Source organism: Mustela nivalis (assembly GCF_964662115.1).
Source record: "Mustela nivalis genome assembly, chromosome: 17".
NCBI lineage: Eukaryota > Metazoa > Chordata > Mammalia > Carnivora > Mustelidae > Mustela > Mustela nivalis.
The window spans coordinates 24,343,221-24,414,885 of record NC_139036.1 but is presented as its reverse complement, the minus strand read 5'-3'; the positions used below and the strand labels follow the sequence as shown (position 1 = coordinate 24,414,885).

Genomic DNA, 71,665 nt, shown 5'->3' with positions numbered 1-71,665 from the left:
CAAGAAGCCACCAGCCCTCCCGCAGAGGGAAAAGATTGCGTTACCAAAATGCAGCGCCCCCTGCTGGCAGAATCTCGCCAGGACCCCAGGGGCAAAGCAAAAGCGGATTTGCAGCATAGGAAGGACAGGTTTGAAACTTAGAGACAATAAAGAACTTGGCAGCCAACCTGTGACTCCTCACCGACCACACTCTACACTGCGCTTAGAGCCGGGCTGCCTAGGGTGGTATTGGAAAGACACAGAATTTGGGGTCCTTGGACCTAGATCCGCTGCCAGATTTCAATGTGACTTGCTGGGCAAGTCAGCACTATCACCAAGCCTTCACTTCCTCATCTGTGAAATGGGAACATAACCCCTTGCCCTGCGTACTTCTGATGGGAGGAAGACAGTCAGCACACAGCAGTGTGTGCAAGGACCATGCAGCTCGAGTTGACCTGCAGAGAGAAGGTGGTGGGGTGGCGTTCAGTAAATACTTCTCTGCAGAATAAAGTTGCAGTCTGTTTGGGGCGTTGAACTTCTTCTTTAAGCGTGTATCCCTTTGGAGCCTTCAAGGTTCTTCTTATAAGCAAGAAAGGCACACATGAGGCTTCGTGTCAGGAAACCTTCCCTGACAACAAGAACGTTGTATGAAAGAAAGCAAACCGTCTCTTCTTAGAGATGAGGTTCTGTTGCGTAAGACATCTCGGATAGACTCAGACAAAACACTCGCAGCTTTGTGGCAGGGCTGGGGGTGGGAAGTCGGAGGGAATCAGGCTGCCCTTGTCCTTGGGGATGATCAGCCAGCGCTGGTGGAGCTCTTCCCCACATCTAATTTGGAGGCACATTTCGCAGCCCCACTGGCACTGTGTGGGCGTCAGAGATGTTGTCTTTTCTCATCTTAATGATGTTTTGCTCTAACAGAGACATTTCTGCTCCTCAGAGCTCTGCTCGATGCTTGGAGGTAAGCCTCCTGGGATGCCCCTGGGTGAGAGCAAGCGCTCGCTCCCAGCTTTAGGCACAGAGGTTACCATGGAGAAGCAGTCCCAAATGGGGAGGGCCCCAGAGTGTGCACCTCCACTGGTCCTGCATGCCTTGGTGGCCAGACTGGGGCACTGAGGGTGCAAACCCTCCCCTCCCCCCACCTTGACCCCGATCTCAGGGCCAGGGAACAGTCCTGTGCCACATTTTGTGGGCCACTACTTCGTCCCCCCTCCACAGAGGCAGGGGGGCAGATGGACTTGGGATTAAATCTGCCTCAGTTCTCTCCTGGCCCTGTGACTTCGGATAATTCTTTTAAACCTCTGTAGGTCAGTGTCCCTAAGGTAATGTAGGTGGACAGGCTTAGCTGAGTACTTCTCCAATGTTCTCAACCCCCTGTCTCTCGGGCTCCCTTTGAATTCACCCTCAAGATCCTGCCTGAATACTCTGATCAAAAGATACTTCTCCTAAAGTCATTCTTGCTCCATGTAGACTAAAGAATGTTCCGCAGTCCCCGTTGCCCAGCAGGTGAAATTGAAATCCTGAATGTTGGCCTTTGGGGCCCACTGACATCTGTGGTTTCCAGTTTTGCTCCTTCCTTCTAACCTACACTTTTACCCCAGCAAACTTGGGCTGCATCACAGTCCCTAGGAATAGCCAACAGCCTTCACACCCAGGCAATGGACCACAGTGGCTCTTCTGTCCTCAAACTGGCCTCCCTTCTCCAACCCATTCGATGGCTCAGCCTATTACCACCTACATTTTGAAACTTCCTCAGGGCTCCCCAGCCCAATCTTGTTTCTTCCTTCTCTGAGCTTCATTGGGATTTTTTATTTTTTAATGGGGTTTATATATTGCAGGATTTTTATTTTGCTACAGATGCAAAAGGATGAGCTGGTAGGCAAATATTGTAGGTTTGAGTCCCGAGCCTATCAGTGGCAAGTCATGGCTTTAAATAAATTTGATTCAACTCCCTTAGTACTTTATGGGGCTGTTGAAAGGATTACAGATCATGTATATGAAGTTACGATCACAGTGTCTAATAAAGGTACTTGTAATTATCATGATTATACTGCTTTAGGTACATATGAAGCACTCAATGACAGTCTATTGAATTGATTGAAGGTGTGGACATAGAGCCTGAAGGCAGTAATATTGGACCTAAAAATTATAAATTGGTATTTTTAAGAATCGGATTTATCATCACAGAGTATAAACCAACATGTGCTCATTGGAGAAAATTTATAACATATGTGTGTGTTATAAAAAGATAGAAAGAAGCCTCCCATAATTTTACAGGTCAGTGGTAATGACTCTTATATTTTCTTCCAATTTTGCATGCATTTTACATAAGGGGATCTCATACAAATATATAGTTTTATTTATCACAGTTGTATGTGTCATAAATACACTTTAGAGGCTACTGTTTAAATTATCATATAAATAATATGTAATAGAAAATAAATACAGAAAATATTGAAGCATTTAATTAAATACCTAAATCTAGCATACTATTAATATTTGGCTATATTTTTCCAATCTTTATATTTGCACTTTTGCCTATTTCAGATAGATAGCAGTATTAGAGTAAGAGCATTTTTCTATTCCATGAAACAATTTTCTGATGTCCTTTTTTATGGCTACATAGTATTCTATCTTATAGCTATCGCATAATTTAATTCTATCCCTATGTGTAATTAGGATGTTTTTCTATTTTTCCCATTATGAATGCATCTTTTTCTGAATTTCAGATTATTTCCGTAGAAAAGGGAGAGTGATTTTATTAGTTATAAAAAAAAATAAATTTTAATGGCTTATGAGGGAGTAAGTCTGATGTGACCAAGTCTGGAGGAGGGGCTGTTCCTGAGCTGGCTAGGTCAGTGACTCAGTGATCTCATCAAGGATCCAGATACCTTCCATCATTTTGTTCTTCTGTTTTCTTCTGTGCATAGTATGAATGGGTGTCATGACAAGTGATTTATGTATATGATCTCCTTTCAAAGGAGTCTAGGAGTAGACAGTCTAAGGAGTGGACCTGTTATCATTCCTATTGCCCGTTGTACAGACGAGGACACTGAAGCCTGGCATGATATTTTGGCTAAGATCACACAGCACCTAAGAGGTGAATGAAGCCCTTCTTTGTGTCTCTCCCCTGCCTTTTTGACTTGGTGAATTTCAAGGCCACAGAAAATGCCAAAGAATAGTCTGGTGGATGCCTGTATTTCCTTCAGCAGCAGCCACCTTTCCTTCCTATCACTCTCGCTCGCTCTGTCTTCCAGTTGCAAGCCATTTGAAGACATCACGATTGTGAGGTCTTTCTTTTCAAATGTTTCAAAATGAAATATGATACACTTGTCAAAGTGCACTTCTTATGTGAACAGTAGGATGAGATTCCACAAATTTGATCCCACAGCCAGCGCCCCCCTCCTCTGAAGCCTGGGGGACACTGACTAGAAATAGAAGTGGGTTTGGTAAGAACGTGGGGGGTCAGCAGCACCCCCACCCCCCCACTCTTCCCTTTGGGCTGGAAACGGAGACTTGTCATGAAGTACAAAAGAGTTGGGGGCCCTACTGACGTCTAGCAGAAAAGGACTAGTTTCTGGTTCAGCACAGACTTTCTCGCCAGAGAGACCTGCTTGGGAGTCTCAGCTCCTTCTGTAACTTGCTGTGCGATCTTCATCACGATGCCTAGGCATCAGCCTCCGTGGACCACTGTGGATGGAGATGGGCAGAGATCGTGCATCTAAACCGTTGATCATGATGCCTGATACACAGCACGTGTTCAAGAAATAGGATCTGTTGTTGTTATGATGATGATGATGATTTGGTTTAATAGCCTTGCTAGATAGGCATTATTGCCCTCCCCCTTTTACAGGGGAGAAAACGCGCTCAGACAAAAGAATAAAACGAACCTAGGACACTTGACTCCTAAGAGACGGAGCTAGGATTCACAATTAGGTTTTCTGACTCTAAGCGTGTTGATCCCAATGAATCGATCAGGCCTGGACAAATGGGAGACTAAATCATACCTTGGAAGATCCGTTGGTTAACTGACGGCTTTATAATAGGAGAAGTCATTGTCAAGCAGCCAGCGAGCCGGTGCTGGCAGGGTCGGCACTTTCTTCTTCCCGAGAGGAAAACGCAGAGGGCTGTGCGGGGTGGTGCGGAAGACTGGAGCTTCCTTCGGGATCACCCTGCCCCCCTGCCCCAGGCCTTGCAGACACCCTAGAAAGCACTGGTCCTGGAGAAGAGAGCGCAGGGTCTCATCAAGACTTCTTTCCTAACCTGTCATGTCTGTCCCTTCCCCAGGCTGGGCTCCAGCCCTCCGCGGAGAAAGCAGGGGTGTGGGGCTGGGGACTCCAGGTCCCTGCTCATTGCTGCTCCAGGTCCCCCCAACACCTTTCTGTCAGTATTCAGGAGGGGTATTTTCTGGTTTTGTTTTGTTTTTGTTTTTGTTTTTTTTGTTTTTTTTTTTGTTTTTTTAAAATAACTTACTTCACTATTACTTTGTTACTTTTCAAGTGACTGGCAGCAGATAGACTTCACCTCGATATTGGCAGGGAGAACATGGTTGGCATGGATGATAGTCTGATTTCATTTTAGTTTCACTTCTTTTGTGTTCGGAGGAGGAGGAAGGGTGTTCCCTGCGCACCCCTTCCCCCCACCAGTTCCCTAGAAAAGAGGGGGCACACACAGCAAGGGTATCTGATGGATGCAGATGGCCCTGAGGTGTCTCCCCCAGACGCTGTCTGGGACCACTGCTCACTGGCTTTCAGCCTCCTAGAACCCATGCCCCTGGGGGTCTCAGGTCACTGAGATCCAGGCCACTGGCCAGAGGCAGAGTCAGACCTGCCTCGAGTCTAGATTCAGCCACTGACCCAGGAGTAGGGCCTGGGGTTAACCACACCAGGCTTCCGGTGAAGATGTTCTTTGATTTTAAAGCACATGCCTACCTTCAAAGAGCCTCCACTTCTCCCCAGGAGATGTGGACGGGGATTTCTGTCGTGGTGGATAATAAAATAATAACTGATCTTCAGTGAGCTTTCCCTAGTTGCGGGGCACGGTGTGACATGGTGTCATGGTGTCACTGTCTCTCAAGTCATGCTACAGCTGGATACCACATGCGAACCCTTGTTTATAGACGAAGAAACAGAGCCTCGTATCTGCCACGAGCTCTGTATGTATGTCAAGTAAGCCTGGAGGGCAGGCCCCAGGAAGCCAAAGGAAGAGAGAATGCATGTTTTGTGAAAATTGACCTAATGCGTATTTTCAAATAATCCTCATTAATCCTTTTGGTTCCGCGGAATAGAGGAAGAAATCATAGACCTCTGAGGCAGTGTAGGAAGGGTGTATCATGCTTATTTTATCAAAGCACAGGTATTCATTGCAAAAGCACTGAGTGAAATGTCTCTGTGTCCGGCTCTGTGCCAGGCTCCATAGATACGAGCTGGACAAGCTAGGGTCTGGCCCTGGACGAGCTTCTGGACTGTGGTCATGGCATATTGCGACATCTGTGCTGTCCACAGGAGAGTCCACCAAAGGCCGGGACCGAGGAGCGGACAGGGAGCTTTCCCCGGAAGGGGAAGACCGTGAATGTCCGTGTTCCCATCACAGCTGTGTAATGCCGAGGGAGATGCACCACCCACTGGGTGTTTGCAGACACAGCCTGCAGGCCAAGTGTGGCCCCACGGCCTGTTTTTGCATGGCCCTCTGGCTGAGAATGGGCTTTTGCATTTCTAAATGATTGGGGAAGATCAACAGAAGATTGGTATTTTTTGATACATGAAAATTATAGGAACAATTCAAATCGAAGTGTCCTTTAGTAAAGACGTATTGCAACAAGGTCACATTCATTGTTTACGTATTGTCTGTGGCAACAGAGTGAGGAATAGTGACAGAGACGTTGTGGCTTGCAAACCTCAAATTTTTATGCTTGAGCCCTTTGCAGAAGTTTGTGGCCCTCTGCTATCTAGCATTGCAAATTGTGTAAAACACACACAGACACACGTACATACGTGTATATACATACTTATGTGTGTCTGTGTGTGTTTTACACAATTTGCACCATCTGCCCTCCAATGCTTCGTCTAATCCTCCCAATCACTGCGTAAGTGATTAGGCATTCACAGTCCCTCTTTTCAGACATCCCCACTGAGGATCCAGGAAGATAAGCTCCTTGCCCAAGTGCACAGCTAGTAAGCAGGGAGCCCAGGGCAGGCCGTGGTCTGCTCCAGTGCCCTGCGGGGGCATAGACTGACTGCATGCTTGAGGCCACAGCCCCATGTGATCAGGGGCTGGCTGGCCCTGGAGATGCAGGTCTGTGATCCTGGTGGGGGGGTGGGCATCACAGGACTTCCATCCTGAGGATTAGGTGACCTTTAGTATCTTTCAACTCTCTGAGCCACAGCTGTGTGATTTCTGGGCAATGCTGCAAAGGGCTGGGCTACAGGCCGTCTCCAAAGGCTTCAGCCACAAGGTGAGACTCTATGTGGGGTCTCATTCCCCATGCTCCAGCATGGCGTTCTGGAGCTCTGTCGTTCCGAGCGGGGACGCTTGGAGGCTTGAATCTGTTTCTTTGCAGATGGAACTACAGTGACCTGGAAACAGCAGCTTATCCGCACCTTTGTTCTTCCCTCTCTACGGGAATGTCCCTGGGGCCCTGTCTAAGGCCAGCCCTTGGTACCCACCCAGCATAGTGCAGTGGTCTGAGGGGAGGGGGCGGTACATGGGTTTGGGAGTTGGTCGGACTCTGATTCAAATCCCAGTCCTGACACTTACGGGCTGTGAGTATAGGACAAGGGACCTCATTGCTTTCAGCCTCTATGTCCTGCTCTGCAAAATGGGAACAAGAGGAGTACCTAACCACTTTGGCCAAGAAGGTGAAGGTGGGGGAGGGGACCATGTCTCAAGTGCCTGGGACATGGCAGGGTCCAGTAAAGTTACAATCTTATTTCATATTAAAAAAACAAAAACAAAAAAAGTGAGAATCTGGAAATATTTAAGAGGGCCTAAAAACTCATAGCTTGTGACACCTAAGGAAAAATATCAGTCCTCTGGATGGCCTCCTTTGACTAGAAATTAAAAGTCCTAAGCAGCAGCCTATCTTTGTATTTGAGACCGTCCAGATATCTTCAGAATTCTTCTCTTTGAAGGATAGATGGAAAATTCATGCATCTCCATCCTCACTGGATCCTGACTACTAGCCATCCCTAGACTAGTAGGGACCTTTATTCTGTGTGCCATTTGCATGAGTATGTCTCCCTGCATGAATGACCCTCCTCTCTTTCTTTGTTTCATGGACTCCTATTCATCCTTCAAAACCCGGCTCAAATAAAACTGCTTCAAAACCGCTTCTATGAAACCTTCCCTTGCACCCTCATTGATTCCTCTTCCAGGTCCCCCAGCACTTTGTACATAAGCTGTGTTAGAGCATTTAGTCTATTGTATTTTTTAGTTCATTGTTGATACTGCACCTTATAAAGAGAATCTAAGTTGAGGCCGTCTCTGAGCGGTAATCAGAATACAAGACCAGAGGAGCAGAGCCACATTCCTAGAGAATCTGCCTGGACCTCCACAGGCATGATGCTGTCACCCCAGAGGGGACGTGACGACATGCGCTCTCCTTCATGAGATGGTGCTCCTGGTTTTCCTTTCCATCTGGACTAAAACTATGTTATGTTTATACCGCTGTGGGGCAGGAAAAAACTGTGAATTGCTTTACAATCCACACATCAGATTTCATGTCCTCTCATATTTCATGTCCCATCAGATTTAGGAAACTTCCGGTTCTCTGTCTCACTTAGTGGAAGTCAGAAGTTCATACCTTCAGCTCAGGTGCAGGTGCAGGGGAAAGCACGTGTCTGGGCCTCATGATGGGTATGGAGAGGGAACAAGCCCCATCCCTTCTCCTTTCCCCCCATATGGCTACACATACATATGCCCTTTGTCCTCCTGTGCCCCCACCCCCAGTCTTAGATTGTGTGCTGGTGTCTGCTCCCCTGACCTGGCCCTGCCACCCTGACCTGTGCATAGCCCCATCTCTGCTCACTGCACTGAGCCCCTGGGCCCCCTGGTTCAACCTTCCCAAAGATCCCACGTGGAAGTCTCAGTTGGCACCCCCCAGAGAGGAGAGTCTTCTCAGTCTCTTCTCGCCCACCCCCTTCCAGGATGGGTGACCCCACAAGACTCTGAGTTCCTAGAGGGTGGTACATGTGTCTTGTTCACTTTTGTGTGAGCTCACGGCCTCGAGCACTGCGTCTGGCACATAGGGGGTCTTCCTCAGTTGTGAAATGAATGAATGAGCGAGTGAAGGAACAAATGAATGCAGCATAGTGACCAGGCTTCTGATGAACATGTATTGCTCAGAAGAGGTCTGATGGAAAGCCAAGTGTAATTGGTTTCCAACTTCTTTTGGTGTTGGGAGAAATATTGTTACTTCCGCCAAGGCAGGGAGCCCCTGGAACTTCTGACCTCCTGTGACTTCCCTCCAGCCTTGGGCTCCCCGATCCCATTATTTCACACCCATAGTGAGGCAGCAGGGGAAGGATTCTCGAAAGACCCACAGGAGCAGCATCGCAGGCTCTCTGACGCTCGCTCAGTAACAGGTGGCACGTAATTGTGCAGATCCGTGTGCAGAAGCCGGGGCTGAGCAGCCATCCTGGCTGTGACCCATGGAGACCAAGGGAACCCATAATGGGACCCGGCCCATTCCTCCTACTCTGCACTTAGCACGTGGCACCTTCATCACAGGACTGATCCACGTGCCCCACAGCATGGCGTGGACTAAGTTCTGATGATCTCCTGCTTTCATCTGCGCTGCTGGGCGTGCCTCCCGAGCCCCGAGAGGGGGATTGCCATGTCAGAATCTCATTATCTTTCTGCTCTAATGGCATTGTCGTGTCCGCTCGGAGACTTGCAGCCGGTGGGCACGAGTCCTTCTCCTCCCACTTGCTGCTGTGTTCCCTGGCATGACGGGTGGCTCGACTGGCTCTGCGGATAAGCACATTGGGGGAAGCCTGATGCGTTTGCTTTCTTTGGGGGGCTGAGTCAGAGCAGGTGGCTTCTGCTGGCTCCCCCTCCAGAGACCTCAACAGCTGTGGGAAAACTTCGTAAGAGTCGCTGAGGCTGCGGGGTATCCTCTGTCACACGATCTGTAAGGGGCCTGGCATGGAAGCTCAAGGTCAGGACAGCACTTGCCCCCCAGGTTTTGTGCTGCTCTTGTGGGGTCTGTCTCTGCATCCGACCCTGCTGGCCTAGACCTTCTTGGTTAGCTTGTCTTCTGCTCAAACCATTCTGCCTCCCTGGGGGCCTCTGCTTCCTGAGTCAGCAGTCTCGGTTCACAGCCCCAGGGCTGCCCTCACGGGTGGGCTCGCTGGTCCTGAGACCGTCAGGGACCGTGGTACGCCCCACCACTACTTCAAGGTTGTGAATCCTTTACCCATTTTATGCTTCCACCAATCCTGTGAGATAGACATCACGATGTTCCTTTCCCAGATGGGAAAACCGAGAATAAGTGACTTGAGCTCAAGGGCTTGTGGTGGATGCTCGCATCCTTGAGCTTCGGGGCCAAGCATCTGTCTCAGGAGTCCGTAGAGCTGCCTCATCTCGGACAGCAGCAACCACACACAATCATACTTCTGGGAGCCGGGATCTGCTGTTCCCTTGAGAACTGGCACAGGGATCCAAATGGATCCTCAACCACCCTTGACAGTGCGACGGTCCTGTTCTGTTGGGCAGCCCAAATGTTAGCTTCAGGAGAGATTCTGGGAGGAGGGGACAAGGGGAGCAGATGGGATGGCCGCCCTGCGGGTCCATTTTATGGGTGGCAGACCTCGTCTCCAGATCTGCCTTGATCACTCTGCCCGTGAGGGGTGGATTCTGGCAAGAGAGACAGGGGGAGGAGCACAATAGCTTTGGGTCTGCACAGCACTTTCCAACAAGCAACAGACTCTCACCACTCTATTAGCTCACCTCACCCCCCATCTCAGCCTCCCAGGGCAGCCCTGCAAAGCAGGCAGCAGAGAAACGTTCCCACTTGGCACACAAAACAACCGTGATGGCGAGAGAGAACGGATCCCGATGGTCCGCACCTGACAGAACCCTGCTCTCTTGGTGTTCCTCCCTCTCCCCTGTAAGTTCGCTTCCCGTCCAAGGACTATGCTCCTTGCCACGGTCTTACCTTCTTTAGCCACGTCCCTCGCCGTTTGTCTGTCTGCCTCTCTCTGGGCATCTGTGCCCTACCTGTAAAACAGATACTTCAGCGTGTCCCTAATCAGCAGCCTTCTCCTTGAGTCTGGTGATATTTGGACCTGGAAGTTCTTACTGTCCCCAGCAACCACTGCCGCTGTCGCCACGCTGAGCCCCAGGCCACGTGGTACCTTCAGCATTTCCCCCGCTAAAGCTCAGCCCCCCAAGGGCCACGCTGCCAGGTGATGAGGAAGGAAGCAGATAGCAAACCCTGCCCCCCACAGGAAGCGCAAGGAAAATCCACAGCCTTAAACAGGCGCTGCATGAAGTGGTCCATAAATTGCAGCTTAAAATTTAGAACTGCAGTCCAGTTCCTATGTGGGCTGTCAGACTGAATTTATGCCACGCGGTGACCGGGAAACCTCCAGACAAGGATTTCATTTAGAGTGACTGGCTTGTCCGAAGTGAACACATGTCTTTTCTAGAACCCACCTGCGTTCTAGGTTACAACACAATTCCCATAGACAAAATTCTAAGGAAACGTGCACCTGACAGGTATAGATAACTCGGCGACCAGGAAATAAGATGCCGGGAGAGTGAACCCGAGGAAACAACCACGGGATTTAACTTCCCGAACCTCGCCAATAAAATGGGCTCAGAACAGGGATGGGATGAAATGAGAAAGTGTGTGCAGTGTGTTTAGCATGGGGCTGGTCTGCACAATGGACGTTTGATGAAAGCTCATGGCTCTGACTATAGTCTCCATTGACTTTTCTAATACTACTGTTCAACGAATGTTGGCTCTCCCCGCTTCCTTTCCCTATCATTCATGTGCAGACAAAAGAAAAGCAGCACGCTTAGAAGAATCACAGGATTTGGTATCAGGTGGCTTAGAGTTGCATCCTGGTCCCCTGGGGTCTGTCCCCTGGTCTATAAACCGGGCAGTGGCCTTTGCACGTTCTCTTGCTGCACAAGGTTGTTTGAGGGGGAAACAGCGTGAGGGCTCTGGAAGTATTTTGCGAACTGTAAAGTACGATGCAAATGTAGCCCACCCATATTTCTGTATTAATTTCTTCCATCTTCTTCCCCACAATGTGTCTGTCCTGAAACGTGGTGGATGGAGTGGTCGGGGATGAAGTGGAGGAGGCAAGAACAGAGGGACGTCGTGGTTTCTGTCCTCATTCTGGCCTTTCTCCATTGCAAGACCAGCCTTCTTCCTGAGGTTTTGTTTTGCCCCTTGGGATGAGGGGGAGGGGGTGGACCAACACCTTTTCTTTCTACTACTCTGGGAGTCAAGGAATCCAAGAGTGCTCTGGAGTTTACAGGTTCTGGCTTTGGGACCCACTCTGTCATTCCCTCATCTTGTGTGTCCTCAAGTTGGCCCTCTTTCTGGGCTGTAGCTTTCCCATGCATGAAATGGGAGTGATACACCCACTCACAGTCATTGGAGAATTAAATGAGATTTCCTTTGGAAGATTGAAAAGGGTGGAACCCGCAGCGTCTAGGATGTCTTGCAAAGTTGATGTGTGGAGGCTTTGTGGGGGAGAGAGACCCTTCTGGAATGGTGATGTCCACTCATTAGGGGGGAGAGTGTGGGTTCTGGAAACCGTGAGGGCGAGGACCGCCGTGGCGCTGTGAGGTTAGCCTGCAACACAGGGCATGGTTTTTCTAAAACGGAAGCGGCAGCCGGCATCCATCGCTCTGCTAATGAAGCAGAGAGTCGTCCCTGCCTCCAGAGCTGTCCGACTTGAATTACATCTTAGCAACACATACCGTCTTCCTCTGGCAAAATGTGCAGTCGGGAATAAAAAAAGCTTGACCCCTGACTTCAGGGCCCCAATCTGTCTCTGCCATTTGTTTCCATAGTGATTGTCACTGAGAGATGACCTGTCACTTGCTCATCTGTGGCTGTCTCCCGTGCAATTCCTGCCTCCTGCACATGCCCTCGGCCCCCCAGTCGGAGAAAGGATGGTCCCTGGGAAGCAGTCAAGGAAGGGGGAGGCAGATGAGCTGGGCCCGTACCCCGGCTCTGGCACTGGCCACTCTGTGACCTTGAGCGAGATCCCCGCGCTTCTCTGGGCCTCCGTGTCCTCCCCCGTGAAATGAGCTCTCCATGCTTAGGTAACATCCGGAGAGGTTCAGAGACACCATAAGAATGAAGGCAGGTCTCTGCTCGGGTCAAGAGGAGCTCAGTCCCTCTATCTCTGTGACAGGGACTGAAGCAGCAATGTTGCGACTGTGAGATAACATCTGCCAAGCTGGGTCTCTAACCCTTGGATTCGCAGCCCTCCCGGGGCCCGCCGCACAGCCACAAGGCGACCCCTGCTCTGTGCATGGGCCTCTTTTCACTCAGGCTACTCCTCCCGCCCTTGGTGTTTCCAGGGTTCCTCATCCAACCTCTCATCCAGCTTTGAAAAGTTGGTCCAGCTTTGGGACCTCCTGTGTTTGTTCCTGGGCCCACCTGGATTATATATTATATATTAGGGCCCTGGTGAGGCTCCCTGGGAATGTTGTGTCTGTATAGTTCCCTGGCTTCTTCCCACCCTGTGTTGCCCTGTGGTCATAGGGACACAACAGAACATCCTTTCTTTTTTTTTTTTTTTTTTAAAGATTTTATTTATTTATTTGACAGAGAGAGATCACAAGTAGACGGAGAGGCAGACAGAGAGAGAGAGAGAGAGAGGGAAGCAGGCCCACTGCTGAGCAGAGAGCCCGATGCGGGACTCGATCCCAGGACTGAGATCATGACCTGAGCTGAAGGCAGCGGCTTAACCCACTGAGCCACCCAGGCGCCCCCAGAACATCCTTTCTCTGGCCCAGGATAGAATCTGGCCGGGGACAGTGGCTCTGTTCTGGCATATGCATTCTGATGTCTGAGAGAACCCCTGATCCGGCTGTGGCCATCATAGAAGCTCTCTCTCCTGCCCCAGGGAGAAGCTCAGAGGCTGCTTCCCTTCAGGGCCCCCTCCTGCCTCCTCCCGTTCCTTCTGCTCCTTTCCTTCACTCTGAGCCACATGGACAGAAACCACCACTGCAGTCTGGCTTGGCTTGTCTCTGGGGCACCGCTGCTGCCTCGAGCTCTCCGCCACAGTGGAGAGGATGCTGGGCCAGAGACTTCCAGATCCACCCCAGCCCACTACCCCGGATGGAGCTGCATCTCTAAGTCTGAGAGGTACAGGAGGCTGGGAGCCCAGGAGGGCTCTACCAATCTTTCTCTTGGGGTCCCCTGTGGGAGGAGCTGTCCGGCTGCAGAGGGCTGCTGTGGAGAAGTGGGATTCTCTTTCCACCCCTGGTGCTCTACGAGGGCAGCCTCCCTTCTGTGCCTCTGCCCTTTGTGCCCCGCTCCGGGGGTGGGGCAGGTCTGTTGCTTTTCCTCCAAGAGAGTCTGGTAATGGAATGAGCCAGAAGAACTTCCTCCCTGCATTGGTGGCCGCTGTCGTTCCAGCTCACCCCTGAGCCTCTGAGTGGGGCTCCCTGCGGGGGCTCAGGTTCTTCTGGCCCATCGACGGGGTCCCACTGTGGTTGAGTTCACCTGGATCCCTGCGGTTGGCTCTCCTCTATCAGCTGCCCCCTGCCCTGTGCCCCATCACCACCACCCTCTGCCTTCCTCTCTGCACGTTGTCCAGGACATCTGGTCGTTCTGCTCTCTCTGCACCGCTTCCTCTGGCGGGGGACTTCAGTGGCTCATCACTGCACTTAGAATGAAATCCAAACACCGCAGCCTACCCCTCAAGGCCCTCTGAGATCTTATCCCCCAACCCCCGTTTCTCTCCAGCCTCACGGCCCGTGCCCTCCCTCCTGGTCTAGACTCGAGCTGCACTGACTTTCTGCTTCTCCGTGCCCTGCCACACATTCCTCCTGACCCATCATCATTTGGTTCTTAGGTCAGATGCCAAAGGACGTGACACCCCAGCCTGGATCAGGACCCCTGGTGGGTTTCTTTACTTCTTCTTCTTCTTTTTTAATTAACATCTAATATATTATTTGCCCCAGGAGTACAGGTCTGTGAATCATCAGGCTTACACATTTCACAGCACTCACCATAGCACATACCCTCCCCAATGTCCATAACCCAGTCACCCTCTCCCTACTCCCCCACCCCCCAGCAACCCTCTGTTTCCAAAGATTCAGAGTCTCTTATGGTTTGTCTCCCTCCTGATCTCTTCTTGTATCACTTTTCCCTCCTTATGCCCCACAACCCCTCACCCTGCCTCTCACCTTCCTCATATCAGGGAGATCATATGATAATTGCCTTTCTCTGATTGACTTATTTCGCTTAGCATAACACCCTCTAGCATAACACCCTCTAGCCTTAGCATAACACATCATTGTAAATGGCAAGATTTCGTTTCTTTTAATGGCTGCATAGTATTCCTGTGTGTGTGTGTGTGTGTGTGTGTGTGTGTGTGTGTGTGTGTATGTGTGTATCACATCTTCTTTACCCATTCATCCCCTGGTGTGTTTCTTTAAAACACCCCGGATCTTGCCTCAGAGTCCCGGACCAATTTGCAATGATTTGCATACTGTGATTATTTGAGGGGTAACCCTTTCCTCCACTCACCTAGAAGCTCTGTGAAGGCAGGAACCGGGCTTTGGTACAGTGTTGTCCCCAGCACTGCACCTACCACAGTGCCTTGTTACTTGCAGCTTTGAGTTTGTTGGAAGGAAGGAAGGAAGGAGGGAGGGATAAGCAAGTGGAGACTGTGTGTTACTCTTGGCTGCACCCTGGGCGCCTGGTGTCATGTTGTGTGGGCAAACTGTGGGTATAAGGAGAGAGGCTGGCTGGGCTCCAGAGAACCACTGAGTCAGGGAGCTAGTGCAAAAAGAATGGATCTCTCTAGGGCTCGTTTTGGAGACCTCAGCCACAACCGACTGTGCTCTGCCTTTGGACCTTGACTTGGGGTCTCCCAAGATTGGGCCTTGCTCAATGAGAAAGGGCACCAGATTGGGGGGGGGCGCTTTAGGACGACCCCTCTGGAAGCTGCCATTATGGCCACATGGTGGCACAGGCTGGGTATCTGGCTCCCGCAGGGAAGCCAGAATGTGTTCAAGATGCCCACAGAGATACACTGAGGAAACCAGCCTGATGCCCTTGCTCCCAGAGCCAACTCACTCCCTGGGGGGGGGATGGGTGATGGAAGGGAAGGCTCGTGGTTCTTGGAGTTCAGTGCGCCTTGGACAGTGACTCACTGAGGGCAATGTCTCCCTCCCAGGGCTGAGGTGATGAGGGTGGGCACTTTCATCTCCCTCCCCTTGCACCCCTCGTGTTGCTGGCATCGAGCCCTCAGGATCTACCTTCATTAAGTGATGGATACCTTGATCTTCTTTGAACCAAGGAGATCCCTGTTCTCCACAGTGGTCACCAGCATGACCCACTGGTCCTAGACGCCCACGGGCAGCTGATCTCTGAAGGGGCTGCCGTGGAGGGGATGGAGCTCACCTGTTTCTGGAGCCGGGGTCCGAGGGTGGTGTTGCTGTGGGCGGCAGCAGCGTGAACTCTCTTTACGCCCCAGTGCTCCAGCTCCCACTGCCCACTCGCCAGCCCTTTGACTTCACCCCAGCCCTGGAGTTCCTAGGGGGTCTCTCCAGCTTTGTGAGACTCACCCCATCTGTGGGAATCCGCCAGTCAGAGCCACATCCTCTCCAGGATCCAGAAGGGCCGCGTGGTGGAATATGCCTTCTCTTGATTCACTCATGCTCTGTTTGCTCGTAGTGAAGGGTGCCCGGGGAACAGGAGGAGTTAGATCCGGCCGCAGCCTTCCTCAGCTGACGCGCCTGCGACTTTAAATAGCCTCCTCACTTCTCTGGACTTTTGTTGTCTCATATGAAAAAACAAGAGATTGAAAAAAGGCAAAATCACTGGGCCTAGAGCCAGCTGCTTCTAGGCCTCATTCACCTACCAATGGGCTGTGTGGCCTTGAGAAGGTTACTTGCCCTCTCTGATTTTTCTTTCCGCACAGGACTAATGGGGAGAATTAATGAGATAGTCATGGTATGATTGCATTAATTGTGAGGTCAACGAATAGGAGGAGGTGTCCTTGCCGTATTTAAGGAAACTTCTGGTTCGATCATCTTGTGACAGTGGCTATAGAGGACAGCCAAAAATGATGTCCCATGCTGTGTGGAGACAGCAGGAGGGGGCTGAGGACCCAGCAGTGGGCTGGCAGGCATGGTTCCTGGGTGCAGCCGGGATGAGCTGAGTGAGCAGCGGGACCCAGAGGTCATGATAAGCATAGTTCTGGACGGACGGTGGGGAGTGAGTATAAGCCAGTCTGAGCGTAGGAGCCAAAGCCTTGGCCTCTCTGGGCTCAATCCTGCCTCTCCCCTCTGTTAACTGTGACTCGATGTCTCCAAAGCTTTCCGTTGCTCTGTGGGCAGAGCATAGGGGAAGTGGTGAGGAGAACTAGAGAAGACGCAGGGGGAGTTTACTTGTGAAGGATGTGAGAGTGTTTTCTAAATCTCAGTTGTTCCCATGGGGAGCATAGAAAGCCAGACACCCTTCCCAGAGGTGGGGAGTCGGTAGGAGCTGGACAGGGTCCAGGGTCCTCACGGTATCCAGGCGCCGGAAGCGGCAACAGCAGCCTTAGCGGGCATCTGGAAGGGGTGCAGAGAGCCAGCCGCCCCATGAGGGGAGAGGGCCCTGCTGAAGAAGGCATCGATCGATTCTGCCCCTGCACCCAGCCAGGCCCAGGGGTTTCAGGGCACCAACCCCCACCTCCTGGCCTCCAGCCCCTGCGGCACCAAGAAGGGCACGTTTTCTTTCCCCCTTTAGGCCAACCTCCCAAAGTCCCACACCTTACAGGAGAGCAGAAAAAGGACAATATTTATAGGATTAGCACGGGAAGCCCCAGGCAGATATTTAAAGTTCAAGCAGCTCAGGAAACCCATCTGCCCCGGAGGGTCTCTTCAAACTAGGCCAGGGAAGGAAAAAAATAAACCGCAGTCGCTGGCACTGATGCTTCCCCAGGGATCCTGAGGCCCGGTTCCCTAAGAAACTCCCTCTCCCTGCTCTTTGGCGTTCAGGTGTCCCAAATCACAGTGAGATGAGGGAGCCCTGGCAGGAACAGGTGTACTAGCCCTGAAAGTCAGCATCCGCTCCGGATCAAGAAGCCACTTCTGGTAATCTAAAATGAAACCGTAAAGGCAGTAAAAAAAAAAAAAAAAAAATCCCTTTATGAATGAAGTATCTGTGGGTTTTGGATTTAGGAGAGACAATGTCAGAAAATACCCCACATACCTGACAGGGGGACGGGGCTGGTTAGGCAAATCACGGCATCACCATGAAAACTCTGCCGAGACGGCGAGTTCTGCTGTCACAGAAAGCAGAGGGAGGCCGGAGGCCGTGTTGAGATCGACCTCTGCCAGTCAGAAAGAACTCTGCATGGAAAGAGAAAGGCAGGGAGGTGCCCACAGGTTTTTGCACTATAGAATCTCAGATGGTTTCTTTCTTTTCTCTTCTCTCTCTCTCTTTTTTTTTTTTTTTGGCTTGCTCCAAATTCTCCTGAGCGAGTCTGTGTTGTTTCTCAATGAAAACAAAACCCCAGACAAGGCCTGAACTCTGGCTGAAGAGACATGTTTGCCAGTAGGGGGGCTGGGCCTGCAGCCAGGGTGCTCCCCTGCTGAGGTACCTCAGGGACCCAGCCTCCCCAAGTCACCAAGGCAGGAGAGGGCCAACCTGGAGGGCCCTAGCTCTGTCCCCTCAGGCATGGCGGAGGGAGAGTGGTGAGAATTTACTGAGCACCTACTGTGTGCCAGCTCCTAGGCGAGGTCCTCCGTGGGCCCTGCATACGTAGTCACCATAACAGCCATTTTTAGTCCCACTGTGTGGCTGAGGAGCTAGGCTCACAGGGATGTGTTAAGGCTTGTTTCCTTCTCACGGCCTTGGAGAACGATGTTGATTGATACAGGATTGACGTCAGAGTTCAGGCTCTAATTCTAGAGTGGAAGAAATGAGGCCCAGAGCCTCACAGAGCCACATGGAGAGGTGGCCTCTCAGGTCCTGTCCTGCCCAGAGGCGGGGGTTCACCTCACTCTGTGACCCTTGCTCTCCTCCTCTGTCCTCCTGGATCCTCAGTGTCTGGAAGCTTCTGTTCTGGGCTGTGCCACTTAAGCCTGGCTTCCCCCTTCTTGGAACCTCTGCTAGTTCCCTCAGGAGCCTTCTACTGTCTGCCATAGTTGGGTTCCTGCAGACCTGCCTGGTAACCGCTCACTTGCAGGGGCTGCTCCCATCCTTAGGTCATGTGTAGCCCTCAAAGGAAGTATAACAGGGCACAGGCTCAGCCTCCATCTGGTCTCTTTCATCTGATACCTCTTTTACCAGACTTTGGCAGGCATAGACCGCTGAGATGGGGTTCTTCAAGCCTTTAGCTAGCCGCCAGGGTCCTAACGTTCTTCCTTGCCCTTGGGCTTGGTGAATCTCTGACTACCCCCACCCTCCACCCCTCACCCCCCACTCCCCACCCCCGCCAGCCCAACTCAGCTTTGCACTTCCCAGCGTCCATCAGGGCCTGCTTCTGAGGGGTCTCGTGTCTGCCTGGACCTGGAAAAGCTTTATCTGACACCCTGTTGAAAGAACCCTCCCTCCCTCTGCCCCCTGTTCTCACTTAGAGGGAGAAGCTCCTCAGGGCTAAGAGCCCTCTTTGCTTTCATTAAAGCCCAAGTGCCGGGCTCTTGGCAATCACATCAGGAAGTAACATTTACTGACCGCTTATGACATGCTCTTCCTGCTCCAAACGCTGCGCACGATTGTGTCCTATAACCCTGCAGTGACCCTCAGGCTTAGGAACTTTCATTTCCCCATTTTATAGCTGAGGAGCCTATGGCTCAGGGCAGTGAGCACACGCCCCCAGGGCCACCACGCAGACTGCGATGGGCATAGGTGGTCTTGCTCAGCCTGTCTCCTGCGCCACCTCCGCAGACACACGAGTTGTCCTTGAAAAGTCCCCGGAAGCATGGCAGGTGAGGGGCACTAAGGGGGCGGGTTCCTGGCACTTGAGTTCCTTGATTCAGTACCCATACGGGCCCCCTGGGTTGCAGAGCGATACTGAGCCCAGGCTCAGGGCGTCAGATGGATATGGTGTCACCTCTCGCCTCTCCCAACCTATAAGATGCAAGACCTCAGGAAAGGCATCGGTATTCTCTGAGCTGCAGTTCCTGATCTGCAAAGTGGGAATAAGATTGTGTAGAATGCTGGGACATTAAATGATATCTTCTTTTCAGACTGCTTAGCACGGGCTTGGCACGGGGCGTGGCTGTGTGAGCGTCATGGAGCTGGTTGCTTTCAGTATTAGTCATTACTATTACAGAGCATATTCGTTATTAATAAAGAAGAGTATCAGTTATTGATGCTGTTGCTAGTTTCTGTACCACATGCTGGAGATCAAGGAGCATTAGGCCTGCCACCCATGTGCTCTGCAAACCCTAGCCTAGAGGCTGGGAGAAACACCCAATGAGTTGTCAGATGCTATCATAGAATTGAACCACTGGAATAGAATAATGTTCTTTTCTTGGTAAAAGCAACTGACTGCCTGACATAGGTTAGTTCAAGGAGGTGGCATTCACATGGGTTTCGAAGGATGAGTAGGAGTGTGTGGGGCTAAGAAAGGGAAGGGCTGCCAGGGGGACTGAGTGGGAAGTCAGCATAGCTTGATAGTCTGGAGAAGGGTGAGGAGGCCTGCCTGGCTAGAGCCTGAGGCGCATAAGCCAGCTGGCTGGGATGGCTGGTTGGGACCAGCCTTAGAGAGCCTGCAGCTAGGGAGTCTTGTCCTTGGGCCACAGGGCTCCATTTTCACTCTAGGTTGATACTTGCTCAGACCCTTCTCTCACGGGTGAGGGTGATGAGGGACCAGCTGCAGGAACTGCTTGAGAAAATCAAAGGCATGGTTGAGACAGTAAAGAAATAGTAGTGGCCCTGTGTGTGTGTGTGTGTGTGTGTGTGTGTGTGTGAGAGAGAGAGAGAGAGAGAGACATAGGCTGAGACAGAAAGAGAATGAGATGATTTTGATTACTCTTGCTTAAGAAGACTGAATCGTGGGTTCCACTAGAAGCATCTGGGGAACTTAGAGACTGGACTTCCCAATAGGCAGCTAGAAAGGAGCAAATGGAAAATTGGTCTTAGAGGAGAAGTTAGCATCTCTTCCTCCAGGAAGGCCTCCCTGCACCAACCGCCCCAAGAAGAGTCAGGTCCTCCTCTGTGCCTGTGGCCTCTGTGCCCTTGGCACTTGCCCTGACTGTGCTGTGTTTTAATGCCCTGTGGACTTAGACTTGTCACTAGACCATGAACTCCTTGAGGCCAGAGGCTGCGTCTTCTCGGTTCTTCTGTCCCCAGAGGGCGGCCCGGTGCCTGGCTCACACAGGTGTTTGAACAGACGTCGGTAACGCAGTGAGGAAATGCACACTTGAGTTTAGAAGTCAGAGAAGAAGTCAGGCTGGCTGTGGTAACCCAGGGTTATTCTGGGTGAGCAAGGAGGCGGCTCTGGCCTCGGAGAACCAGTCCCCAGGAGTGAGTCACCGCGGAGCAACAATGCTTGTTGACTGAGTCGTGGCCTTGTGGTCAGGCTGTGGGGCTGCTCTGCCGAGAGCGTGCTCAGAGTGTGCTTCTTGGGAGATTTGGCTTCTCAAGCCACCGTGACCTCTTATCCTGGAAGGGCTGATCCGGGGAATAGGAATCAGTGTTGCATGGTACAGCTGCGGAAAGCCAGGAGGAGAGCAGTTGTCCGCAAAACATCAGGGGCGAGGAAGGAGCTGTTGACCTCAAAGAATCAGGTGTTTTCTGTTGATGAGAACAAATACAAAAACCAGCAGCTGCCTTGAGCGTAATGAACTCCTGTTCTCTGGAGGTACCCAGGCAGAGTGGGATCCTGTCCAGGGGATGGGGTAGAGACCTCTTGCAGCTCTAAAGCTCTAAGGTCTGTTTCTGGTGTCCAGACAGGCCTTTGTTATTGATAGTCTGTGTCACTTGCCCCTAAGTGCCTTCTGAACGGCTCCCATGATGCCAGGATACATCTGGGCCAGCAGGTGGGACCTCAAACCCTGTCTCTCCTTTTTTAAATTTTATTTTTTAAAAATTTTTATTTATTTATTTGACAGACAGAGATCACAAGTAGACAGAGAGGCGGGGGGAAGGGGGGGATGCAGGCTCCCTGCTGAGCAGAGAGCCTTATGCGGGGCTCGATCCCAGGACCCTGGGATCATGACCTGAGCCGAAGGCAGAGGCTTTAACCCTCTGAGCCACCCAGGCACCCCCGTCTCTCCTTTTAACCCACCCTGGCACCTGCTTCCCACAGGAACTTTCCAGAGCACATCACAATGGTCTTGCTATCTTTGCCTATTTTCTTCCCCTACATGGATGGTCCTAACCTCCTAGGCTGGGACAGATTCTCAGTGCGTGAGATCCTAGAGGCGGTGACTTTGCAGGTCACTAAGCCACCATCCGTTCTAAGTTTGGCGCTATCCGTGGATCCAATCGCTGCTCTGCCCTGTACCAAGCTCTCTCCAAGCCTGAGTCAACACATCTGAAAAATGGCCTGATCCCATTGACCTTGGGGGTTTTCGTGTGTGTTCACTGAGCAAGCTTTCACTGGGAGTCTAGTATGTGGTAGACAAGAGAGACAGGGTTTTTGTCTGGAGAGCATAGACAGTAAATGTGCAGTTTCGTCTCAGACAGTCATGGAAGCTTTGATGGAAAATGAAGCAGAGTGAAGAGACAGTGATTGGTTCTAATTGAAATTGGGGGAGTGAATCAGGGCGGCCTCTTTGAGGAGGTGACTTTCCAACTGAGAATGGAATTAAGAGAAAGAAAGAGTAGGGCAAAAGTCTGGGGAATACATTCTAGGCAGAGGGACCAGCACGTGCAAAGTCTGCACTGGGCAGGGGGTGCCCAGGTAGTGGCTTAGTCCATTAAGTAACTGACTCCTGGTTTGGGCTCAGGTCATGATCTCAGGGTCCTGAGTGGAGCCCCACGTGGGGCTCCCCACTTAGTGGGGAGTCTGCTTCCCATCTCTTTTTCCTCTGCCTCTCCCCTGACTCTCTCTCTCTCTCTCTGTCCACAGTGGGGCATGGTTGATGGTATTGAAGAAAAGCAAGACCACGGTGTCTGGAGCCGATAGAGGGCAGGGGCTGTGGGGGGGCTAGGTGGGGCAGGAGGACATGGCCGGCCTGTGCAAAGTCTCTAGGGCCTCAGGGACTGGGAGCCTTTGGGAGGGCATCACGAACAGCCTTTGGATAATTTTGAGCAGGGAGATCCAGAATCTAACCCTGATTGATCTTTCCTGGATATCCTCTCTTCACACAGAGCTTCCAATGACCTCTCCAGCCTAAAATGCCTTTAAAATAGTTTTGTCCAAGAGAAAAAGAATGCAAGCCACAGTTGCACTTTTAAATTTCCCAGGGTCTCTATTTAAAAGGTAAAACAAAGGCCACCTGGGTGGCTCAGTTGTTAAGCGTCTGCTTCTGCTAAGGTCCTGATCCCAGGGTCCTGGGATCGAGCCCCACATCAGGCTCTCTGCTCGGCAAGAAGCCTGCTTCTCCCTCTCCCACTCCCCTGGCTTGTGTTCTCTCTCTCTCTCTGTGTTTCTGTCAAAAAAATAAATAAAATCTTTTTAAAAAATAAATTGAAAAGGTAAAACAAAAACAGGAGAAATTAATTTTTATACAAGATTTAATCCCAAATGTCCAAAATATTATAGTTTCAACACAACATCAATATAAAAATAATAATGAGATATTTCAGGTTTTTGTACAAAATCTTCAGAAGCTGGTACCTACTTTATAGTAAGGGCCCATCTCCATTCAGATGAGCCACATGACGACTGTCTTGGAGGGTGAGGCTCAGAGGGGGCTCTGACCCCGCAGGCAGGACTCGGGGCTGCTCTGCAGGGGACTTGAGTGTGGGAAGGAGGGGGTTCTCATGGTGGAGCATGGAGGGAAGGTGGCCTTGGAGTTGATCCCCGCCTATTACAGGGAAGCCCGCCTGCCTGGCTCAGCTCCATTTGGGGGAAGTAAAGATGATATAAATTGAGCCCGACAGACCCAGCATGACTCCTGTCTAATCGGTTCTGAGACTTTAATAAAGTGCCTTTTTAAAGGTCTACCGGAATCAGGGCCAGCATTACTTTCTTAAGGGAAATGTCCAGAACACCGAAGAGCAATTGTGCCCCGTGCCGGTTTGAGGAGGCCTGCTCCACCGCCTTCCTCTCTGAAGCTGATGGAGACCGACCCGCGTTCAGAGGTCCCTCCTGGTTAATGAAGAACAATTTATCAAAGTGTTCCTTGTCCCAGACTGCACCTGCTCACTGACTGATGGCTTGAAGGATCCTAAGGCCCCTCTTGGAATCAGAACTAGACCCCAGGAAGCTGGTGTCAGTCAGCTACTAGGGGAGCTTGCTGGGGTGGGGGATGGGGGCTCTCTTTCGCTAAGGGGACTCCTTAGAGCTGTACTGGCCCTTCTGGGCATGCCTTAGGCCGGGGCGGGGAGGGGGGGGGTGCGGGGAGGAGATGCAAGGCAACAGGAATGGGAACTCAGAAGCAGCCGGTCAGGCTCAGACTTGGGCAGGGCGGGCGGTGAGAGAGGGAATCTAGCAATGGTCTGCAGCACTTTTGCCTCCCTGCTCGCAGGGAGAACGGTGCTTTCGTGCTCACGGCATTTTATACACTCACAGGCAGAGCTGGTGGGTTGGGGGCTCCAGCCTCCACACCCCATCCTCCCAGTCCGAGGTCCTAGGGATATCTGTATCTCAGCCCCCTGAGATACTGGCTGGGAAATTCTAGCCAGCTGAGCCAGGGTTGGAAGACATACAAGCTACAGGTGGATTTCTGGAGCTATTTCTGGAAAGCTCGACAGAGGTAGTGACCTCCTCCTTACGTATGGTTATGTGGGGCCCTTGGGGCCTAAAGGGAACATGAAAGGCATCAGACCAGACAGTTCCTCCCCAGGAAGCCCTGAAATGGGAGAAGTGCAGGGAAAATTGTTAAGTGGTAGCATCGGGTCTTCACTGCACTGGGGATGAAGAAAAGATCACTGACTCTCTCGTCACCTCTGTTCTTTCACCTTTTATCTTGTATGTTTCGATGACTATTACTAGCTGCATGTTTTCCTTAACCAGCCTGCAGAGCTGTAGAAGGCCTCCAGCAAGCTGGTCATGCATAGAACCTGCTGACAGGGGGTCTGAGAGTCCCCCAACATGAAGGCCATTTCTGCAGCTAGCTGCTTAGAGATGGGTATGGGGTGGGGGTGGAGATGGGGACGGGAGAAGGGGTAGGGGTGGGGATGGCATAAGGGTGGGGATGGGGTACAGTGGGGATGAGGGGGGGCATGGAGATTGAAGGGCTGTTCTGCCTTTAGCTCATTATGACCCAAGGGCTCTCTGTGGCTGTGTTCCCCAGCCACCACACCTTTCCCATTGTGACTTTGCGAAGATTTTTATTTTATTGTTTTACTTCCCAACCCTTGTAATAATCTAGGCACTAGGCAGCACCCCCTGAAGCTTAAGCTATTTTAGGCTAAGGTGAAGGAAATGCTTTGCACAGCAGGCAGGAAGCCTAGAGTTGCACGCATGATGAATTATTACCAGGCGGGGAGGTGCCTCCTCCATGGGCAGAGCTGCCTGGGTGGAGGGCACTCCTGCCCTCCTGGGGGTTGACCTCCCGACTGCTGTCCGAGGAGGCTACTGAGCCGCCTCTGCCCCTGCCCTGGGATGTCCTGCTCCCAGCCCGTGGGCTGTGTTGTTGCCTCTGCTAGAGTGGGGATCACGGCAGGGAAACCACCAGTCTGAAACCCTTCAGAGCCCGGGAAGGTGATGAATGCAAGGCAATAGAGGGCTACTTGGTGAACATTGAATTAACTGGAAAAAATTAACTAAATGAGGTTGGTGAGTGAAATGTAAATGAGCCCCAGCTCTGCGGGAGCCAGGGGAAGGATCACAGTGGGAGACAGAGTCAAGTGGGAGGCTGGGAACTTGGGAGTGAGCAATAAGCAAGTGTACCAAACCTGTAAACATCTCGCCCCCCAGGAGCTGCTCCTAGGGTGCGCCAAGCAAGGATCCAGACACGAAGGCACGAGCTGGGAAGGGAGAGAAGGGCTCCTGCAGGTGCCGAGGTTTCTGAGAAGCCAGGAGGGGTCTGGGGAGAGCCAGTTTAGGTCCAGGACCCCACGTGCCATTCCCATGCCCCCTCGTGGCAGACAGAGCTATTTGGTGGTAAGAAACAGAGGTTCCCTTGGGCTGGCTTGAGGAAGAACCTGGGATTGGGTGGGTCATGCTGAAGACACACAGAAATCGGGGGAGAATTTCCAGGGGATCCAAGGACAGGCACCCGAATGCAGCCACATCTGGTGGAAGCAGGGGCCAGGAACAGGATGGGCAGCGGGACCCGGGGCGCTAGTCCTTCAGAGCCTCCTTCTCTCTCAGGAATCTGGGGCGTTTCCCTGTTTGCACTAAGTGACTCGCTCACACATAGTTCATGCATCCCCACTGCAGCCGCTGTCCGGCTCACCTCATTCACCCCACCCCCCAACTCCCCTGTGCTCACTCTCCTTTCAGAGCCCGGAGCCCATCGTTCTTCATTTCCGAGAGAGGCATGTCGCGGATGGAGTTCCTCGCTTGCAGTGAGGCTCCGAGACCTTGTTTGCTGTCCGTCTGTGGTTTGGCTGCACTTGGGCTGGGTGTTAATGGAGTCCAGTTGGACAGTGGAAGGCGGTGGGTGGTCATGTCATACAGAGCCCGGGTCTGTAGCACGGGGAGAGAAGCACGGCTTCCCTGGGGATGGAGATTGCCAAGGGTGAGAGTACATGTGAGGATCTCTGCTGCTCGGACCCCCACTCCCCCTGTCTCCTGCAGAAAGGTGATGCACCCTCCAGAATGTTGGGTTAGAATCCCGGGAGAGAGCCTAAGAAGGGTCCACCAGGGAGCAGATGGGGAGGAGTGACTCTAAAACAACATGGGTTTCCACCAACTTGGCCACATTGTTCTGCCTCTGACACAGTAATGGTGGCTTTTTCTGGTTGGCAGGGGGATAAATGGAAGTAGGCAAAGACATTGAAATGCCTCCCAGTGAAGCTTTTTCTCCCATATGTTTTTCTTAAACCTTTGGTGCCTCCTACTGTTAGCCTGCTGTCACTCACTAACGAATGACAAATGAATGCACAATTAGCAAAATGAGCAGACAAATATTATCAAACAGCTGCTAAGTCATGCCTGCGTTTGCTGTCTTGTTTGTGTGAGTGTCGGCCCATGTGTTAATGGCTGTAATTTGATGTGGCTTACACTTCGTGTAGTCACAGCTAACGGATGACATTGTCATTCAGTCCCAGGGATGGGGGCGGGGGGTGGGGGGGAGGACAGGACTATGGGCTGTGGAGTTGACTTGGCTTCCTGGATTGATTCACTGATTTCCTAACTCGGGAAGTGACATTGGGCTAGGCACCTCTGGGAGCCTCAATTTGCTCATCTACGAAATGGCAATATATAGTAGTGGTCTTACTCCCTTAAGTGTTTTTCGGAGGGTTGAGTGGGCTATTCCATGCAAAGCACTAGGTATGGTGCTTCAAGCAGAAAGAGTAGTCCTGACTTACATTTATCTTTTTACAACTCTCAACCGAATCCAATAGCAGTATTTTTGCTTCTGCATAGAGGTCAGAACTTTCAGATACTTAAACACCTAAACAAGTTTGAGAACCCGTGACTTAGAATATCATTTGTGGGGTTCCTGAAACATCATGGCAAGAGATCAACCAATATGAAAAATCATCTTTCTTTGTATTTAGATAATAATTTTTTACAATTTGAGCCTTTTGCATCTGGAGAATCTCTTCAACCATTCTGAGGCCTCTTTTTTTTTTTTTTTTAAGATTTTATTTATTTATGTGACAGACAGAGATTATAAGTAGGCAGAGAGGCAGGCAGAGAGAGAGGAATGGAAGTAGGCTCCCTGCCGAGCAGAGAGCCCGACACGGGGCTCGATCCCCAGACCCTGAGATCATGACCTGAGCCGAAGGCAGAGGCTTTAACCCACTGAGCCACACAGGCGCCCCACCATTCTGAGGCCTCTTAAGAGCTTCGGCATAGAGGTATGAGTCAGATCTGCCACTGGCCAGGGCAGCATTGGGAAATCTAGAAGGGCACCCACTCAGCTCAGGTGGGATGGGGATGAGGGTTGTAAGAGGGAGAGTGTTGCCGGTAGACCACAGCCTCCGGCCCAGAAGGGCCTCCAGGCCAGAAGGCCAAGGTGGGCCACCGCAGGGCAATCTGGAGTCCCAGCCTGGGAAGCTGTGGATGTCAGGCCTGTTCCCGGGATTTGGAGGAAGCACAGTTGGAGAAAACGTGGGCCACAAGAACAGAGCCGACCAGCCACCAGAATGACATGGGGCCCGTCCTAGAACGTGGAGCCAGGGCTTCTCAAAGCAGCCTGTCCAAGGGGAGGGGGAGCCTCTGAAACTAGGGGTCTGGCTGGGCAGCAGTTGAGACCCCAGCTCTGGGGAGAGGAGAGCTACTGGGACTAGCACCAGGCTCCTGAGCTGGTGAGGCCCAGGTGCCATTCAGCAGTCTTGGGGACTGAGTCTCTGTGACCTTCTCCCGTGCTCTGTACACCAGAAGTAAGGTCTCCGTGATTACCCAGATGTGGTGATGCCATAGTTTCTGGGCTAGCGTCTGCCTTCTCTGAAGGAGAGAAAGGAGGTGTCATCCGTGGGGCATCTCGGCTTCATTAGCTGCAGTGCAAGTTAGCAAGGTGGTATGAGCACAGCCCTTGACAGACGGACCAGCAAGTAGGCTCTGGTAGCGTTAACATACCAGGCAAAGGTCACACAGCTGGACTTGCATTTGGGTCTGCTGCCTCAAATTGGTTTCTAGAAAGGTCTGAGGCATCAACTCTGTAGCAGGGGACCAGAGAAGCAGGGAAGGCAGATCAAACCCTGGGTGCACTGACCTCCTTTGTCTTTCTGTCCAGCTCAGAGGTCAGGGGGCAGCAGCTGAGGAAGGACTGTTATCCACGTGTCAGTCTTGTTGTCACTAGGCTGACCCTTTCCTCTTCGCTGTGCCCTATCCACTTGCAGGTGCTGAGATCTGGTTGAAGGTGACTGAGAATGATGGGGTGCTTACTGGCCCAAGGCCACGGTAGCAGGGAATTGAACAGCCCAGGATGGTGAGCAGCTTTGTCCAAACACAGATGCCCAACTGGGGCTTGCGTCTGCCACGGCTCCCTCTAGGTCAGCAACCCAGCTGGGATGAAGTCAAAGAGCCTTCTGAAAAGAGGGTACAAGGAAATCTTATAACAGTCTCCATGGTCCTCCCAATTCCCACGGAGCAAGTCCCTAGACAGCTATGGGGAAACAGAGTTTTGGCAAGTAGAAACTGGATTTTGAGTGCTCTGGAGAGGCTCCCAATGAAAAGAAGTGTATGGTGAATCCTTCCAAGCATGACTGCGTTCCTCTGCCCTCTTATTTATCTGCTTGGCAATGCTGAGGTTTTGTCTATGTAGTTCCAGCTGCATGGGGAGGACTCTCATGTTCCCAATGCCACCCCAAGTCACGGCCTCTGTTTAAGCTAGTAGAGTTCAAGGATGTGTGGGTGTGGCTGCTCTGCAGGCCTGCCCCCCACCACTCCCCAGATCTGGGGCCAGGGACAGCTGAGAAACCCCACAACAGGCTGTTCTTCACAACAGAGTATTGGAGGGAGGTATTCCAATGTGTCCACCAGCTGTGACTTACGAAGGGCTTTCTTGGTAGGCCAGGCCCCGTGATAAGCATTTTGTAGACATGTTCTCTGATCTGCCCCATAAACCTGTAACTCAGGTGTTCTAACAGGGGAAGAAACTGAGATCCAGAGAGTGGTAGGAAAAGGGGAGTTTTGTGTTTGGACCTGCTTGAGGTCTCCCTGTACCCCCTCATCATATCTTTCCTTCTCCCACCTTCTTTCTGCACACTGATCGGCTGATGTCCAAGGGTGGTTTGCGAGCACTTATAAACCTGTTTGGATCACAGGTCCATCTAGCAAGAACTCTCCAGACTTTCCCTTCCAACAGATACTGGCCTGTGACCCATTCCTCTGCCCCAGCCCCTTACCAGGATGGTGGTGAAGTGGGGGGCGGGGAGGGGTGTCATGTTCTATGTAGATCATTCTAGAGTCCAGCCACAGGGGGGAGCAGCACATTTTTGTACAAATGCTGTGTTTGGAGTCAAGTGATTCAGGGCATGGACTTCTCTCCTTTGGCATCTTGTGTGACCATGAGAAGTCATTTGCTCCTCGATCTCCTCATCTATTAAATGAGCCCTTGGACTGGGTGATGAATAAAGTTCCTTCCAACAACCCCAGTCCATACATTTCCTATAAATGTGGCTGTATAGATGGATGGACCAGTCAGCCCTGGGAACTGGAAATATTCCTCAGGCATGGTCCTCATTCATCAGCCTGTCATCTGCCGGGAGACCAGAAGGTCTGAGAGAAATGGGTTCCATTTTTCCTCCTGGCACAGAGCTCTGGCTGGATAGGGATATCATCCAGTTTCCATCTTCTGATGGTAGGTGCTCCTTGACTAAGGACTCCTCCAAGCCAATCTTGAAGGTCCTGGTGCCTTCCTGTTTGCTGGCTCATTTGCATGGCTGTCAGGACCCGCCCTCCCCCACTGACGGTTCTCTAGGGCACGGGCAGAACAGTGAGGAAGGACTCCCTTGTCTACCAAATGCTTGGAGCTGGAACAAATGTTCCCGAAGGGTAAACTTCAATGCATGTGTCATATGTTAGGACCACAGATCCTCAGCCAGGAGGGGGAGAGCAAACCCAATCTTCTTAGGAACCAACCAGCAACCCCTACAAAAAGGAGGTTTCTTTGTGACCTCACCCTGTCTGAGTCCTGAATTTATCACTCATGAGGTGGGGTACTGTTGAGACTGGGCATGTGAGCACTGGAACTCCACAGTTTAAATGCTGGCTTTACTTTTCATGATCAGTGTGATTTTAGGAAGTTAGCCTCTTGTTTCCACATCTAAGAATTGGGGAGGGGGATGCACTGGTATTTACTTCCCAGTATTATTTAAGGATACATTATGAAATGTTTATAAAATATGTAGTATAGAACCCGACACATAGTTTCATATGTGTAGAGTGTGTATTATTTGATTACTGTATCAACGTATCGATGTCGGTCTTCCCCTGAGGAATTAGGATGTTAGCCTTGAGAATAGAGATGTTCTGTCTCGACTGTTCTTCAGCACCTAGGACAGAGACAGGCACTATCATTGAACAAAGAAATGGCTTTCCAGAGACAGAGTGCATTCTTAGAATGCAGGGCTTTCAGGGCTGAAATCACGGTAAAGTCCTGGATAAGCACGGATGAGTTGATCCCCCTACACAGAAAAAAAAAAGGATGGATAAGTAATGAGAAAGTGGGGAGGGAGGAAGGAAGGTGGAAGGAAGGAAGGAAGGAAAGAAGGAAGGAATCCCTTATTTTACAAATAAACAAAGGTTCATAAAGATTATTAAATTTTTCCCAGGCCTCACCATTAATCCTTGCTCTCCCAGGCAGAGCAAGGATTTGCTACTAGCTTGAATCACCAAGCAATAATGGAAGCTATAGAAGTTAGCAGGTTCATTGACACCTTGCTGCATGACGTTGGCCAACCCTGCCTCAGTTTCCCCACCTGAGAGATGAAAGTCTTGGACAAGTGCTCAGAAGTGAACTGAGGGAACAAAAGCCTGCCCTTCCCCAGCCTTAGGGAGCTCCATTAGTCCTGAACACCATGCAGAGTGCCCCGCAGGGATGAGGATGCATACCTGACAATGATTCCAGACTCGTCGGCAGCTCTGGGCAAGCCTGGAGTGCTGATTCCACTCTGATCCTGAGCACTGCCATTGGTATTGGGAAGCAGAGGGGCCCACTCCCAGCGGGAGGGAGCAGAGCATTTAAGGACACTCATGTCTCTCTCTCTCTCCCGTGAAAGTCCCCCATAATTAGCTTAGTTTGAGCCATTTGTCTCTAGACTTCCCAGTTTGTCAGAGATATATGCCGGCCCATCACGGCTGATCACGCTGTGGTCATAATTCCCCAGCTCAACTCCAAAGCCCATTTTGCATAAGGGTCTTTAAGATAATTAAAAGCAACTCTATCATCTTTCCTCCTTAGACACTGGAGTGTTTCCCAAATGAGGGAGCACCAGGCCCTTTGCTCAGAATTCTCCACAAGTACCCCTCCTCCCATCTGCTATCCCAGGCCTGCCCATACCCCATCCCTAGAGAAAAACCTCACCTGCCTCCTGTCCGGCCTAGCTCCTCTTGCCTGGAAGCTCCTTACTTCGAGTTCGTACTGGCATTCCTTATACATTGTTCCCTCCCCTACCCAGATTATATCTGCTGCAGAAATGCTAATAACAATGAGTAATATTTTAATATTAGCATTGATATCATTTCTTAAAACATTTATTTATTTTAAGGAGAGGGGCTGGGGAGCAGGGGGGCAAGGGGGAGGGGGAGAGGGAGGAGCAGAAGGAGAAACTCAAGCAGACTCCCTGCTGAACATAGAGCCTGATACAGGGCTCAGTCTCATGACCCTGAGTTCAGACCTGAGCCAAGGCCAAGAGTCAGATGCTTCACTGAATGAACCCCCCCAGGTGCCCCCAGCACTGATATTATCTTATCATTCAGTAGGTACCAGGTTTCATGTTAGGACCTCTGCTCATGTTATTTTACTTAATCTTTACATAAATATAGCAAGGTATGTATGTACATACATATATAGGTTTATATATTATAATTCATTTTCCAAATGGGGCTCAGAGAACCTAAGAAACTTACCCCAGTTCACACAACTGGTAGGTAGAAGAGTCTGGACTTAAACTCTGACTTCACGCTCTCTTTGGCCTCTCTGGACAGGGTTACCCCATGCCCCTGCACAGGGAACCTGCGGCATGGCTGATTAAATAAACCATAAATGCACAAAGAACAGCAGCTAACAGGGCCGTTAGGTTAGGTCAGGCTTGTGTTAGGAGGGCTTGTGTTAGGTCAGGCACAACTCAAAGAATTTTCCATGTAGAATTGATGGACTCCTCCCATAAACTTTGTAAGAGAGGAACACAGGCCCCTCACTGTGAAAGCCTGGACATCTGGGGCTAGGACAGAAACTGCTGACTGGGTGTCCCTCAGGGTCCCTGGAATGTGTGAGGTGAAAGCATTGTCTGGGGGATAATGGTGCTGTGGGAGAGTGAGGGCAGGGCAGCTGAGGATCCCAGGATAGCTCCTGGCATCAGAACCTGCATCCAGAGAACCAGGAGGCTGTAAAAAGACCACTCCAGCTCCGAACATGGGTTGTCATGGTTGGTGAACAGTGGTATGGTTTCAAGGCTTCACTCTGCCCTTCCAACTCTCGATCTGCTCACCACCCTGCTGCCAGGTGCTGGACCAGGCAGGAATCCCAGTCCACAGAAAATCATAGCTAGGCTGACCCCTTTCCATGACCACCTGGATCCAAATCTACATCTTGGTGATTGCCCTGAAAGGAGAACAGGGCCTCAGCTGAAGGTCCGAAATGTCCTGCTGTTCCTCCTCCCCCCACCTCCTGCACTCACTGCCCAGGGACTCAGACAGACAGCCTGCAGCCCCAGCCTGGTCAGGAATCCAACGGTGAGCTCATCACACCCCCAACCCATCTCAGGTTATCACATAGCTACAGGGACACTCTGTCCCTCAGGTCCCCTAGGCTGGCCCTTGTTGGTAGCCAGGACCCCAGTGTTACTCCCATCAGATGTCCCAGGATCCTTCAGGAACTCTGGGAAAACCCAGGTAACCTCCAAGGGCATGACTCATGGGTTACAGCATCTTCCCGATGTGTCTCCATAATGCCGGCGTCTCTAAGACAGTCTCTTCTAATACAGAGCTTGGAAAGTAGATGCTCTTCCTTGATCCCATTTCTGAACACAGAATCCTATTTTCTCAACAGCTCCTGTAGTCGATGAAGGTCTACACTCTTGTTCTTTCTGGAAAATCATTAATGGGCAGTAGTTTCCAGCAATTTCACTTTTGGGGTGTGTGTGTGTGTGTGTGTGTGTGTGTGTGTGTGATTTCTCCCAATCCACAGTTCTCCTCCAGGCTGGCAGTTGATAATCCATAAATAAGTTAAAATGAATCTGAAGATTTATTTAGAAGAACCTGTGGGAAATCCTAAGTACTTTTTCCTTAGGTAAACAATTCTTCTGTGGTGCAAAACAGTTGGTCCTATGAAATGCACATGCTTGGTGTAGGTAAGTGTATACTTAGCACTAATTGAGAAACACTTTTTTAGTTGTTGGGGATGCAAAGATAAATAAAAGTCTCTACCCTTAAAGAATTTACAGCCTAATTGGCAGATAAGTAACTTACATAAATACCTTTTTTTAGCGATGGAAATGCAAGGTGTAGTTTCATATAAGGTACTTTCGGAGAGGAGTGGAGAAAGATCACAACTGCTAGGGTCACAAGCAAAGGAGTGATAGGAGAAAATTATAGGAGAAGGGTTGCAAAGAATAGACGGGGTTTGGCCAAGTGGAGTTGTGGGGAAGGAAACAGCCTAAGCCAAGTTAGGGAAGTAGGAGAACATGGAAATATGTGTCGTACAACCTGACTTAAGCAGGAAGCACAAGAAAAACAAATTAAAATCAGGAAGACAAGGAATGAATGAAGAGAGTTCACATTGTTCAGTACTGTGTGTGTGTGTGTGTGTGTGTGTACGCATACGAATACACATATGTGTGCATTCACCAGGCTTAGGCTGTGTGGTTTGGTCACCTAAACCACTAGATTGCAGGGAGCCTGGTCGGGGACTACATTAATTTTAATTTTGTCTTCCTCACAATGCCTGGCACAGTGCCTGACACAGAAGAGATGCCCTGATTAACGTCAGCTGAACTATGTTTATTGCATCCAAAAGGCAATGGGCAATCGTGGCAGTTTGGGGGGAGGAGAAGGTTAATTATGAGGGCTTTGGCATTGACAAGATTCATTCAGAAGTAGAATCGGTAAGGGAAGGAGCTAGCGGGGTGGGGGAGATCTTTAAGGGACTCTTCAGACCACTGGGACATCCCCAGAGCCAGCAGGACCTGTAGTGGCAGAGTGGGGGTAAGAATGGAGGTGGGGGCGTGCTGCAGAGATAAGAAAGAAATAGGTTTGAGGGTGATAGAAGTGGAAACAAATTTAGGAGCAAAGGTCAGACGATGGGGTGACTTCAGAGTTCAAGTTCAAAGACTGAGCAAAGAGAGGTACCATTAGCAGAAGACTGGAAGTCACAAAGAGAAGCTAGCTGGGAAATGAGGTTTTTGGAGAGGAGACAGCACTAGTGACATCAGAGGCATGTCAGGCTTGAGGTCCCATCGGGCCACCGGAGGGGATGGTGTCCACATGTCGTGGAGAGAACAAAGCTGAAATCGCCAAGGAGAATTGAAAGAGGATCCAGACCAGAATGTGGAAAACACCCATATTTTAGAGCAGGAGGAGGAGCCAAGAATACCTATGAATAGAAAGGCAGGAAAGGAAGGGAGAATAGAAGGCAGGGGATTAAGCCTCTGCCTTCAGCTCAGGTCATGATCTCGGGGTCCTGGGATCGAGTCCTGCATCGGGCTCTCTGCTTCTCCATCTCCCTCTGCCCCTCCCCTGCTTGTGCATGCTCTCTCTCACAGGCAAATAAATAAAATAAAAAAGGCAAGCAGAAAAGCTCAAAAAGCACAGGTCAAGAGGAGCCAGAGGAGGAGAAGGCTAAGGGAGCCTGTGCTGGTTGGCCACGAGCAGTGTTCAGCGTGGAGAGGGATGACACCCGGGGGACCCCTGTGCTGCCAGCCTCTGCTGTCAGCTTGCCAAGAACTGCTGCTGTCTCTTTAGAGCTCACTACCCCTAATTTCCGGCAGCCCCATTTACAGGTGAACAAACTGAGACTCAGAGAAGCCGAGTCCCTTGTGCAGAGGCACAGAGATAGCGAGTACTGAAGCAGGGGCTTGAACCTGCGCTGCTCTCACTCCCAAGCCAGGGCACCAGCTCACGCTCAGGACAGCCACTGGAAAGAGCTGACTGAAGGCTGTATGAAATCACTCCGTCTGGTGGAGCTCTTTCTGCAGCAAGTCACGAAAATCCCGATGAACCGGCTTAAACCAAAGGGCTCAGTTAGTGGGACGGACGGCCGTTAGGGGTGTTGTCAGGAGTGACCGGGTTCAAGGGATTCAGATGATGTTCTGGGATCAGATTCTTCCTCTTCCTTTCCTCCTCTCTGTCTCGTCTAGCTTGGCTTCTTTCCCAAGCAGGCTTTCCCCCTTGTGGGGGCAAGCAGCTGCTAGCAGGTCAAGGACTGCTTTCTCTCTGCTTTAAATCCAGCAGCAGAGAGAAGGAGTCTCATGTGCCCATCCCTGAGCAAATCGCCTTCTCCCATACTTCCCCCTTGCAGCTCAGGCAAATCTCATAGGGTGAGAGTGGGAGAGGCAGTGGTTTCCAGGAGGAGAATTGGGGTCTGATTAACAGAGGCAAGGGGGTGGGGTGAGCACTGTGGGGAGTGGCAAACTACGTGGCTGTGTCCCCTGGCCGCCACGGGGACAAGCATGTCAGCAGAGCAGTGAGAGGAAGCCAGCATGGAAATGGTTAAGAACTCTGAGCGTGTGGGTAAGATCCCATAGGTGTCCATTTGAGAAACCCGAGAAGCGGAAACGTGGAAGGTAGCTGGAGGAGAGATGGGCAAATGTCATCTTGAATATGGACACATCGGAGCATCTCTGAAGGCTGGGGAGGAGACCCCAAAGTGGACAGGGAACCTGGAGGATGTGGGAGATGCTGGGGCTGTTCTCCAGGAGACGGCAGGAAGGGTGGGCGGCAGAGCAGAGCTGGTCCCAGAGAGGAGGGAGCCCCATGAGGGTATCTGAGCAGGGCAGACAAATGCAGAAGAACATGGGGGAGCTTCTGGTGCATGAGGGGCTCTCCTCGTTCAGGGTATGCCCAAAAGAGTCCATATCTCCAGTAGAGGGCTTAGCTTTGCAAGGAGGTAGAATCTTGGTGTGTGGATTTTTGGTCTGCTTGCTGGACAGTCACACAGACTTTTCCTGTGGAACGTGGGACAGCTCCTCCTAAGCCTTCCAGGAGACAGACCCACTTGGTTCCCTGCTGATGACCTTGATCTATGGCTGATGGAGGCAAGGGCAGAGCATTGTCCCCTCGTGTGTGGCTTGCAGATGCCAGCTGGGTTCAGTGCTGATCCTTTGGTTGAGGCAAGGCAGCCACAGAAGATCATGTGTAGCGTTCTAACCATGATGGCTGATGTCCCTCCAAAAGTGTCTATTCCTAGGATGTAGAAAAGGACAACCCAGGCCGGCAGGCATTCTTGTCCACTGATCACTACAGTGACTTGATCAGCATTCCTCTGCCTCTGGCCACAAGCCAGACAGCTCAGAGAACTATACTTCCCTCCCCCAGCTTGCTCAGAATCTCAGCAGTGGAAAGCATCTCGATGTCCCTGACAAATGAAGGTATTTTGGGGTCCAACTTAGGTTGAACTTTGACCCTCCTGTGTCTGTAACCTTGGGCAAGTGAGTCACTTCCCGCTAGGCATACCAGACTATGTTTATGTGCCACCCCGACCTGCTTAGCCCTAGATGTCCTGTTCTCCATCCCTTGCTTCCGTGTTCGAAGACTCGTGCCAGCCACTCAGTCCGGTTTGGCCATCATAAGGTGATGGCTTCCATCACCACCATCTCCTGATTCTCAAATACCATGGATTGATTGAGCCTCCCTTACATTGAAGAGCTGGGTTTGATCAGGGCCCCCATTGCACCTGACATGGAGGGAACCATAGGCATCCAGCACCCAGGTCCAACTCAGCCAGATCCATGGAGGCTCTGGCCTCTCCACTGGCTGTCTGAATAGTCTGGATGGGAAGCTTAGCACCCCAGTGGGGCCAACTTGGAGCAGTAAGACACTGAAGACTGAAGAAGCCAGCCAGTCCATTGGTTGCCTGTCCTAGCCACATGTGGAGGTCATGGGTGGCCTCTCCAGATCAGTCCCATATCGGGGAGCAACTGGTTGTGTTCTCTTGTGGGGATGTCGCCGGCTTGGATAGGCAGCACCCTGAAACCACCTCCCTTTCTATCCTCCTCCACCTTTTCTTTTCCTCCTCCACCTTTTCTGTTTCCCTGGGATTTTGCTTCCCATCAGATACACTGTGAGCAAGTAAGCTTTGCCTGAGGCTCTGTTCTGTAGAGAACCCAACCCAGGCTCTGAGCTTTTGTTTCTGTCTTTATAAAATAGAGTTAATGATATCTATCTCACAAGACTGCTGGAAGGATTAAATAAGACCATGTGTCTTAAACACCTGGCCTAGACCAGCACGTTGTAGGTACTCAATAGATCTGAAAAGGATCATTACCAACAATTACAACATGGTGATGGGACTTACCATTTGGGTGGGGAGGGTTGGTTGTCTGATAAAAGTGTAGTGTTTAATAACTTTATTTGTATCACTGTTGGAAGCATGAACATCTTATGGATGAGGAATGAGACCAAGTGCACATTTTATGATGACTATGAAGAGGGATCTATCTACGTGCAGCTTATTTGAGAATCTTGTTAAATAATTAAGAAGGAAGGAGATGCTGTTTCTGGTGTGTGATAGAGATAAAATTTGGTAGATTGGGCTGTTGGGAGTGCAGTCCTAGAATTCAGTTTATGGCACAAAAAGATTCGGGAGACATAGCATGTGTTAAATGCTCCTTTTGATCTCATGATAAACAGAATAGCAGGAGGTAAGAATCAAGAGAATTCCCTTGGTAAACAATTTAACTTAGAAAGTGATTTTATTAGTCACAAGTGGATCTGGCCAGGGGTAGGCATGACAATTCACTGTTAAGCTGATTTGTTTTAAAAAATATATATGTGTGTGTGTGTGTGTCTCTGTGTGTGTGTGTGTGTGTGTGTGTGTGTATCTATATTAAAGTTGCATTGTCACCTCGGCAGAATCAATTCTGAGAAAATAATAGTAATAGCTAACATTTATTGAACACTTACTACAAGACAGGTGCTGTGCTAAGCTCTTTGTGCACAATCTCATTTCATCCTTCTAAAACCCTTACAGTGCCAAATCGTCTTGGCTCCCTGCAAGTCCACACAAAGGAGCTCAGAAATCTGTGAACATTGACAGAACCAGGGCAGAAAAAGCCCTTGATTGGAAAAGCGATACGCTATGGGTGCTTCTAAAAAGGAGAGCAAGTAGAATGGAATTTAGAAAGTGCTGCTGACCACCTCTGGTTCTTCTGAGCAGGAATACCGGACATGCCAGAGGTTTCCACACTGCGCTCGCTCCCAGGGCCTCAAGGGAGGGACCGCCATGGAAGGGGATGGGGTGATGAAGGGGGCACTGGAGACCTCCCCCAGCTGCCCCGCCCCCGGCCGCTGTTTTCAGTGGAGATACATAAGCGTTTAGCATAATGGAATTCCATGCACAGATTTGTTGGAACGCTGTGTTTCAGGCTTTCAGCCTCGGAAATGATGGGCATGACATGGTGTTCCATTGATAAATATAAATGTGAGCTAGGCTGAAAACACATTCACCCCTGGTCTATGTAGTGATTTCACCGCACGTGCCAAGGGCAAGGTGAAATTGTGCAAGGGCTGCATCTGCCTTGGGTGGAGAGTGCTGCTGGTGCTCCCTGCTCTGTGACCTGTTCTGGTTCTCTCTGGTGCCTCGGAGTTTTAGCTGGGCTCGTGATCTCCCACGTACATAAAGACAACACTTCTCAGCCCTCCTTTGTGCACAGGTATGGCCATATGACTAGGCCTGGCTAATCAAATGTAAGCAGAAAGTTTCCAGGAGCTTCCTCCTGCCCCCACCCACTGTACGCTGCTTCTTGGAACACCAGAGTGACTGGAGCACATCCTGGACTGTGAAGACAAGGAAGATGCCCTTGGGAGGGTGCAGCAGGAAGCCATAGGCTGTCTGGTCCTGAGGGCTTGATGGCCTGGTCCTGCCTTTGCCCACGCTGGGACAAGGGAGTCGCTATCTGTCCTGTTTCAACTCCTATGAGTGCAGGGTTTCCTACTTCTACCAGCCGACTGAGTTCTAACCAGTGGGCTCACACGTAGATCAGGCCAAGGTTTCTTTCTTTCTTTTTTTCTTTTAAATTAACATATAATGTATTATTAGCCCCAGGGGTACAGGTCTGTGAATCACCCGGTTTACACACTTCACAGCACTCACCATAGCACATACCCTCCCTAATGCCTATAACCCACTGCCCCTCTCCCAACCTCCCCCTGCCGGCAACGCTCTGTTTTGTGAGATTAAGGGTCTCTTATGGTTTGCCTCCCTCCAGATCCCATCTTGTTTCATTTTTTTCCTTCCCTACCACCCAAACCCCCCACTTTGCCTCTCAAATTCCTCATATCAGGGAGATTATATGATAATTTAGACCACGGTTTCTAATCAAAGTGTTATTCTCTCTGTCTTTAGATGATCAAGAGAAACCGTCTTTATTCCTTCACTCTCCCTCAAAGGGATCCTCAGGGAGGGATTGGCAACACTCAGCCTCACATGGAGAATGCCTCATAACCTTGCTGATGGGCACTTACTCTGGGTAGGGCACACACAGGGCTTTAACATGATTCTCTGGGACCAGTAACCAGGAGGCCAAGACATTGTGGCTCCCTGTTCTTTCCTTATCCAGGCTTGCTCAGATCTCCGTGGCTTAGCCCTTGGACGAGCTCGTGCATATGCTTGAAGCAACCTCCATTCTCTTTCCAGATGACACATCTCTCCCCTCCCCCGCCACCCTGTCCTAGATGTGGTCTCCACGTCACCTGCTCAGAGAGCCCTTCCCCAGTGCCCTGTAGTGAAACCCCATATGGCTTCTTTATATGCTCATTATAGGTGTAGGAAGGTGGTATAATGTTCTGTTTACTCTCAGAGTGGCAGTCTATCACGGTGGATTATCCAGTGCTGTTTATTGAGTGCTTACTGTATGCCAGGGTACGTGCTGGTTGTGAGGTGGGCTGCGAGGAACAAAACAGATGCTCTGTCCCCTGCCCTCATGGAGAGTATAGTCTGGGGAGAAAGACAATCAATAAAAATGCAACTAAAAATTGAGATCCTTTTGCTGAAGGAAAAGAGACTCGGATTCTGTGAGGAAGAGCCAACAGGGGATGTTTGCATCGTCTTGATGGAAGACTCGGGTGCGTTTTCTTTTTCATGCGTGGAATCAGCCATGAGTCCACAGGATGGCCACGGAATGGTATTTGCCAGGTTTGGGTTTGTACCTCGGCTACTCCACTTCTTAGCTCTGTGACTTTGGGTCAGTCATTTATCCTAAGCCTGACGGTAATAGTCCGTCTCTTATGAAGTCCAGTGCACAGTGCCTGGCACACAGCAGGCACTCAATAAATGTGATCTCTTGTTACTTTTGAGTGTTTGCTGTCCATCTGGAATGGAGATGCTCTGAGGGCAGATTGTTCTGTTCCCCTTAACGTCTGTCTGGGTGTAGGATACGTAGTCGACACTTCTGGAAGTCCTTTGAATGATAATCGCCAACAGGTGCCGAACTCCCCTATGTGCCAAACACTGTTCTTAGTAGTTCATGGGCATTGCTAACTCATTCGACGGTGACAACAGTGCTATGAGGCTGATGCTACTTTTACCCTCAGGTTGCTAATGAAGAAGCTGAGATCCAGAGAGACTGGGTCACTCGTTCGGTCTTGGGAAGAATCGGGGTTCATTCCCAAGCAGCTATATCTTGTTGCTTCTGCCATGGGGAAAAGAAATAATATCAATCATTTCAAAGAAATGCAACCCCCTTTGGCCCATGTCCTTTTTAGGGTGCAGGCTCTCCAGAGGTATACTAGCTTGGGAAATGCATTCCCGTCCCCTAAAATTATATAAGAATCAATCTCTACCTCTCTCGTTAACTGTGGGTGAATCAAGGAGTGAAACAAATAGAATTAAATTCTTCACCTCTCCGTTGGCACTCATGGGACTCTGCCAGGAGCTTCGGGTTCCCTCGCATGCGTGTCTGAGCAGAACCACGGCATTGCTCCCAAGCTCGTCACCCCCACCGCCCCCGGCCCAGGGGCCCCACACCCCATGCTTCCTGGTTCCTCCCTGCCTCTGGCAAGTTCTGCTATCTTCTTCCTTCTCTCTCTGTCTCTTATTAAAACACCTTCACCCGAAGGCATCTGAAGATGAGAAGTGTGCCTGCCAACTCACCCTGGGAAGCCAAAATGCTTAAATTGCTTCTTTTATTTTCAAAAAAGTGTATGTTGTTTGGAATGGAGAATGGCCTCACCGTGTCCTTGTGGGCCCGCTGTTCTGGGATATTTTGTTAGAAACTCCGGGAAGGGATAATACCTTACATACCCCCAGCTCCTCTTGTTATAGAAATTGGAATAAACTGCCCAGAGTGCATGCACCGCGGCTGTTCTTTCGATTAATGTTTTCCGAGGTGTGGGGCTGCATCTGCCTTGAGCTGCCCATCCCAATTATCCAATTATGTAAGGAGACATCGTGGGAAACTATCGATGAGGCAGACTATAGGCAGCCTCAGGTGGTACCGTCAAAATGGTGACATGATTTCCACACTCTCCATTCCACAGCTGATGGGTGGGCTCTTTGCTGGGACTCAGAGCTGATCCTGGGCTGAGGAAATGGCTAAGGGAACTGTCAGGAGCCATCGGGTAAGCAGTGGGGAGGAGGAAGGAAGGGCTATGGGGCTAGGGCTAGAAGGACCAAGACCATTTGACGACTCAATAAATTAGTAAGTGTTCATTGAGTTCCCACCAGGTTTTTATAACTGTGGATTAAGCTCTGAGCAGAGAACAGCATATTAGAATGCACAGGTCTCACTTCAATTTCCAGTCCCTACCACTTACTGTAGACTCTCTGAGACTCAGTTATTTATTCTGTGAAATGGAATGATTCTATTTCTTCTAGAGCATCTTAACCAGTTTTAGATGGCTGGTAATAGTAACCTATTTAAACCAACTGGTAATAGTAACCTATTTAAACCAACTTCATTAGATCAGAAACTCTTGGAAGGATACAGGGGTCTGTTTTAAGGCACCCAAGGGCAGGAAGGACGGCCAGTCCCATGGGGGTATGAAATCAGCAATGGAGTTAGCTACACTTTCTCAATCTCTCCATCTCTCTCTCTCTCTCTCTATCTCTCTTTCTGCTTTTCTCTGCGTGTTTGTTTAATGCATATCTGTCTGCCTCTGCCCTTCTGTGTGAGTCTCTGTTTCCTTTTTTGCTTCTCTATGCATACAGTGGAAAATAGATACTCCACTGTTGTGTCCCTGACCCCTGGGTCTGTAACATCTCAAGTCCAGCAGTCACTGGAATTCGGGAGTCCCCATTACAAACTCCAAAGAAGGAGAATATGGCTGGCCCAGCCTTGCTTAGGGGATTGGACGAGACCATGTGGCCGACTGCCCGCCCAGCATGGCCGGGAGTCAAGGCTATGAGAAGGAGCATGGGCAGGCTTTCCAAAAGGAGGTGCCAGGGCAGAGAGTGATGGAAGGCAGCCATGGACATTGGGCTGATGTAAAGAGTGCACAGGTTTGGGGTGCCTGGTCAGCATCGTCGGTTAAACATCAGAACCTTGATTTCCGGTCAGATCATGATCTCAGGGTTGTGAGATCCAGCCCCGCATTGGGCTCTGTGCTCAGTGGGGAGTCAGCTTCAGATTCTCTCTCTCCCTCTCCTTTTGCTCCTCCCCCTTCCACCTTGTGCTGTCTCTCAAATAACAAATAATAAATCTTTTTTTTTTTTTTTAAAGGAGTAATCTCAGTACGGTCTATGAGACTCTGTGCTCAGTGAGTACTAGAAAAATCCACCGCAACCAAAGCTTATGATTCACTGTGAGGGGCAGAAGGTGTTTTCCTGTTTTTCACTCAAGTCTCCAACACAATGTGTCTGGCTGATTGTTAGTGTTCCATAAACGTTCGTTGGTTGCATTAAGCAGAAGGAAAGAGATGGCATTGAACCAGAGCCTACAATTAAAGCCAGTGTGGAGTTGAACTCTAAATTACAGCACACCTTGAAGAGGCTGTCGTCTTCCCGGGGTACCGTGAAGTGGTTCGTCGATGGCACGTTGACAGAGGGTTCACACAAGAGAAAGGGCTCCGTGTTGCCTTGAAGATAGAGGATCTGGGGAGGCATCCAGAGAAAAACAATTCAAGACCAGCGAGCGGTGTGAATGGGCACTTGGAGCCTGGTGTGCTCAGGGTGGAGAGGAATGACAAGTGGGATCGAGTGAGTGAATGGGTGATGATGAAACACCGTGGGAAGGAAAACCAGGGGACAGTGGTCACTTGTAGAGCCCGTGGAGAGGAGGGCCGAGACGCGAGAGAGGGAGCAGCAAGTGGGTCCTTGAAGTCAATTGCAAAGTGAGGCTGCCGGCCCCCTGCCTTCCCTAGCTCGGCTCTAGCGGCAGGAGCTGATCCTGGCCGGTTCCTGTGCAGGGAAAAAGCAAGTCTTAAGCAGCTCTACCCCCATCTGGAAGATGTACCCCAGCATCCCGGTGCCCTCTACGGGCCTCATCTCATCTTTATGTGGCAAGGGCATAAAACAGGGCATCTGCTTCTGGGATTCCTGGCTTCCCTTCCTTTCCCAGACCCTGATTCCTAGCCTGTTGAGTGGTGAAGCTGATTCCCTGCCTTGTCTTAACCAGCTGCCTCGCCCAACCGTGAGATCTTAGCTCTGTGTATCCCACCCTTGGTAGGGACTGATCACATTCGAGGTAGACCCTAAAGTCAAAAGAGCATCTTTCACCTAATTGAAAAGAGATACTGCCCAAGAGATCAGACACCCCCCCCCCACACACACACACCCTGGGTCAGGCCAATAGTGCCCTAACTTAGGCATGCCTTCTGGACTCTGTAATTTAGAATGTAGGACCTGCCAGCCAGGGTAGCCACTTTCTCCACAACCCCACTCCGTGCCAGGTGACCTCCCTGTCCCCAGCAGCCTCCCCATTAAGATCTTAGCATGCTCTGAAACCAAGGCCTCAGAGATGATGACGGATCTATCTTCATTTGCAGGATGCAACATCCTAGAGAAATGGAGATGGCCCTATAAGATACTTACATTCCCATAGCCCTGGAGAAGGTGGCGGGTAAAACCAAGATTCTCAAGAGAGATTGAGTGAGGTTCTCTTTCACCAGTAGCATGTTCTAATACATGCCCAGGTATTAACAGAACACACAGTGAGGAAAGAGTTTTTGTGCCTCTACCTTGAGCCTATTAAAATGCCTACAAATTTCACACCAGTGGACGAGGATACATGGCCAACCTCAGAACACGTGTATTTCCACCGTACCCTGTGCTGCCCAGAATGTTAAGGGAGAAATATGTGATCCACAGTGATGGGAAGCCCCAACTTCACTGGTGGATTGATCATTCATTCATTCACTCATTCGTTTGTTCATTTTTTTCTCCAATTTTTTATTTACATTCTAGTTCACTAATATATAGTGTCATATGGGTTTCAGGAGTAGATATACTATAGGTCTCCTGCTTGGGAGTGCATCCCAGGCGCCTGACAAGGGAGCAGATGGCAGCCCAGTGTCAGGCAGCTTCTTTGAAGATCATCAGCTTGTGACCACCCTCCCAGACTGGTCATTTCCCCATTGTCTGATGGCCGACTGGCATCTTCCCCTGCCCCAACAGGGTGGGGACTGGTTTCAGGACAACTCGGAGCCAACTACCTTTCTCTTATTTACCACTGCGGATGATGGGCTGGTTGGCTGAATGCTGTATCTGCAAGTTCAGACCCCACATTAGCATTTCAGTCTCTCCTGTGTCTCCGCTTTGCATATTATCTGCTGTTATACATCACCGGGCCGGAGTCCATGCACCGAGGACTCCTTGACGTCAGCATACGTCTCTGAAGCAGGGAGCAGAGGAGAAGCATGGTGCGAGAGGGTGATGGGTAGCTCCCAGCCTCTGTGGAGTGGGGATTGTCTCTCTGCTCACTGTCAGAATCTGCAGGGAGATGGCTGGGCAGGGGGGAGTCAGTCATGGCTGCCTTGGGTCTGAACCAGGACTAGTGTGAGTATTTGCTAGGAACAATGCTTTCTGAACACCCTGGTCCAGGGTATAGAAGAAAGAGCAGGGCCTTCCGTGCCAGCTCCACATGAGGTTAGCCCTGGCTCGACTGTGTTAGAGTTGGGAAAACATTGACCTGCCGGGCGTCACGTCTCCGAAAGAGAGGAACGCTAGTAGTTACCAGCTGGTGGAAAAATCATCCCTTCCACTAGACAGCTCAAGCAAATTGCCTGGTGCACAGAATTACTTCAAAATATATGTCTGTTTTCATCCCCATAAGAAACATCCCCATAAGGACTCAAAAACCTGTGCACATTGGGTATGATTCCTATTTTTGAAATTCTCTATCCAACCCAAGATTCTCGACCCGCTGGAAGATTTTTTTAAGAGGTTTTAAGATTTTTTAAGAGGTTATTTATTGCAGAGAGACAGCAAGCATGAGCGGAAGGAGGGGGCAGAAGGGGAGGAAGAAGCAGATCCCCCACCCGAGCAGGGAGCCAGACCTGGGGCTCAACCCCAGGACCCCGAGATCATGCCCTGAGCTGAAGATAAACACTTAACTGACTGAGTCACCCAGGCAACCCCCCCCCCCACCAACTCCCCAGGGAAGATTTTCAAGATGGCTTCAACCAGCTCGTAGGAGAAGAATGTTCTGGAGCTGTGGCTGCTCGCCTTCTACTTGACATGCATTCCTGCCTGCAAAGATGTTGTTCTGATCAAGGGCTGGGACCCAGAGAAGATGTAATGGCACAGCTCCTAAATATCTTTGGGAAGAAGTCACCATAGTAACTGAGCCCAGAAGGGTAGTATGGCTTCTACATCCAGTAGCATCTGGGCTAAGGCCTCTCTGGAGGTTGTGAAATGTTCTGCGGGTTGTGATTTCTCGCAGGAAAGCATGCCACAGGTTCCAGAAGCCCCACTCCCCAGTCCCAACAGGAACGGATGTGGATACAATAAATTTGCCGGTCCTTGTCATGTCTCCTGTTTGCTCTCACTCCCCACAGCAGTCCTCTGGGTTAGACCAGTGGCTCGTAACCTAGGCTGCATGAAAGGGAGTTTTTGAAAACACTCACGCCACAGCTCTGCCTCAGAGCATTTGAATCAGAATCTCTAGGGAGGGATCCCAGGAATCCCTATATTTAAAGCTCTCTAGATGATTCTAAAATGCAGGCAGGATGGAGAGCCACGGCTTAATACCAGCGCTTTTCAGATTTTGATGTGCATACAAAATTCAGATCTCATTAAATCGCAGCTTCTGTTTCAGTAGATCTGGGGCGAGGCCCGAGACTCTGCATTTCTGGTGATGTCGATGTTGCCAGTCTGGAGCACACTCAAGCAGCAAGGCTGTGCAGACTTCCTCCCCAGCATGTCTGGAATTATGTCAACCCTGCCTATCGACGTGGGCTTGCACGCCTTCCTCAGGACCAAGCGTGAGCAGGAGAAACCTATTCAGCTTGAGTCCCTCTTCCGAGCTCAGCATTAAGTCCTGTGGCTGTGAGTCTTACCCGCTGATGGCAGGCATTCTGGAAATTGGAAACTCCTCTCACGTCCAAACCCCTGGTTGTATAATCCAACTTTCTATTCCCAGATGGCATCATCTGCCCAAACTAGTATCCGTAGAACACTAGGAAGCAAATATAAAGCTCATCCTTGTTTAAATTTACTGGGAATACTGAACTGAGCAAATTTGAAATTTTAATAGGTTTCTTTACCGTAGGATGTATCAGACATGGAAATAAATGGGCGTTCTGAGATCTAAAGCATGCAGCACTTCCCCAATTTTATTTATTTATTTATTTATTTTGCTACAGCATACTTTATTTGTGGGACACCTAATAACATTTTGTAGATCCAGGCAAGCTATAAAACCCATTTTGGGAAATGCCACTTTAGACTGATTTCTCCAGACGTGAGATAAGCGCAAGGCTAGATGAGTACAAAGATGATGGGTTGGAATTTCCCATCATCATGCAAGAAAGGAGAACCCTCCATGGGCCGCCATAAATTGTTCATGTGTCTGCAGCCAAAGGGAGGAAGCCCAGGCCTGAGGAAAAAAAGATGGCCAAAGGTGCTAATTGGCCATGACTTTGAGAAATAAGTGTGGGGGGGGTGATTTTTATGGCTGCTAGAAAGGAATAAATTGATGCTACAGTGTTTATAACACAGAGGAGAAAGGTTGAAACTGAAATATTCTTGCAAAGTCAAAGGTCTTGGGAGATGGGCCAGGGGAATGGATATTGCTCTGTCCAGGATATGATTTCCTCTCTTCCTATTTATGATTTCTTGGAATATGAAAGAGTCCCCGGGGGAGGAGCCCGCAAGCAGAGAAGGTTGCCGTTTTGGGCCAAACGTGCCATGCAGAACAGGGCAGGCTGCTTGCTGTGACATTAACGTCTTCACATGGATTTGACCTTTGTTGTCTGGAAATTGATGAATTGGGGGAAATGGTACCATTTTTAACAGTTCTGGCAGAATTTCTGCTCTTCTTTTCTACTCCTTGAAGACTTGGGGTCTTATGGGTCCCCCCCCCCAAAAAATGTAGGTTCCTAGGGAATTCTGGCCAGTGGTTGGAAACCTGTGACCCATGGATGGGTGGAAAGTGCTGATGATGATTATGTTGTGTTGATTGTCAGGGGGCCTGCTTATTCACTGGCCTGGGGCTGGTCAGTGTAATTTTGATACTTTAAAACACAGACAGCTTCCAAATTAGGAGCTTCTGGCCTTAGCTGAGCCAGAAGGTGTTGCATTTCAGGATAGACCCTAGTGTGAACTTCATTGTAAACTGCATTCTTCGCTGTAATGCTGGGTCTATTCTCCTCACGGGTGCTATATTCGTTAAGGCTTAGTTGCACTCATTAGAAAGAACTCTGGGTTGTTGAGGGAAAGGGATTTATGACTCAGTTTTAGATGGCTTCCCAAATAATTGGCAAGGCTGAAGGAATAGGATTAGCTTCCAGGAACGATTTCCAGTCTTCAGAGCCCCTCCTTTGGCTGCGGCCAGTCCTCCCTGCTGCCCTCTGTCCCCCATTGCCTGAAGAACTCAGATTCCAATCTTGGTCTTATACAAGGGCATCTGGTCAGGAGAACCTAGACCACAGTCAGATCCCCAGGTCTGAGAGAGTCTGGGAAATGTAGTTTTGCTTTCCCAATTTCTGCAGCACCAAAAGACACGCAAAAAGGAACTCAGAATGGTCGCAGAGTGAGCAAATCGGCCGGCCTCGCGACTGGATTGATGGGACATAGCCACAATATCATTGTCATTAAGCCAGTGATCAAACCCATTATAATAACGGGGCAGTCGTCCTCCCGACTGGAAATGCACAAGCCCTGATTGGAACCAGGCTGCCAGGGCGATTTTGCAGAGTCCCGGAAACAGGTCAATATCACTACATCTCTGTTGACCAACATCACGGTATTTGCCCCACTGTCAAAAGTCGACCCTATTAGAATTCTGGAGCTTAAAGGCATGCTGGGGACGAGCCTGTTCAGATCCCTCATTTCATAGAGCTGATCACACGGTTGCTAACTCTTTAGTTTTTTGTTTTTTTTTTTTAAGACTTCATTTATTTGTCAGAGAGAGAGCACAAGCAGCGGAGTGGGAGAGGGAGAAGCAGGCACCCGGCTGAGCAAGGAGCCTGAGCTGGGATTCAGTCCCAGGACCCTGGGATCATGACCTGAGCTTAACTAAATGAGCCACCCTCGTGTCCCACCTAGCTCTTCATTTTTTAAATCTTGTCTCCCTCTGTGGAATGTGGCTTTACAGGAATTGGGACTTGGTCACTATTATTTTCCCAGACACATGGTGGGGGTTATGTAAAATCAAAGAAGGGGAAAAAAAGGAGAGAATGGAGAAAGGAAGTTGAGGCCCACCTCAGAGAATTCACCAGACTCTGGCCTGACCCACAGACGTGGGGGAGGAACCAGGTGAGAGCCTGGATGCCTTATCTTTCCCAGTGGGCGGCCAGGGTCAAGACCAATAGCACAGTCATAAGGCTGCGGAAGGCAGTATCCCTTTTCCAGGGTGCTGCTGTAATCCCAGAAGTTTGCCAAGTTTGGAGAGAGTAAGGCAAGGCAAAGGCATGAGTGAGCCAGAGGGAGGGGCCAGGGATAAAAAAGGGTACAGAGCTGAAAGGACCAAACCAGTGACTCTGGGAGCCAGAGCAAGGAGGGACAGGGTCAGAGGAGCAAAAGAGAGAGCTTGGTCCTCCCCATACACCTGTGAAAGGGTGTTGCCCTCGGTGGGATTCCCTCTGGGTTTGTTGGGACCTAATGCATAAAAGAGGCACCAAAATCCAAAGACGCCAGCTCCCAGGAACCAGGAACTGGGGAGCTGTGGGCCAAACTCCCTGTCTCTCCAGTTAGCTTCATACCACCTCGCGCAGTCTTCAGCTCACCTTGGTGATGGGAATAGAGGTCTGGAGCTCCTAGGGAATTTGTAGCCTCCTGCCGTGGTTCACAGAAGAGCCTCGAAGACACTGAAATGGCTGAATGAGCAGCCAGCCCATCCTCTCCCCCAGATGTCCCTGCCTTCTCTAGTATCTTGTGGGCTGCCTTACACCTCACTGGGTGTGCAGAAAACTGTCTATTAGTGGGTCTTTATTGCATTTGGCAAGGAAATTGTAGGAAAATAGACCAAGCATTGCTGTTCTGAGGTTAAGGACTTTTCTCCAGGCTGATAAATAACCTGATAGGGATTTTTTTGTTTTGTTATCTGCACGTAACAAACAGTACAGTAAAAGTAACAAAGAGTACACGGTACAGCATTTATTTTAATGAGAATGCACAGCTTTCAGTGTTGGGAGGGCACGTGGATGGGGTATTTGCTAGATACGCATTTTTAAGATTATGTGTTCCATGGGGCCATGGGTATCACAGGAGGGACCCTCTGGGATAATACTCAGAACAAGAAAGCAAAACCAGTAATAACTTTCTTTTGCTGGTCAGTCTCAGGAGACTCCATCTGGGGGATGAATGTGATAATGGCTGTCTTCCTCCCCATGTTTGACTGGCTGAGGAGCACACACTGGCTCCATTACCCTCATGATTGAAGAATGTACATGGATCCTTATTCATGTGTAGTGAGGGCGGTGGAGGGAGGGAAGGAACTAACTTTGCTGGTATCTGTGCTGCCCATTGTGCGTTATCTAGGTTAACTTTTTGAAATACATGATAACCCTGTTGACCTGTGAAGTAATTAGGCTCCCAGAAGTTAAGGTAGGATACTCTACGCACCCTCAAAGTATAGTACTCATTCAATCACCTATGAAGACTGTCTTGTACAGTGGTATAACTTGTGCACTGCACAACTCCAAGTAGTTCATGGGGACACCCTGGAATTTTGAGGTTCTTAATCTGCACAATTGTATAAAATAGATTAAGTGCTGGGAATAAGGAAGCAGGGAGATACAGTCTTATACACATAACATGAAGACATCTGTACATAACACACAAATTACAGAATATCATTGTCACTGAATTTTTTTCATTATCAATGAATTTTAAACACATGTTTTAGGATTCAAAATTTAAGTGAGACAGTCCTCTCATGTATCTGATGCTGGGTCTCCCAGGCCCTTCCGTAGAGAAGGGAATCGGACTTCTCCACTACAGGTAATCCACATCACATGCCAAGCCTTATCCTCTTTGCTTCTGGCTTCTTGCTGTAGGATCTGACTCTCAGTAGTGCATTGCCCAGATACAGCATCTCCCCTTCTGCTTTGTCCATGTCAGATCCCAGCCATCCTTTGGCTTTGGCCACACCAGCTCTGTTCCCTCAATTTCCTGAGGCTCACCCCGGGAGCCCGTTCCTAGTTTCAGCTCATTACTCTCTCCTCAGTGCTGACAGCTGGCAACAGTCTCGCCCCATTATGTGGCTAAGCTAGGACGCGGGAGAGGTTAAGCACTTCCGTGGTACTAAAAACTTTTCTGCATCTTCTCTTTGGGGGGGTTTCTTGAGAGCTCTGACCCAGCTTTCCGTTGTTTCTCCAAACTTGAGAATCTTCACCCTGGTGACTGAATTTAAGAAGCAGACAAAAGTCTTTGGAGGCAGGGGGAAGTTGAATCGTACAAAGCAAATGTAACTATAAAATGGAAGCTATATTCACGTGGGCCCTATTACCTGTCAACGATGAGGTACTGTCACCATTTAGAATTGGGACAGAATAGAGACATTTGAAATAACTGACCGGTGCTCATTAAAATTGCCAAGATCGTGAAAGGAGGAGGAGCAGTCACAAATGGAAAGAAACTGAACTGAATTGGAAAATATGACAACTCAGTGTGGTTTGGGACCTTGGGTTGTTCTAGGATCACGTATGTTGCTAACATTAAGAAAGGCTGGGTGAGGGAATACAGGAACTCTCCTATTTTTGTAGTTTCTCTGTGAGTCTAAAATTATTTCAAATAAAAAGGTAAAAAAAAAAAAAAAAGAAGAAGAAGGAAATGTGGGCAGAGCACCCCACTTGGGGATAAAATGAAATTAAATGTCATCTTATTTGGAATCCTTTTGCCTTGCCAGTATCTCGTATCGCCGCAGGGAAAATCTATGACCCTTCCGTTAACCCAGCGCTTTCTGCTGTTGCTGCCTCCTCCCATTTGAATATAACTAGTCTGCATTCTCTAACTGTCCCGATAACCTATATTCATTACCCGTTTGCAGTTTCCACCAGTGTCCCTGGTGTAAATCCACTTCCAACTGCCTGTCCTCACTCCCAGACTTGTTTTCACCATTGCTGTAATTATCAGCAAACAGACCCCTTCCCTCGCAGGAGCCCTTCGACAGTCATGCTCCTGGGGCTGCATGCCAGCTCCTGGGGGGGCTCCCCACCCACGGGCTCTGGCCCAGCTGGACTTCCACTCAGCGCTCCCGCTAGAACTCGATGGCTATGGATCTGGAATTTCAGAGGCATGTGAGCAAAAGCAACGTCCTCGTTGGCAGTGGTGTCGAGCTTTCCGAGAGATTTACCACTTTGAAATGCAGCCCCGTTTGACACATTTGGGGGCATTTCCTGCAAGTGCCGGCGTACCACTTTCCAGCCCTGCCTTTTGTGTGTTGGGAGTGGCTTCCAACTCAATTTCCAGGGGAAGTCAATATCAACCAATTTGAGAGAGCTGGATACAGACACATTTGATTTAATTCAAAACCGCTTTTTAAACACCACAATGGAGCGGACGCCGGACTATGTGATGGCAGCACAAAGACGATTAGGACGTGGTTCTTGTCCTTGAGCAGTGCCAAGTGTAGTGGGGCGACACGCCACAGTACAACATTTCATGTAAAAGTGGGAGGTGGGAGAGAGAAGCTTTTGGGCAAAACCATCTTTTTTCTTTTCCTGGAGCAGTGGAAGTGCCTTTGATAGAAGCTACACAGAATATCAATGAACTTGGAAGGAGGAAACGGGCTCTGAGTGCGTCCCATCTTGACACTCCGTATTTGGAACGGCGGCTCACATTTCTCTCCAAAGTTCCTATTTTCCAGTGCCTGTCTGCTGGCCGCACGTGCAGATAACCTGCCAGGGGACGACATCGCTTTAACGCGGCGTATGCCGTCGACTCTCCGATGGGCCTGCCCTTCAGCATCAGCTCAGAGGCCTGGTAAAACATCATTGTCTCAAAGCCTCCAGCCACCCATCCCCAGATTCCAACTCAGCAGGACCCGAGGAGCTCCTTACTCAGCTCCTTACTCAGGTCTGATTCATTTCCAGCCAAGGTGTCCTCCAGAGACGCCTTTTATCAAGAAGGTGTGCGTTGCTTTGGGGGGTTGTAGGGAGCAGCCTACATGAGGGACAGGTGGGGCTAGGACCTCTTGGTACAACCCCAGGGACAGCAGGCACACGGAATACAACTTCTGTGTATTCTGGAGAAGTTGCCTTCTGCACGGAGGCCAGATAGGCCTGGGCCACAAGCCACAGCATGGATTGTAATCTTTGGGGCAAACTGTTTCCCATAACACAGATGCCGTACCCTCGTCCCAAGAGGATTCAGATTAGTGAGATGCTCAGAGGGCCGCAGCTCTATCCCAATGAGGCTGGAGCCACTCCTAAAGCCAGAGAGGACCCCATGGAATCCGGCAAGCCGCAGAAAGCCCCCGACAGGGTCCAGGCCGCATGGGGCTGAGGCGTCCTCGGGGAGTTCTGAGCCTCCACAGGCCAAAGGTGCAGACCCTCCTCCCCTCCTCCCCTTCCTCCTCCTTCTCCTTGCCAGCGCATCACACGGTGTCCACAGCGTCCACTGCGCAGCTAAGGAGTGACTATGAATATTCATCCCCTGGCTGTGCCAGAGTCACTTGCCTCTCTGCATATGCAAAACCAGAACTTACTTGGGCTGGCGGGAAGGAAGATTCCCCCAAAGAAAACATCTGATGGAGTGGGCTGAACCTGTAGGGAAAACAAAGCTGGTGATGGGAAACAGGAGTGTTCTTGTGGAAGAGGCTGCCATTGCTGCCCCAGCTTGCAAGATGCCATCCGGGGAAAGGCGTGCATTCAGACCAGGGAGAGAAGCACCGTGCTAGCCTGAAGGCAGGTGACATAGAGCTGCTGCTCCCCCCGCTCCCAGGCCTCAAGGCGGAGAGGGAAAAGAGCACAAATACAGAGTTCTTTGCCTAGAGGCAATCAGAGGTTGCTCGGACAACAATATAAATAGAACAACACATGCACATTTGAAAAACATTGTCCCTCACTGAGCACCTGCTGTATGCTGAGTGCTTTGCATCTCTTATCTCACTTAGTCCTCAAGAGTACCCTGCAGGCTTGGCTCCTGCATCTCGGGGTCGTACACTGGAAGTTGCTGAGGCTCAGAGGAGTTAGGTAGGCATCTTTGCCCCAAAGTCCTGCACCAAGTAAATGGTGGATTCAGGATTGGAATTCAGGTTTGATTAGGTCTAAAGTCTGTTGGGTCTGTGGCTCTGGGAATGCAGGAGGAACAATAGAAATGACCACTCGGGGCCAATCATCTTCCAGCCTCCTACCCTCACCCTTTCCTTAACCCTTGACTTTCCCACCAAAAGGATGTATGCCCAGGTCTTGTCTTCATAGGTAACCCGATACCTGTGCAGGAAACAGAAGTATCAGGACACCCCCACCCCATACCTTCTGATCACCAAATACCCTACCATATACGGATGTGAGCCCATGCCCTGCCTTGGCCCGATAAAAGACTCCCCAGGACTCCCTCCCAGTGCGACTTCCCCCGACTTGGCTTTCCAGAATTGCGGAACCTCACCCGAGAGTGCCCACCTCCTCCCAGCACGACTTTCCTGGCTTCCCTTCTCCTGAGCCCTGAATCTTGGCCAGAGAGTGCCTTTAATAAATCTTGCTTTGTGCCTACCTCACCCAGTGTCGTGTTTATCTGGCCTATAAAACCTTACAAAGTCCATGTTTGTTTGTTTTTTTAAGATTTTTTTTTTAAATTTATTCATTTGAGAGAGTGAGAGAGAGAGAGAGAGAGACAGAGTACAAGCAGAGGGGGAGGCAGAGGAAGAGGGAGAAACAGACTCCCTGTTGAGCTGGGAGCCCAATGCGGGGCTCCCTCCCAAGGACCTGGAGATCCTGACCTGAGCCGAAGGCAGATGCTTAACCATCTGAGTCACCCAGGTGCCCCTAAAGTCCATGTTCTTGTCTTACCACTGTTCTGCCTCTTAGGATGTGATTTAAAGAGAACCCCCTGATTTCAGGACATGTGGGATAGACACCAGGTCACTGCATGGCAGAGGTGATTCCCCGCCCAGGACCAGCTCAGCCTGGGAAGACATCCAGTTATCGACCATGCTTGAATTATGGAAGCTTTTCAATAGCCATTTCCCTGTTGACCCTAACTAAATGAGGCAGTCCCGTAAGGGGGCTGTGTTGGTGCCATTGTTTCTTTTTTGTTTTTGTTTTTAATTAAAGATTTTATTTATTTATTTGAGAGAGAGCATGAGCAGGGGAAACAGCAGGCAAAGGGAGAGGAAGAAGCAACCTTCCTGCTGAGCACAGAGTCCAACATGGGGTCTATCCCAGGACTCCTGGATCATGACCTGAGCCAAAGGCAGATGCTTACCAGATTGAGCCACCCAGGCACTCAGTGCCATCGTTTCTTAAGAAAAGCACAGCCTGGCATGGATGGGGTCTGTCCTTCAAGTAGTGCCCCCTGCCTCCAAACTCACTGCTGGGCTAAGGGCTAAGCACATGGCACAGAGGAAACAGGCGGTCTTCGCCACGATACTGCCAGGCTAGCCTGATTTGTATAAATGGGGAAATCAAGGAGTAGAGGGTTTAGAGGAATCACTCAAAGCCATACATTTAGAAAGTTCTGAGCTTGGATCTAAAACCCAGTCATCCCAACACCAGACTCCACCTTCTCCAACATGAGCCCGAGTTATCAGCGTGGGCACGAGACTCGGGATGAGTGATCCCTGCATTCAGGAATATCGACCATGTTTGTCCTTAGTGCTAATGGTCCGAACTGGTAGGGCCGGGTTGTCTGTCCAGTCCTGCCCTGTTGCAGACTGCCAGGGAGACTGAGACCCAGCAATGGCCAGTGTCTTGTCTATCGTCATGCAGTGACTTAGGGCTACGCTGACCGCAGGTGGGTAACTAAGATCTTGACTATAGCTCTTCTCTCACCTACTCATGTGCCAGCCAACTCTCCTTAACTCCATTTAGCAGATGAGGAAACTGAGGCCCATTGAAGTTAAGGGCTTGGCCCCAGTTCATACAGCTAGCGAGAGTCGAAGCTTGGATTTCCTCCAAATGTGGGCTCTTAACCCATAGGGGACGTCAGTGTGACTCTCATATTGGCAGTTCCAGGTGAAAGGGGGAGTGCACCCAGGAGGGTATACCTCGTCTAGTATCTGTTCTTTACTCAGAAACAGTAATGGGCATCGTGAGGCCCATTGTGCATGTACACACGTACACACCCTCCCCCCACCCACGCACACACACACACACAGCTTCTCCATCCATCCATCCATCCTCCCTTCTTGGCCCTTCCCTCGCCCCCACCACTGCCAACTCGAGATCCCCAGCTGGCTTCCCCACCCATCATCCAAATGTACTCTGGGTTTTGTACCCAGAAGCTTAATGTCACATCTGGCAGGAAGCGATTCTGCAAAGTTGCTGAATCCTCTTCCCCAACCCGCTTAGGGGGTTCACCAAACCCCATCATCCCAGGAGTGTCCAAATATTTTCCATTCCCCAGCAGAACCAAAAGTGGCCTAGAGTTAGAAAGTCCTTAATGAGAAGGCCTAAAACCAAGCAGCGTGAACACAGAATTCTCCTTCAGGAATCCGTGGGGCTGTAGGTTCTGCCCAAGGAGCACGCAGCTGAAAGAACACATCATGTGTCCGATTATCACCTTGAGTGAGGCTTTGGAAGAGTGAGCGCTCAGAAAGCCACCTCAAGTGGAGAAGCCACCCACCAGCACGGGCAGACCAGTTCAGGCGAGATGGACATGCAGGAGGATGAGAATAACATTTGTCGAGTGTCTCCTATTGCAAACCCTATACTATATAGAATGTCTCTGGATCCTTACCCTGCCATCAGACATGATCCATTTTACCTGTTTTGTGGGTAAATATCCTGGACTAAGAACTGGGTTAAGATCTCGGATCCTGGACCGGGATCCTGAGATTTTTGTCCTGGGTCTGCTGCAAACTGGTTGCATGGCCTTAAATGAGAAAAGAGAAATCCAGAACAGGCTCTGAGATCATCAGACATTCTCCAGAGCAGTGGCTACCCAGCTATGTGTCTGGCTGTCCCCCTGGCTTGTGCGCTGGCTGACTTTGCTATCTGAGATCATACAGCTCCTTCCCAGGAATCCTGGAAGAACTTCAAAATCCTTTTCCAAAGAGCCTTGTAAATGACCACGTCCTATACAATGGAATTGGCGCAAGAGATGAACTCTACTTACAGCCAAACCTGACCTGGGTCCAGTCTTTATGTCGAAGATGATGATATCAAGGCTCAGAGAGGAGCAGTAACATACTTAAAGTCACACAGCAAGTAAGAAACAGGTCTAGAACTCAGGGCTTAGGGCTCAAAGTGTATTACCCAAGACGGCTCCTCCTACAGAGAGGGATCATGCCAGCCCTGGGTGGCAGAACAGCTCATTTCCATTGTTTTGGACCAAATGGATTTAAGTTCTGGAAATGGCTCCTCAGGCTTTTCCTTCCATCATGCCCCTTCCCTGCTTCAGCTGAGCAGCCAAGATGAACACCGGACCCAGCCAGTTAATGTGTGCCTGGCATTAGCACAAAACTAACATTTTATTTCCCTTCCATAGTATGTAATTTCTTTGGAAGTTGAAGTGTAATGAAATTGGTGTTTATTATAATTAATAAAAGCCCCATAACTTTAAATTGGGTCATAAATCTTGCAGGGAAATCCAATACCGCTGTTAGAGTCATTCCTTTCCCAGAAGGGGCCCTCCAGAGGAAGGAGGCAGCGGGCCCCCTCCTCCCCAACAGAGGCTGGCCGCGCTCGCTCAGGCGGCCGGCTCTCCACTGCTGATCTATTTGGGTCACAGACAGAGCACAAGCAGCTCATGGCTCTGCAAACAGAACCGTACCTTAGACTGGCGCCTGTAGATACTGCTCGAGGGTGAACATCGACTGTATTGTCAGCTTAGCAGAGGCTTCTCCTGAGAAATAAAATGATGTGCTTTCTAGGTGCCAGGACTGTCCTAGAGAGAAGGGAGATGCTGTTCTTGTCCTCCCCAAGGGCACCCCCCACCTGGGGCTCCTGGTCGAGGGCATTGTTTGCCCACAGGCAGGTGCAATTTCATGTGGATTGTATGGGGAGAGGCGGTGTATAGACGGAAGCAGTTGACCTTCTCTTTGAGCCATGTCAAGAATGATGGGGATTACATCAGTGAGAAAGAGAGAGTGATAAGAAGGGTTTTGGAAGCCAAAGAGAGAGTTTACCAGGTGGGCACAAACATCCTTCCAGCATATCATGCTCACCTCTGCATCAGAGCCCCTGTTCTGCCTGGAGTACCCGTCCTACGTCTTTGAGTGGCTGGCACGTTAGCATGCAGATTTCAGGGCAAATATCACCTTAAAAGGCCTCTCCTCCCTCCCCTCTCCACCCATGTCTCCCCTTCCCACTCTTCTGCTATCTTTCTATTCCCTTTACAAAGCTAGCGGCTCTGTGAAGTTACATTTTTTATATATCTGTTTCCTTGTTCATGCCTATTTCCCAAGTGCCCAGTACAATGCGAACACGGTTAAACAAGAACCTTGTCTAGTTTATTTAGTGCTGCTGCCCCGTACCTAGAACAATCCCAGACACCTCATGGACAGTTAATAACTATTCTAGGCCAAGATTCATGAAACTGCATGGCTCATTAAAAGAAAATCGTTTAAAGCAGATTTAAAATTGCATGCAATGTAAGGAGGGAAAATGGTGTACAGAGATGTCAAAGCAAAAATAAAATAAGGACAGCAAAACAAAATCACTACCGGAATAGCTGGGGGGTGGAGAGAGAGCTGGAATCAAGAAGTTGTCATTTGTTTGCTGTGGGATATGCACCGGGAGCTCTCTTATTTACCTTCTCCCTTGCACGTTTTGGTCAAGTCTTCATAACTCATTAAAATAAATAAACAGGGACACCTGGGTGGGGGCAGTCAGTTGGGCATCCAACTCTTGGTTTCATCTGGTGTCGTGATCTTAGGGTCCTGGGATCGAGCCCCACAGTTGGGCTCTGCATTAAGTCTGCTTGGGATTCTCACTCTCCCTCTCCCTCTGCCCCTCCTGCTCATGCTCGTTCACTCTCTCTCTCTCTCTCTCTCTCTCTCAAATAAATAAACAAATCTTAAAAAATAAATAAGCAAGCAAATAACCCTGCCCCCAAACCAGGTGTGGAATTAGAGTATGAATTTCATAGGCCTTCACATCTTGCTACAGGTGGGTAGCAAATTTGGTTCTGAGCATCCTAACAGCTAAAACAAGGAGAAATGAAATTTGACAACTTTCAAACCTCAGTGACTAGCAGGTAAACCCAAAGCCATTGCCCAAGAGAAGTTTAAGTTTTCCTGGACCTGAGACACCTCCCCACTGGTCCTGACAAGGGGAGAATGCTTTGAAGTACTAAGCACCATCCTCAGTAGCGTGACTTCAGTCTATGCAGAAGAGTTTCGCTACAGGAAATTGTCTTATAGCAGACCAATGACCTAATGCCAAAGGGCAGTGTCACAAAAACCTTTCGACAAGGAGTCCAGACCGTGCCATCTAAGCTCATCTCTGATGGGCTGACCAGAATGAGATGGAGAGCATCTTAGAGAAGTGGAAACATTTGTCCAGTCTATGCAGATGGTTCAATGTTGAGTGCATATATACTTAAAATCGGTGTATCCCTCTTGACGAGTTGACCTCTTTATCTTTATGTACTGACCTTTGTTATTATAGTTTTCCGCCGTGTCTAAGTATATTTTGCCTGATGTAAGTATATTACCCATGCTTGCTTTTGGATTCTATTTCCATGGAATATCTCTTTCCATTCCTTCATTTTGATTCTTTTCATGTCCCTAAGGCTGAAGTGACTCTCTTATAGGCAGCATATATTTGGGTCTTTTTTCTTTATATATACCCAGCTACTCTATGCCTGTTGATTGGAGAGTTTAATCCATTTATATGTAAAGTAAAAATTGATAGGTAAAGATTTACCAATGATGGTGCTCCTGGGTGGCTCAGTGGGTTAAGCCTCTGCCTTCGGTTCAGATCATGATCTCAGGGTCCTGGGATCGAGCCCCACATCAGGCTCTCTGCTCAGCAGGGATCCTGCTTCTCCCTCTCCCTCTGCCTGCCTCTCTGCCTATTTGTGATCTTTCTTTCTCTGTCAAATAAATAAATAATGTTTAAAAAAAATTTTCCAGTGCTCCCATCTCATCAGTTTTCTCTATCTTATAGTTCCCTTGTTTTTTCCTTCCCCTCTTCCTGTTTTCCTTTATGAACTGATGCTTTTTTCATTGTGGTGTGCTTTGATTCCCTTCTCTTAATCTTTTGTGTATCTACTGCAGGTTTTTGCTTTGTGGCTATTGTGAGGTTTGCATAACATATGTTATAGATGTAACAATCTATTTTAAGCTAACAATGACTTTGATCACTTACAGAACTCAACCCTTTTATATCCCCACCACATTTTATGTTGTTGATGTCAAAATTTACCCCTTTATATATTATATATCCAATAATAAATTGTTGTAGTTACACTTATTTTTAATAATTCTGTCCTTTTACCTTTATACTAGAGTTAAGTGGTTAATACACCATCATATTACACTATTAGGGTATTCTGAATCTGACCCTATATGTGCTTTTGCCAGTGTGCTGTATATTTTCATATGATTCAGATTGCTAATTTGCAGCTTATATTTCAGGTTATTAGAGCTATGTTCTATATTCTTGTAAGGCAGGTCTAGTGGTACTGGATTCCTTCATCTTTTGTTTGTTTGGGAAAGTCTTGTTCTCTTCTTCATTTTTGAAGGGCAGCTTTGCCATGTAGAGAGTTGTTGGCGGATTTTTTTCTTTTGGTGCTTTGACTATATTATTCCACCTTCTCCTGACCTGTAAGGTTTCTACTGGGAAAACTGCTGGTAATCTTATGAGGGTTGTCTTGTATATGAGGAATTTTTTTCCTTATTACTGACAATAAAATTTCCCCTTTGTCTTTGATTTTAAGAGAGTTTTAATATACTGTGTCTTGGAGGACATAATTTTGGGTTAAAATTTTAGGGGGACCTAGGAGCTTCATGAACTTGAATATCCAGATCTCTTTACAGATTTGGGGAGTTCTTAGTTACTATTTCTTTAAATACGCTTTCTGCCTCTTTATCCCTCTTTTCCTTCTGGGACTCCAATAATGTATTGATTGCTCTCTTAATGGCATCTTGTAATTCAGAAAGACTTTTTGACTTTCTTTCATTTTTTTTTTTCTTTCTTTCTTTTTGCTCCTCTGAGGGGATAATTTTAAATTACCTATCTTCTGGTTAACTAATTCTTTCTTCTGCCTGGTTGAGTCTAATACAGAAGCTATCTATTAAATTCTTCAGTCATTGTATTCTTCAACTGCAGGATATCTCTGTGTGTGTTTAATGGTTTCTGTTTCTTGGTAAAACCTCTCATTTTTATTACACGCTTAATAATTTTGTTTAGTTATCTATTTACATTTTCTTAGAGTCCAAAGAGTTTCTTTAAGAAAATTATTCTGAGATTTTATCAGTTTATAGATCTCCACTTCTTTTGGGTCAGTCATTGGAATTTTATTTGTTTCCTTTGGTCATGTCCTGTTCCCTTGATTTTGGATGATACTGTGTATTGAGCAAATACTAACAAATCTAAAGGGAGAAATAGACAAAATACAATAATAGTAGGGGACTTCAATACCTCACTTTCAATAATGGGCAGATTATCTAGACAGAAAATCAGTAAGGAAACAATGGACTTGAACTGTAGACCGAATGGACCTACCAGGCATATGCAGAACATTTCATCCAACAGCAGCAGCAAATACACATTGTTCTCAAGTGCACAGAGAACATTCTCCAGGGTAGATTGTATGGTAGGTCACAAAATAAGCCTTAGCCAATAACTGAAATCATGCCAGTAACTTTTCCAATCACAGTGGTATGACACTAGAAATCATTAAGAGGAGAAAAACTGGAAAATTCACAAATTTGGAAATTAAATAGCACACTCCTGAACAACAAATAATCAAAAGAGAAACCAAATATATCTTGAAACAAATAGAAATTGAAACACAGCATACTACAATTTGTGGGATCCAGCAAAAGCAGTTCTGAGAGAGAAGTTTATTGACAAATGTCTACATTAAGAAAAAAAAGAAAAGATCTCAAAGAAAGGATCTAACTTTACACCCTAAGGAAATAGGGAAAAATAAAACCAAACAAACAGAACAAAATAAGCCCAAAGTTAGCAGAAGAAAGGAAATAACAAAGATCATGGCAGAAATAAATGAAATAGAATACAGAAAATCAATAGAGATGATTGACAAAACCAAGAGTGGTGTTTTGAAAATATAAACAAAATTGACAAGTCTTTAGCTAGATTAACTAAGAAAAAGAAATGAGAAGACAGAAATAAATAAAACAAGAAATGAGAGAAGAGACATTAGGAATGATACCACAGAAATACAAAGCATCATAACAGACCACTGTGAATAATTTTATGCCAACAAATTGGATTACCTAGAAGAAAATACATTCCTAGAAAAACACAATCTGCCAAGAAAGAATCATGAAGAAATAGAAAATCTGAATGAGCAGTAAGTAAGAGATTGAATTAGTAGTTAAAAAAAAAAAAAAATCCCAGTACAGAAAAACCCAGGACTAAATGGTTTTCCTGGTGAATTTTACCAAACATTTAAAGAATAATTAGTGCCAATTCCTCTCAAACTCTTCCAAAAAGAATTGAAGAGAAGGGAATACTCCCAAACTTATTTTACAATGTTACCCTGATACCAGAGAAGGACAGCCCAAGAAAACCAGGAAAACAAAACTATGGGCCAGTATCCCTGAAGAATAGAGATGCAAAAATCCTCAAAAATATACTAGCAAACCAAAAGCCACAGCACATGGAAAGGATTGCACACCATAAGAATGTAGGGATGATTCAGCATAGATAAATCAGTAAGAGGACCAAAGATAAAAATGACATGGTCATCTCAATAGATGTATGAAAACATTCGAAAAAATTCAACACCCTTTCAAGATAAACACTCTCAATAAATTAGTATAGAAGGAAAGAGCCTCGTTATAATAAAGGTTGTTTATGACAAGCCCACAGTTAACGTCACACTCAGTAGAGAGATGTTGAAAAATCTTGGAAGTCCTAGCCAAAGTCATTAGGCAAGAAAAGGTCGGGGGAAGCATCCAAATCAGAAAGGAAGAAGTAAAACTATTTCTGTTTGCAGATGATATAATCTTATAAATAGATAATACTGAACATGCCACCAAAAATCTATTTGAACTATTAAATGAATTCAGTAAAGTTGCAGGATACAAAATCAAAATACAGAAATAGTTGTGTTACACCAACAACAGTCTGAAAAAGAAATAAATAATCCCAATTACAATAGCACCCAAAACAATGAAACACAGGAATAAATTTAATTAGGAAAGTGAAAGATATGTACGTTGAAAATTATAGGACATTGATGAAAAAAATTGGAGATGACACAAACAAATGGAAAGATATCTTGTGCTCATGAGTCAGAAAAATTAGTATTGCTAAATTGTCCGTACTACTCAGAGCTATCTATCAAAATTCCATTGCATTTTTTATAGAAATAGTAAAAAGCAATCCTAAAATTCATGTCAAACCACAAAATAGCCTGAATAATGAAAGCAATCCTGGGAAAGAACAGAGCTGGAGGCGATCACACATTCTGATTTCAAACTTCCTTACAAAGCTGTGGTATCAAAACGGTATGGAAATAGCATATATATAGACCTATAGACCAATGGAACAGAATTGAGAGCCAGGAAGTAAACCCTTGCATATATGGTCAACTAATATTTGATGAGGAAGCCAGGAATTCTCAATGGGGGTAAGGTAATCTTTTTACCAAGTGGTGTTGGGAAAAATGGATATCCACATGTAAAAGGGTGAAATTTAACTTCTGTCTTACACCACCCCCCCCCCAAATTAACTTGAAATGGATTAAAGACTTAAATGTAAGACTTGTAACTTGTAACCATCAAACTCCTAGAAGAAAACAGGAGAAAAGCCTCAACATTAGTATTGGCAAGAATGTTTTGCATATGACACCAAAAGCAGATGCAAAAAAAGCAAAAATAAACACGTGAGGCCACATCAGACTAAAAAGCTTCTGCACAACAAAGGAAATTATCTGCAAATGAAAAAGCAACCTACAGAAAGCAGAAAATATTTGCAAACCATGTATCCTATAGGACATTAATAGATATCCAAAATATATAAGAAACTCATAAAACGCAATAGCAAAAAGAAAGAAAGAAACAGTAACAACAAAACTCCTCAAACAAGCAAGCAAAAAGACCAAAAACATGGTCTAATGAAAAAATAAGCAGAGGACCTAAATAGACACGTTTCCAAAGAGGACAAACAAATGACCAGCAGATGCATGAAAAGATACTCAACGTCAGTCATCATCAGGGAAATGCAAAGCAGAACCACAATGAGATATCAACTCACACTTGTTTGAATGGCTCTTATCTAAAAGACAAGAGATAACGAGTATTGGTGAGGATGTGAAAAAGAGGAACCCTCGTGCCCTGTTGGTGGGAATACAAATAGGTACAGCTATTATGGAAAACAGTATGAGAAAACAGTATGGCTATTGAACACTTGAAATGTAGCCAGTGTGATTAAGGAACTGAATTTTCATTTTAAAGTATTAATTAATATACACCGAAATAGCCATCTTGGCCGGCCACCATATTGGACAGTGCTCTTCTAGAAGGAGAAATGGGAGCTGCGTACTGGAATCACTGGAGGCAGCCTCCCCTGGGTCGTGTCTAGCTCTATGCAAATGCTGGAAGAAGGCTCTCTTTGTTTCGAGGCCAATGCCTTTCTCCACCCTCCCTTCACTGATTCTCACTAAGCCGGCCAGCCAGTCCTGGTGAGGCAGTGAGCTTCTGGAAAAGTGCGACCTAATGGTCTGGTTCTGACCTTTGCATCCTCAGAGTCTAGGGCGGTGCCCGGTGCTGGAAGTTCATTAACTCAGCCAGAGTCTGGTTGACTCTCTTCCCATCTGTCGGGCTTGGCGCATCCGTGCTGCGGTGAGGACTGATTACCTGCTCGGAATGGGGCATAATGAAGATTTTAAAGACAGGTGTGAATATCTGATTGAAAAGGCAGATACAGGCAAGGAGTCGCAACTCACATTAGTATTATCTTTGTAGAAAGCCAGGCTGCTGTCTCATTGTGGAAAGGAGGGGTACCCCCCAACCTTTTTTTTTTTTTTTAACTGAGAGAATTGTTTGCCGTGGGTTAAATTAAACCCATGTTCCAATATAAAGTGCGACATAATTCAAGTCAATGTTAATGATGATGGGAAATCTTAAGAATTATCTTTCACAGTAAATTACCTGTGAGATCGCAGGTACTCCTTTCTCTTATCAGAAGTCAATTCAATATAAAGAACACTAACCATGAAGAAGTGATAAATTATGGAGCGAGTCCGCCTGCCATCATTTGGGTTGTCTTAGTTTTGAGTTTCCGGGAGCGACGGTGACTGTAGGGAAGTCATTTCCTATCTCTGGGCTGCGGGTCCCTCATCTGAAAAATGAGAGAGGTTGAACCGGATGCTCTCCAAGGAGCTTTCCAGCTCTGAAAATTTATCAGTCTCAGATTCCATGAAACAGATCCATTTGGCATTTCATCCTCCAGTGCTCTCGCTACAACAGAGACCCTGTTAATTTAATAAACTGAGCGGCCTCCTCGGAGGCAGCTGTCAGGAGTGGCTCCCCTCCCGGCCCTCCCCACGCAGGAAGCATTTGTACTCAGCAACATGAATTTGCAGATGCTGAGTCTGTTCCCAAAGTTGGGCTGGGGAGGAAGGGGTTGGGGCTGTTCTGTGTCTCTGCTTTCCAGATGCGATGAGGGGGTCTCCTGCCCTGGTTGCCCGGAGGACAGATTGTGACGGAGATCCACAAAGGGTAGCTGATGGCTCAGAGGAAGGTTTTTCTCCTTCCGCCCCACCCCCCACGGTCTCTCCACTCAGCCACCCACCCCCATATTTAATGATCTCCAAATCCTCATCTGACATGCACTCAGAACTGCTGTTCAGGGAGGTTAATTATACTTTAATTGCCTCTGTATCCAGGGGCACTTATATTATCGCTTGTGACTTAGAGGCTTGGGGACAGGCGACTAACTCCTCTGTCCCCTCATGCCTCTAGAGCTGGCTTACCCTCACTCTGCTCTTCTCACCCTTCAGCATCTGTCTCCTCTTCTGGTCCATGCCTTCCTGATGTCCCTTGTCCCAGCCGTATGCTTTTTGTTCTTGCCCCTGGACCAAACTGGGATCCAGGGCAGGTGAGGTAGGGTTAGGAGGTAGGGCAGATTTCATGGTTTCAGCTGAGGCAGTCGTAGGTCTTTATGATGCAAAGGGTCATGGATATATGTTTCTATAGACCATTATACAGCTAATGTTTATACATCTAAACATTAATATGTTATATAAAAACATATTTAAACATGAAACTTACATTACGTTAAAATTTTGCACATTAAATAAACTATGTTTAGGTTTCCCTGAATATGCTACCTGCCCTACTCTAGATTAGCTCAAAAACAAGGTGAGTCCTGAGCCTACGGATGGTCAAAACCAAGAGGCTTAGAGGGGGGCTGGCCCCATACTTTATTTCTGACCAGAGACTCTCCCTCCACATCCCATCAGGCTCCTACACTTCAGCCTTCCAGATACTTTATCTAGGAACACTAAAGACCTCACCCTTCCTCCTTCCAACCCTAAGCACCAGCCATATTCAGTATTTCTTTTTTGTCTCAGTGAACTGAACTGCTGGGTGCTGCCTGAAAGCTGCCAGGTCTGCTGGAACCCCTGCAGAGTGATTCCCTTTCATACGTAAAGACCGCCTCCTCCATGAAGCCTTCCTTGGTACCACAAGACAGTCTGTAGTGCCTTCTTTTCCTAGAATCTCAAAGTATAATTTCATGGTGCCGTCAGTATCTCCTTACATGTCTGTCTCCCTCCACTCAAGGCAGACTCCAGTCACGACCCTTGTCGTGTTCCAGCCCATGGTGTAGCTCCTGGTTTGTAACAGTCATGGAGACCATATTCACTGACTTAGTTAACTAACGAGTGAATGGTGAAAAATGTTGGAAAATGCATTTAAGGTCATGGGCTTTTAGCAGCGCCTGTTAATGCTGCTCCCACATGGTGGAAAATAGCAGGGTCTCTGTCATTTTCTCCTGTTTCTACAAAATTAACATGATGAGCTTTCAACAGTGGGCAGCACCACAGACAGCTCCCGGATTCCAGCACAGAGAAAATGTATGCATTTTGCTTTGGTGTCTACATCAGCGCTTCTCAGATGTGAATGTGCCATGAGATCACCTGAAGGTCTTGTTTGGTTCAGGGGGGCAGGGGCAAGGGCCTGAGAGTCCACCCATCTAGCTGATGATGTCAAGACCAACCCCTGTTTCAGGGATTACTACTCTTGAGTAGTAAGAGTTTACTCCATTTCTTATAAAAGGGGGGATGCTTTCTAATTAGAAGCCTTAAAAAGCAAAAAGAACAGTGTGTCTTAGGAGAAAGTGAGCTTTAGAGTTAGACTCAAGTCAAATGTGGGTCCTACTACGTTACCATCTAGGTGATCTTAATGTTCTTAAATTCTTGAAGCCTTGAATTTGGTAGACATGAAACAGTGGTTTGTATTGCCCCACCCCTGCCACCCGCCTGCCAGGTTTGTGTAAGGTGCTTCCAGCCTTGTGGTAGACCTTCCATAATGAGCTATCCATTTCCTTCTAAGTGAAGACAGTTTTCCTTCTAAATGAATCCACTGCTTGCTTTCTCTGATACATCAGACTTCTCCTCCATAATCAGAGCCCCTCTCAGAATGACAGTTACAGCCCTACCCCTGACATCAGACTGGCCATGGGTCATACCTTGTCTGACGGGATGGGGATGCACTCATGTGTATGACCTCTAAGCTGGAGCTCGAAGGGCCAGCCTGTCTTCTCCGGTCTTTCCTCTGTCCCTCTTCCACAAGACGATCAATGACAGAGCCAGGGGTTCCTCCTTCAGCCAGGGTCCCAAACTAGAGGGGACAGTGGCTGAGCTCCAGTCAACTTCCAAGGAGAATATTAGATGAGGGAGAAACAAGCCTTTGTTTCTGAAAGCCACTGAGATTGGAGGGGCTGTTTGTTACTGCAACACAGGTAATTTGTCCTGACTGATAAATCCTACTATACATTTATTGTCTTCCTGTCTATTCTATGCAAGGCACTGAGATGGTCTTTGAGATTGCAACTCGTCATACTATGACTATCATGGCAGTTATGTCCTGGAAACCCTCAGAGTTTAGTGAAGGGGCCAGAAATGTAAATTCCCAAGCATAACACACAATGGAATTCAGTTCATCTGAGCAGGTCTGTAAGGGAGACCGCAGCAGAAAGATTAGCAAATCCTTCCCAAGGAACTGAAGAAGGTCTCGTGAGAGAAGGGGCATTCGAGCCAGGCCTTGAAGAATAAATGACTTTTGGTCCAACATTATAGTGCATTGAACATAGCACATAAAACTGTGTATTTGGGGATCAGAAGTCCCATAGTCCAGTCTTGATTCTGGCATTTGTTTGCTGTGTGATCTTGAACAAGACAGCTAACCTCTCTGCATGTCACTCTTCTGCAAAGAAAGGCTCATAAAACATCTCATACCAGGCAGGTCTGAGTAAAATCATCTACAAACACATCTCCGAGCACATAGCTTACATGATAGACATAGTAGTGTGTCATGGAATAATCCTGTCTTCCAGTAGTTCCGATGGAAATACCTGCTTACATTTTTGAGAGCTTAGTTTGTTCTTAGTACCGGGCTTCATACTTTACTTAATCCTCTCAAAACCCTGTGTGCTGGGAACTATTATTATCCCTGTTTTGCAAGAAAGAAAATAGCCTTTAAAAAAAAAAAAGATTTTATTTATTTATTTTATTTGAGAGTGAGAGAGCAAGAGAGCGAGCAGGGGGAGGAGCAGAGAGAGAGGGAGAAGCAGACTCTGTGCTTAACGGGGAGCCTTACTTGAGGCTTGATCCCATGACCCTGAGATCGTGACCTGAGCTGGAGTCGAGAGTCAGATGCTTAACCGACTGAGCCACTCAGAGGCCCCAGAAAATAGACTTTGAATTGGACTTCTTAGACAGCTCGACTCCAGCCTATGCTCCTAACCACTGCATAGTTCTGCCTCCTGCAGCAGAAGGAGAGAGGCCTCAAACTCTGCCATGCGTGTGGGCAGCGGAGCTGAGTAGGAATCAGGGCAAATAGAGAGGGCTAGGAAGAGCTTTTGAAGCCACTCACCTGGGGATGGCAATGCCGGTGGAGATTATAGAATCTTTGAGGATGCTCTCACCACAGCTCTGTGCTCCTGTGCTGTTCCTTTTGGAACTTCACAAATAATGATAATACTTTCTTCGCTCACCACAACCTATACTGAATACAGACAAGACCCTTAGAGAAATACAAAAATGAATCAGACCTACTCTAAGTTTTGGAGTTTGATTTTATTCTTTGGGCTTGAGGGAGCCATTGGAGGGTTTTGAAGAGGCCAAGTAGAGGAGTGAATCTGGGCTTTGCGGGGCAGGCTTTGCCCGCCTCGGAAGATCTATTGGAAATCTAAGAGCCTGTGTGTGGGGAAGCCAGGCGGGAAGCTAATGGATAGTATAAGACAGAGCAGGAAGGTGGAGAAGAAGAGTGAAAGGCTAGATCCATGGCTTGGCTTTCAGAAGGCTGGGAAAGGGGATGTGATGGGAGGGAAAGGGGAGAGGGGACACTGAGATTTGGAACCGGAACTGATGCCAGCAGGAAAGAGAGGGAAAGAACTCTTTCAGAGGTGTGAGCAGGGAGAAAGAAAACAGCAGTTACAAAGAGGCATCCAGGACAAATGACAGTGGGGAATTATTCCTGGCTCTGGGACTGCAGAAGAAGGTAAGGAAGGTGTCACCAGACCCTCGGAGGAGTCATCACCATAGAACACAGCTCCTGCTAGCAGGAGAGTGAGGTAGGGAGGAAAGAGGTAGGACATGAGGGTAAAAATCCCCATCCCCCCGCCAACCTTCTGATCATCCATTGACCACACCAACCTTCAGCCAGAAGGCAAGGGAGCTCAGATGGCATGGTGCATAGAAGTCAGCCTCCTCAAGGTCAAAGAAGGTCAGAGGAAGACAGAGGACTGACCAATGTGGAGTTGCTCACAAAGAATGCCTCGCATAGTGTCTGCAGAGAAGGACAGTCTTATGCTTACACATGGGCTCCAGAGCCACATGGCCTGGATTTGAATCCCAGTTCTTGCACTAATGTGTGACAGAGGGAAAGTTATTTTGCCTCTCTGAGCTTCAATTTCCCCATCAGTTTAAAAAAAATTTTTTTTTTTGATTGTTGCAAGTTAGTACATAGTGCCTGGAATACAAGTGCTAGATCACCTGCGAACTTGGGTTTGGTTTTTATTCTTGTTTTACAAAATAATGGTTCATCGGTGAATATAGGGAATGCATAAAGAGATGCTGGTTGAGGGGTAGGTGTGTGTGGGGGGATGCTGTCTTAAATGTTAAGCCTTAAGTCTTGTTCATATGGGGTCTTTGGTACTGTGGACTGTTCATGGGGAAATGGCTTAGCAGACAAGCTGACATGAGCACTAGGGCTGGGAAGAGAATAATAGGGCTAGAATAGCTTTGGGCCTCAGCCTCATAGGGAATGATGGTTCTCAAGACAAAGCAATAGATGGGACTGTCCAGCAAAAGTCTTTGGGAAAAGAAGGGTCTGGTATCTTTCTGTACTTGATAAGGCTACTGATCCATCTGTTCTGACTTAACCCCTTAAATGGGGATCCCAGTGGGGCAACTAACTACATAACCCTCTGCCTGGTTCTTCCTGGGGACAAAGTCATTCTTGGGTGTTACATGGTTAGATAAAGTCAGAGACAAAATCTAGTCTTTGTATGGCGCTGAGTCTGTTGACCCACCAAGCTTTCTTTCATTCATCAAGATTGGATTTGGTATGTAGGTGCGGGACACGGTCCAAGAAAAAGTGGGAAAGAATCAAAATGATCAAGAAACAACCTTGGTCTCCTGAGCAGCTATTATCTATTTTTATACGTCAAAATAGGCTTTAGTGTTTGCTGTGGTAATGTGCATACTCTTGGACCTTTGTGAGCTTAGAAATCATTTAGAGCTCTGCTTCCTGGCTCAGGAAAGCAAAAGTAACATGAACGGATGTGAAACCCCAATCCAAAGCCCAACACAGGGGCCGCTGGATAATAAGGACATTTTGAGGAAGGCTGCAGTTCTCAGCCAGGTGCACAGAGAATCAAGTGTGTTCAAGTCCGTGGATGCCACAGAGCCCTTGAGTACCCCCATTGAGCTGGGGGCTGGACTGGGTTTGCTGTACTCCTTGCCCATCCAAGGGAGCCTGAGAAGCAGACCTAGTTCAGATCCCAAGTTCAACGACAGATGGACTGTGAGCTCTGGCAGGGGACTGCATGTTTCCCACATCTTTCCCCATAGCAGTCCCAGTGCCTAATATGGTGATGGTCAGACAGTAGGTGCTCAACAACAGGCAGGAAGCTAAGCATGTAAAGCTATGGCGGGGGGCGGGGGTGTCCAAGACAGGACATTTACAAGGCTTTTTATTAGACAAAGGGCGGTGCCATGTGTTGAGCCCTGCGACCCTTTTCTGTGATTCACTTTCCTCATCTATAGGAAATAGAGGATCTACATATTCCCCCCACCCCCCGCCACTTCAGGGTTTTGTTTAAGGGACCGAGACAGTATGCAATGAAGTACTGATCCCTGGTAAGTGGCT

The 71,665-nt window shown here is 48.6% G+C and overlaps 1 long non-coding RNA gene across 2 annotated transcripts; it reads left to right on the top strand.

Moving 5' to 3' along the window:
• The first annotated feature begins 18,997 nt into the window (after positions 1-18,997).
• Positions 18,998-46,916, top strand: LOC309851757. 2 transcript variants are annotated; one of them, XR_014304914.1, is made up of 2 exons: positions 18,998-19,101; positions 46,421-46,916. It is a non-coding gene; the product is annotated as an uncharacterized lncRNA (long non-coding RNA). The 2 variants fall into 2 exon arrangements; XR_014304915.1 differs by having other exon boundaries at positions 46,409-46,916.
• The last annotated feature ends 24,749 nt before the right edge of the window (positions 46,917-71,665 follow it).